This window comes from Bufo bufo, chromosome 1, assembly GCF_905171765.1.
Source record: "Bufo bufo chromosome 1, aBufBuf1.1, whole genome shotgun sequence".
Lineage (NCBI taxonomy): Eukaryota > Metazoa > Chordata > Amphibia > Anura > Bufonidae > Bufo > Bufo bufo.
In genome coordinates this window covers 51,526,460-51,597,803 of record NC_053389.1, presented here as the reverse complement: position 1 = coordinate 51,597,803, position 71,344 = coordinate 51,526,460, and the positions used below count along the sequence as shown (strand labels likewise).

General features: G+C 42.9%; 1 protein-coding gene across 1 annotated transcript; it reads left to right on the top strand.

Annotated features, from left to right (window-relative positions):
• The first annotated feature begins 56,635 nt into the window (after positions 1-56,635).
• On the top strand, positions 56,636-66,669 carry CELA3B (chymotrypsin like elastase 3B). The gene is made up of 8 exons (XM_040415532.1): positions 56,636-56,675; positions 56,760-56,845; positions 56,917-57,014; positions 57,313-57,447; positions 60,564-60,700; positions 60,787-60,929; positions 61,479-61,631; positions 66,617-66,669. Exons 1-8 carry the CDS (start codon positions 56,636-56,638, stop codon positions 66,632-66,634), a joined length of 810 nt encoding a protein of 269 aa, XP_040271466.1. The 3' UTR covers positions 66,635-66,669.
• Positions 66,670-71,344: the final 4,675 nt, after the last annotated feature.

The window sequence follows — 71,344 nt, the reverse complement described above, 5'->3', positions numbered from 1 at the left end:
AAAACACAATAGAAGAATTAGAATGGATAGATATATGGAGACTTCAAAACCCACGGGTTAAGAAGTTTTCTTGTTTCTCTAAAACACATAATGTTCTATTGAGAATAGATATGGCGTTTATAAATAAGAAGGCATTGTATCACATTTCAAAAATTTTAATACACACAACGGAGTATATCTGATCACAACCCAATGATGGTAATGTTTCGGGACAATAGATTCGGGAGGTGCACTAGGGTTAGAATAAATTAAGGATGGATTAATATAATGGGAGATAATGAAAAGGTGCAAAAAGAAATCTTAGAATAATTTAGAAAAAAATGAAGGTCTGGCAGATAATGCTTATAGTGACGTGGGAGGCCGGAAAAGCTTATAAGAGGAATCCTCTTGAAGTACACCTCAAAATATAAAAAAGACGCATATTAATGATATCGAACAGGATCTGAGAAACCTGGAAAGAGAATATGCGGAGAACCCCTCTGAGGATAACCATCAGAGATTGAATGGAATGCAAATCAAATATAAAGAGGAATTGTTTTTGTTTGCAGAGCAGTGAAGACAAAATAAAGTAAAGAAATATTATACGCAGGGCCATATAACAGGAAAAAAATTGGCAAATATAGTATCCGTTCAGGGTATAAACTATATCCAGAAATTGGTCAATGAAAAGGGACAGGAGGTTGAAGAACAAATAGTTCAAAAAACAATTTTTAAAAGGGTATTTTGAAGGGCTATATAAAAGTAGGCTAAACCAGGGAAAAGAAGAAATAGAGCGTTTTCTTGAAGGGATAGAGATGACAACCTTTAATAGAGGAACATAAATTAAGATTGGGAAAGGAAATCGACCCAACCGAAATAGAAAAGACGCTAAACGTAACTTCCAAAAATAGATCGCCAGGATCGGACCTTTTGAATTATATGGAACTTACAAGAAAGTGTTAATTTCTAGGATGTACCAGAATCCTTACGGGAATCATTAACATTAATTCTAAAATCGGGGAAGGACCCAAAATTAATGGAATCTTATAGGCCAATTTCATTGATGAACACAGATAATAAAAAAAATTGCGAAATTGTTAGCAAACAGATTAAAAGGAGTCATTAATACTTTAGTGCACGTAGATCAAACTGGATTTATGGCAGATAAAACAACTGATAATATAACAAGATGTTTTTTAAACCTGCAACTCAAGGCAGATAACATTGGGGAGAGACTTGTAGTAACGTTAGATGCTTCAAAGGCATTTGATTCGATAAAATGGACGTTCTTGATCGCTGTATTGAGGAGGATGGGATTTGGGGACAACTTTATATCATGGATAGAACTATTTTATATACGGATGTCAATGCAAGGATCCTCGTGAATGGTGACCTTACTGATTCCTTTGGTTTAGGGAGAGGAGTGAGGCAGGGTTGTCCCCTGTCCACCCTCCTCCTCTTTTCTTCAGCGATGGAACCTTTAGCCTCGCTGATCAGGAAAGACCAAAACATAATAGGGTTTAAATATGGAGATCATCAAGAAAAGATTTCAATGTACGCGGACGATTTGATGCTGTTTGTCGGTTCCCATGAATCGCTTGTCCGCATCTGTGAAACCTTTTGAGAGATTTGGAAAAATAGCCGGATTACAGATTAATTGGAGTAAATCTGCTTGTATCCCTCTGGACCCACTAGGTGGCTTTATTCCAGGTTCACTGGAGGTTATAAAAAAGGGGGAAAGTACTAAATATCTAGGAATATATCTTTCTGATAACCCACAGGATTACACAAGACTAAACGTAATGCCACTAATAAACAAATTTAGAACTAAAGTACAAATATGGAGCAAACTGCGCCTGTCTATGGGAGGGAGAATATCCTTAATAAAAATGAATTTACTTCCTGTGCTCAATTATATATTATGGAATTCCCCTCTAGACATCCCCAAATTTTTTTAAAAAATTTATAGAGAGCATCCTAAGCTATTTAATATGGAGATGGTTAAGACCAAGAATAAAACTGCAGAATTTGCAATATCCAGAAAAGGTAGGAGGTCTGTCAGTTCCTGATTTATAAAACTATTTCCTAGCAGGACAAGTAAAAAAACTGTTAGATTTGGGGAAAACACTTCTTTATAATGCTTTAATTAGCTCTATTGATAAAGAAATGTAAACTGTAATATATGCCATGTAATAGAGGCGGGTTTCCATTTACAAGAAGTGTTCTCCAGGTCCTCGGTAATGTACTTAATGTACAGAGTTTGGATGGAAGTAAAATCTCAATGGTGCGAAACAGAGTTCCGTGAGAACACCTTGTTGTGGAAGAACGCCAAGTTAAAGGATGAAAAAAATATCTGGCAGAGATGCGGGATAGTTAGATTGGGACAGATATGGAAGTCCGGGAAACTAGTTGAATTTGCAGAATTGAAAGAAAGATATGGCATCTTGGATGAAGAGTTTTTCCACTACTTTCAGTTAAGACATGCCTTAAAAACAAGTATGAGAGGAAAAAAAGTTGGAAAGGAGCTCCCTACCCCATTAGTTACGGAACTGAAACTTGAAAAGAAGAAAATATCTATAGTCTATAAGATATTATTACAGCAGAAGATAAGTAAAGGGGGTGGTTTAAAACGGAAAATAAAATGGGAAGGACTGTTGGGGATGATATACACTGAAAAGTGGGAAAGGATTTTGTTGCAATCATACAAGGTTACCACTAACCCGGCTCATAGATTGACTGACAGTTTTTTCTAGTTTATAGACTTTATTACACACCAAAAAAACTAAATAAATACTATAGGAAAAATGACTTGAAAGGGAACCTCTCACCGGGATTTTGTGTATAGAGCTGAGGACATGGGTTTCTAGATGGCCGCTAGCACATCCGCAATATCCAGTCCCCATAGCTCTGTGTGCTTTTATTGTGTAAATAAAAACGATCATTTGATATATATGGAAATTAACCTGAGATGAGTCCTGCATGTGAGATGAGTCAGGGACAGGACTCATCTCAGGTTAATTTGCAGATGTATCAAATCGGGTTTTTTTACACAATAAAAGCACACAGAGCTATGGGGACTGGATATTATGGATGTGCTACCGGCCATCTAGCAACCCATGTCCTCAGCTCTATACACAAAATCCTGGTGACAGGTTCCCTTTAAATTTCAGAAGTGTAAAGAGGTAGGAGTAGACAATATACATATATGGCAATGTAAGTCCATTCAAGAGTTTTGGACCAAGGTTATTCAGAAAATTGAGAAATAACAACAGGTGGAGATTCCAAGACTTTTTAAAGTATGTATTTAAAAGTATGTATTTTGGGGGATATTGCAAATTTGGGGATAATTCAACATCAGGAGGTTGTTGCAAAATTAGTATTTCAGGAAAGATGATGTGTAGTCAAACATTGGATGGAAAAAAGACCGCCTACTACTCAAATGTGGGAATATTATGTCAAATATTCTTTGGAATGTGAAAGATTTTGTGTTGTGGCAGAAAAACAATTGGCCAAATTTGATAAGAAGTGGGAGAGATAGGGGAGTTAGGGGTTTAGGAGAGGGAAAGGGAGGAAGGGGAAGATAGAAGGGAAACAACTCTGCTTCTTTTATTAATTATGTAAACAAGGTTGTTAAAATATTGTATGTTTTTATATTAAGTATATGTGTATAAAGGAAGCTTCAATAAAAATTTATGAAAATAAATAAATCTGATGGATGTAGTTGGCAGTTTACCATGTACTCCTTTATGGGATAATAGGCAGCTCTCCCTGAGATTTGTAAATTGCCTGTACTAGAGTTATGGTGTTCGAAGGCACTTACCAAGATGGCATACTTAAGTCTTTTTCCCAATTGCAAGAGGAATTTTCACTCTCTTGTGAATCCTTCTATTGCTATTTACAGATGAGACATGCAGTAGGGCTCTAAATAAGGTAGGGTCTATTCTCCCGAACAGCTACTTTATATATGACATCTTATCTAAAGCTACCACTGCTTGGGGGCTTATATCTTTATTTACACCAAACTACTATGGAAATATATAGCGGACAATCTGGAGGCTCTTAGGTTGTCGTGGGAAAAAGATATCGGACAAATCCTCACCCTTAGGGCTGTTTCACACAAGCGCGTCCATTGCGGGAATCGCTCTCCGTGTGTGAGTGTGATCCTCTGCTCTGGACTTGCAGGAGCGCACGGTATTATCATGATTTATAATGCTATGTGTCTCTGCTTGACCTTATTTCTACAGAATCATAGTGACAGCTTTATGTCACTATGATTCTGTGGAAAAAAGGCCATGCAGAGATGCATAGCATTATAAATCATGATCATGCCGTGCGCTCCTGCAAGTCCAGAGCGGAAGATCACACTCGCACACGGAGCGTGATTCCCGCAATGGACTCGCTCGTGTGAAACGGCCCTTAATATTTGGAATCATCTACTTGCACAGATCCTGTGCCTTTCCTTGAGTCCTGCATATAGAGTATCCCAGTTGTGCCTCCTCCATACCGTATGTCGTATACCTGCTTATTTGCACAAGTTAGGAGTGTGGAAGAGTGTTCAGTTTTTAATTCAGAGGGTATATCCGATATCAGTTCTTACTTGCGTATTGGGGTATTTAAACACATAGGGCCAGATTTATCATTAGCTCAAGTCAAAATAATGGAGTGAAAAAGTAGCAAATTTTTGCACAATCGCTAAAACTGCGCAAAAATTTGCGACTTTTTTATTGGCTATGCTCGCCAGTTTTCTGAAAGTGGGCGTGTTTTCTTATGTAAATGAATCTCTAGACAGGTTTACTACTGCGATAATTTAAAAATTCACAAAAAATTGCACAATTTCACTCCAGTGAGGACCATGCTTAACTTATGTGACTTTTTCATAAAGACATGCTACTTTTGTAAAGCGACTTACTGAATGATAAACTGCTACCGCCAAACCACATTTATCACAGTATTAAAGGACCATTAATAAATCTGACTTAGCCAAAAGTGACTTTGGACATATGTAAAAGTGGAGTAAGATGTAAGTGTAATAATAAATCTGGCCCATTGACTTCTGGGAAATTTATCAGGTTGGCAATTGCCATGATACTGTATCAAAAGAGGAAGCTGATCTTACTGTTTGGAACATTCTGCCCCATCCATTTCAGAACTTAAATGCAAGTGTCCTATCTAATACGTTTTGAGAGAGAGGTGTACCTCAAAAGGGGACCAATGAAGAAGTTTGATGGGAAGTGGTATATGTGGATTACACATCCTGGACTAGATTGTGCACATTGCGGCAGATCATGAGAGGTGGGCAGGATGGCACTGCTGTATGCCTAGCGTACTCTGAAGAATATTTGCTCTCACTGCACGGGAGGACTAGCAATTTGACCAAGAACAACATCTGCATGGAGTTTGTATGTTCTCCCTGTGTTTGCGTTTCCTCCAACAGTCCAAAGACATTCTGATAGGGAACTTAGATTGTGAGCCCCATTTTGGACAGCGAGTATTAAGGTCTGTAAAGCGCTGTGGAATATAGTAGTGCTATATAAGAGTGTAAATTAAAGTGGTCCCTCGAGCTACAATATCAATCAGTTCCAGAAAGACCATTATATGTTGAAACCATTGTAACTTGAGTCATCTGTTCCAAAGCCCTAAAATGTCATACAAGATCAGAGACCATGAAGATTTATGAAAAATAAGGGGGATCTGTGGATGGCACTGTTATGGGGGGGGGGGGGGGCACTGCTATATAGGTGTCACCCACAGATCCCCCACCCCATAACAGTGCCATCCACATATCCCCCACCCCATAATAGTGGCATCCACAGATGCCCTAATATACTAGAGCTAAACCTGTGGGAGGGAGGAGGGGCCGGTGTCATCACTGTACTCCGGCACCGACCCTCACTCACTTCCTTATTGCCTAAACCTTTTATAATAATAACTTTAATTGAAGTTCCGATCCCGAACCCCATCTGTACTACTTACTAAATGTCCTGTAGCAGGCAGGGCGGACGGCCGGCCGTAACTCACTGATGTCACAAGCCTGCGCCGCCTACTTTATTCATAAAGTTGGCGCAGGCACGTGACATCAGTGAGTTACGGCCGCCCGCCCGCCCTGCTCTGCCTGCTACAGGACATTTAGTAATTAGTAAAGATGGGGCTGGGGATCGGAACTTTAATTAAAGTTATTATAAAAGGTTTAGGCAATAAAGCAGTGAGTGAGCAGCGGGGCCGGAGTACAGTGACCGCACCGCCCCGCCGCATTTGCATGCCACCGGCCCCTCCTCCCTCCCCCTCCCACAGGTTTAGCTCTGGTATATTAGGGCATCTGTGGATGCCACTATTATGGGGTGGGGGATATGTGGATGGCACTGTTATGGGGTGGGGGATCTGTGGGTGACACCTATATAGCAGTACCATCCATCCCCCCCATAACAGTGCCATCCACAGATCCCCCTTCATAACAGTGCCATCCACAGAACACTCCCCCATAACAGTGCCATCCACAGATCCCCCCCCCATAACAGTGCCACCCACAGATCCCCCCCCCCCCCCATAACAGTGCCATGCACAGACCACCATTAGTTCAAAACCCACCAAAAGCACACCTTTTGGTTCAAATTTTTTTTTTCTTATTTTCCTCCTCAAAAACCTAGGTGCGTCTTATGGTAGGCATCTCAAGTGTCACATTTTTATGCACGAAAGTACATCGGAATAATGAGGTAGATGAGATGTAAAGCAGATCAATATGTGGAGGAGGAAACAAACAGTTATAGCAGTAAATTGTTGTAGTACCATATTTTTCGCTTTATAAGACGAGGTTTTAGAGGACGAAAAAAAAAAATGTCATTAATCAGACCTCATATCAGATCCCCATAAATATCAGGACATCACATCAGACCCCATATTAGCCCTCAATGTCAGACCCCCATCAGAGCTTATATCGGCCTACAATTTCAGCCCTCAATGTCAGACCCCCAGAGTTACATGATAGAGTCACCAGACCTCAGATCAGATTAAAATAATAAAACATCTCTTACCTCTTCTGTGCCCGGCTCCTATCTATCTCTGGCAGCAGTCATGTTCCCCCGTCTTCTCTGGCCCGCGCTGCTCTCTTACCTGACTGCTTGCAGCGTCGGGTCATAGTACACTCACTACGTCCTGACGCAGTACGTGGTCACGACAGTGCAGTGCTGGCCTCAGAAAGGAAGACTAGGGAGGGGCATGTTCTTTGTGGGGAAAAAAAAGTTATACTTTCAATAAAAAGATGCATTTTAAGAAAAAGAAGAATTTGATGCAGAAGGTAAAAAAAATATCAAATCAAACAATATATCTCTTGAAGTAATATATTATGCATATTGTCCTTGCAGAAAAATGTATATTGGTTTGACAGCCAGAGAAGTAAGAATATGGGTCAGAAAGCACATACGCAATATTGATATGTTCCATCAAAGTAGTCTGAATTTAGTAAAATATAGACTAGATATAGACTGTGATATTCATTTGGGATCAAGAGGAGACAAAATTAAGCAAAACGGTTAGTGCAAATGGAAACCAGATGAATGAAAATGAGATTTAGTGCTTTTCTCTAATGTGGTATCTTTTATGGGTCTTGTGCTTATTAATGTTTTTATTCTATTATAGGTTTGAATACATGCAAATCATGAGGTGACGTCAGAGGATCTAAAAATAAGAAAAGAATAAAGGATGAATTTACTATTGATTACACCTCTCACTTAATGGCATTGTGAACATTTTATTAGTCCTTAGTTCATGTTGGTTGTTTTGTATGAGTTTACTGTGGTTTATAGTTTTATATTTATATTGCACTTTACTAATGGAATAATTTTTACATGAATCTTAATCATTGTTGTGTTGAGATGATGAAGGATGATGGATTTTGACATGAATTCTACCACTCATTAACGTTATGCGTTTATTATATTCACTGATTATGGAAGAACCTATTGTATTGCACTTCTTTCTGATAATTATGTATGTGTTAACGGATTTGAATAGTTTTTTATTTTATTTTTATACATTGATTTATTATGTATTAGGCTACTTTCACACTTGCGGCAGGACGGATCTGACAGGCTGTTCACCATGTCGGATCCGTCCTGCGGCTATTTCGCCGTGCCACCGGACCGCCGCTCCGTCCCCATTGACTATAATGGGGACGGGGGCGGAGCTCCGGCGCAGCACGGCGGTGCACGCGAAAGGCCGCCGGACTAAAATTACTGCATGTCAGGCTTTTTAGTCCGGCGGCTTTCGCCGTGCTGCGCCGGAGCTCCGCCCCCGTCCCCATTATAGTCAATGGGGACGGAGCGGCGGCACGGCGAAATAGCCGCAGGACGGATCCGACATGGCGAACAGCCTGTCGGATCCGTCCTGCCGCAAGTGTGAAAGTACCCTTACATTGCACTACTTGCAGTTTGATATGTACACTGTCATTGTTACAATTTTTAGTAGTATTATATGTACAGCTGGTATAAGTTTTATATATTTTACATCCCTCTCTTCCTGAAGGGGGAAAGTGTCAGGGAGGGAGGGTGGAGAATAGAAGTGTTAGGGTCCCGGCTGTCTGCTAACATTCACTGCTGCCTCATTTGACTTGTGGTGCTGTATACACACCAAAAAGAGCCACGCAAAATTAGTAAAATTAACAAACTGGGAGTTTTGTGGTGCTGTATGCTCGTAGGAGAAAGGACCTGTGATAATGTCATCACTATGTGACCAGAAGCCAGCATCCAGGAGGAGTTTTGCAGCAAGAGAAGAGTTTGGCGTAGTTTTAGGTGGAGATTACCTCAGGAGAAGTTGTACAATATATTGCATACTGTGGGGTACTATACTATATACTGCATACTGTGCAGTGGTATACTATAATACTGCATACTGTGGGGTACTATACTATATACTGTGGGGTGTTATACTGCATACTGTGCGGTGGTATACTATATACTGCATACTGTGTGGTGTTATACTATATATTGCATACTGTGTGGTACTATATACTGCATAGTGTGGGGTGTTGTATTCTTTTACATTTCGTCCTACGGCAGCACAGAATGGGTTAACCTTGTCATCTTTTCCCAGGACCGCCCACCTAGAACATAATAATTAATCAATTAATCATTTCACTCACCCTATAAGATCCGCTCTCCCATAATGCCTCCTTGTGATTTTTTTTTTATCCTCATCTGAGGATGAAGCCCACCTATGTTTCGCGGCCGTCATACCTTGTTGTGTCAAGGTTTTATAGGCCTCAGAATGGGAATAGCCATGTATTTTCCCTGGCTCCATTTCTGACCCGCTATCGCCATCTCTACCGGTTGGGGGCTGAAACTGTCAGGAGGCGTGTGTTACATGCGAGCCGCAAGATACTTACTCCGGAAGCCGCGATGTTCCGAACTTCCGGCATGCTGAACGCACTGTGGAACGCAGGCGCAGAGCGTCTGACGTCACTAAGCAGCCGCCTCATACCCGATCTGGCGCCAAATTCAAAGTTAAATAGCGGTGTTTGCTGAGCTCCGGTGCCTGGCAGCCGAGCTCTAGCATTGTTAAGGTATAGGCCTGTCCTGTTGTCAGGCAAACCTCCTGTTTAATATGTTTACCTGCATTTTTTTTTATTTTTCTCATGCCCTTTCTTTATGCAGATGTCCAGTGTATCCAGCAGAGGAGAAAAGAGTTCCCGCAAGAGCAGGCACAGGATGTGCCAGTCGCGTGAACAGCGACTCCCAGATGATTTCCTTCAGGATCTCTGCATAAGGTGCCATCGGGATACTCAGGAACCTTCCCCGCCAAGGAAAAAACTGAGGTCTAGCTCTCCCCTCTGCACCTCCTGCCTTCAACCCCTACCGGATAATCACTCCACTAATATTTGTGAGCAATATTCTCACCCTGATGTTTCATCGGATGATGAGACGAGTAGGATGGTATCCCTCTTTAAATCCTTTCTCAGAAAATCCAAGTCCAAAAAGAGGGGTACTAAAAGGAGACCTCGTTCCCCATCCACCTCTGAGAGATCGTCACGTTCAGAAGGAGAAATCTCCTCAGTTTCTGATTCTCCTATTATTGAAGACAATTTTTTTATTTGATAAAGGGGACACGAATTATCTGATTAAAGAAGTCAAGAATATTATGGAGGCCAATAAAGAAAAATCCAGCAAACATAATGAAGAAGATCTTTTTTTATTTTCCTAAAAAGAAGGCATCAGTGTTTCTCGGACACCCAGTTCTGGATGCCGTAATGAATAAGGAATGGGAACATCCGGTTGGAAGAATAAATTTGGGTTCCAGGTTCAGGAGCGTTTATAAAATGGATCCTGCGGAATCATCATCCTGGGGAACCCCTGCTAAAGTCGATCCGGCTGTAACTAGATTGGCTAAAAGATCGTTCTTTCCCTCTGACGATTCATCTCTTCTGAAAGATCCTATGGAGAAGAAGGCTGATGGTCTCCTCAAAAGACAACATACTTACCTCGCCTCTCTCAATAAGGCTGCTATGGCGACCGTTCCTGTAGCTTGAGTGCTTAGAGTGTGGCTCAGCCATCTGGGCAGGGACATTGAGGACGGGGTATCAAGAGAAGAACTTCTCAAGCAGTTGCCTACCCTCAAATTGGCAGCAGAATTTCTCTGTGATTTCCCGGTTGATACCATAAGACTGTGTGCCAAGAACATGGCATTGGCTAACTCGATCCGTAGATCTCTCTGGCTGAAGATTTGGTCTGGTGACTCTTCTTCAAAAATAATCTGTGTGCCCTTCCTTTTGAGTCTGGGAAGTTGTTTGGATCGCACTTATATACTGCTGGAGGCTAACACAGAGGATAAAGCACTGAACTTTCCGCAACCCAGGCGCAGGGACAAATCCAGATTTTTTTCGTCCCTATAGAGGACAAGACTCAAGAAGATCAAACTTCAGAGGACATTCTGGCTGAGGAAGATCTGATCGTAGAGCCTGGGCCCCCTCAGAGAAATCTAAGAAAAAAGAGGAGGATAATAGACCTCCAAAATCAGAGTTCTGACGCCAGAAGGCAGAAAGTAGGAGGTCGTTAAACTTTCTCCTACGAAAATTGGTGCCACATCACTTCAGATATCTGGGTCCTAGAGATTATACGAAGAGGTTATCGACTAGAACTCGATTACTTGCCAAGAGACAGATTCGTTCTCAGCAAAGGGGAAGATCCACAAATTTTTCTACTATTAAACGAGTTTCTAGAAAAAAAAAGCTCTGGAGAGGGTTCCGAATTATCAAAAAAATTCGGGCGTATATTCCAGGATTTTCTGCATTCCAAAAAGAGATGGCAAAAGTCGGTTAATTATAGACCTCCGCTACCTAAACCATTATATGAAGAAAATTCACTTCAAAATGGAGACAATAAGATCCATCTCGGCCGTTCTCAGGAAGAATGTGTTTATGGCGTCTTTGGACCTAAAAGACGCATACCTTCATGTTCCAATAAGTCAAGAATCAAGGAAATTCTTATAGGGCTTCTGTCACCCCACTAAAGTCTCTTTTTTTTTTTGGCTAGTTAAATTCCTTATACTGCAATATATGAATATATAATGCTCTTACTCGCTTTCCTTCAGCAGTTTCTTAAAAAAACGGACTTTTATAATATGTAAATGAGCTCTCTACTAGCAAGTAGGACGGCTACTTGCTGGTAGCATCCGCATCCTCCTTTCATAAAGACGCCCCCTCCTCATGTTGATTGACAGGGCCAGCGAACGCGCTCGTTCTCTGGCTGGCCCTGTCTGCGTTCAAAATCTGGCATCTGCGCCGTACCTGTCTTCAGTCGGCGCAGGCACACTGAGAGGAGGACGCTCGCTCGGCCGCTCCTTCCTCAGTGCGCCTGCGCCGGGTGTAGATGTGACGTCATCGGTGCAGGCGCATTGAGGATGGAGCGGCCGAGCGAGCGTCCTCCTCTCAGTGCGCTTGCGCCGACTGTAGACTGGTATGGCGCAGGCGCCAGATTTTGAACGCAGACAGGGCCAGCCAGAGGACGAGCGCATTCGCTGGCCCTGTCAATCAACATGAGGAGGGGGCGTCTTCATGAAAGGAGGATGCGGCTGCTACCAGCAAGTAGCCGCCCTACTTGCTGGTAGATAGCTCATTTACATATTATAAAAGTCTGTTTTTTTTTTTAAGAAACTGCTGAAGGAAAGTGAGTAAGATCATTATATAGTCATATATCGCAGTATAAGGAATTTAACTAGCCCAAAAAAAAAATATGACTTTAGTGGGGTGACAGAAGCCTTTTAAGACTTGCCATCAAGAGAAATGGGGAGATACTTCACTATCGCTTCAAAGCTCTTCCGTTTGGGGTATGTTCAGCCCCAAGAGTCTTTACAAAGATAGCGGTCGTGATTGCAGTAACGCTTCGCCTCCAATGGATCCAGATCTTCCCCTAGCTGGACGACTGGCTAATTATAGCCGATTCGGAAGCCCTACTACGACTACATTTAAGGAAGACTATAGAACTGCTACAATCAGTGGGATTCCTGGTAAACTGGGAGAAGTCGGATGTCATCCCCGCTACCTCCAAGACCTTCTTGGGCCTCACAATAGACACGATGGCCATGAAACTCTATCTCCCTCCTGGAAAAATAAAGGCACTGAAGAAAGAAATAAAAATATTAATGTCTCTTCATTTCCCGTCGATCTGCAGAGTGATGAAGACACTCGGACATCTCACATCGGTCTCGGATGCTGTTCCCTGGGCAAATATTCACAGCAGGAATCTTCAACAAGATATGCTTCAAGCCTGGCGTCACAGCAAATTCAAGTTAGACGCAAGAATAAGGATGAGACCCTCTACTATCCAGAGCCTCAGATGGTGGTTACGCACAAGACATCTAACTATAGGGAAAAGTTTCCAGTTTCTTACCCCAGTGATCATCACCACGGATGTTTCCGGTCGAGGATGGGGGGCTCACCTCCAGGACAAATGGGTGCAGGGCCTCTGGTCTCCCAGGGAGAGGAAGCAGTCCTCGAACTACAAAAAGATGAAAGCAGTCCTGTTAGCCCTCTACCGGTTCAAAACCTATGTATTAGGGAAGCCTGTGTTGATCCGGTCAGACAACATATCGACCGTGTTTTACTTGAACAAACAAGGTGGAACAAGAAGCTCTCAACTTGGGCAGAATTACATCTGTTGGAATTAAAAGTGACGCATATCAGAGCTTGCTTCAATACTCGAGCGGACCATCTGAGCAGAAAGACAATCAATCAAGCCGATTGGGAGCTCAACCCGATCATCTTTCATCAGATCATAGCCAGATGGGGGTCACAGACCTGGGATCTGATGGCGTCAGCAAAGAACAAGAAGCTGGACAGGTTCTGTTCTCTAAACCGTTTCGACAATCCCACCGTAGTGGACGCATTCTCTATGAATTGGAAACACCTGTCGGTCTGCATCTTCCCTCCAGTTCCTCTTATCCTGAGGAAAATAGTAGAGGAGAAGCCTCAAGCCATAATAATAACTCCCTTTTGGCCAAGAAGGTCATGGTTCCCTCTCCTACTCCAGCTGTCCAAAGGGAGCTTCTGGAAACTTCCTCTACGTCCGGATCTTCTGATTCAGAGCAGGCTGTATCACCAGAATCTAGACCGTCTACACCTTACTGCTTGGAGGCTGAAAGAATTAGATTAGAAGGAAAAGCTCTCTCACAATTGGTTGTCAATACTCTGCTTTCTTCAAGAAAAGATTCTACTAACAGAAAATATGCTAAAGTTTGGAGAAGATTTATGTCCTGGATGTCGGAGACTGGCCATGAAAATATTAATATTTCCTCCATCCTTCAGTTTCTTCAAGATGGGTTCCAGAAGGGGCTGAAGCCCAATACCCTAAGATCGCATATGACCGCTATTAATTCCATGACTGAGAATAAATACCTCCATCATCCGTTAATTCGGTTCTGAAAAGATTGACTCTCTCTCCATTTGAACCATTGGAAGACGCTGACCTCAAGTGGCTTTCTTATATGGCACTTTTTCTCACAGCTATCCCTTCCGCAAAGAGGCTTGGGGAACTTCAAGCTTTATCATCCAATTTTCCATACTTACGTTTCCTGCCGGATGGAATATTGCTAAGCACCATGCCATTCTTCCTGCCCAAGGTCCCGTCTTCGGTAAACAAAAATAGAGAAGCGTTTCTTCCAGTATTTTGTCCTGAGCCACTTAATGAACAACAGAATCTCTGTCATACCTTGGATGTGAAAAGAGCGCTACAGATTTATCTCCAAAGAACAAGGAAATTTAGAAGCAGTGAGAACCTATTTGTCCATTTTTCTGGTCCAAGAAAAGGACTCTCGCCTTCCAAAGATACCCTCGCAAGATGGATAAAATCCACAATTCTGGAAGCTTATTCACTAGAGGCCGTACCTCCTCCATTTCCTGTTAGAGCACACTCCACCAGAGCCACAGCTACTTCCTGGGCAGAGATGGCACAAGTTCCGATAAAAGAAATTTGCAATGCAGCATCTTGGTCTTCATCTCTCACCTTCGTGAAACACTACCGTCTGGACATCAATGCTAGAAGCTCAGCCTTTGGCACTGGAGTATTGTAGGCAGCTCTTTCTGAAAATCCCCCCCTTTTGAGATCTATAAAATCCCATTCTGTGCTGCCGTAGGACGAAATGGGAAATGGAAAATTCTTACCGGGATTTTACTTTCCTTGAGTCCGAAGGCAGCACAAGTACACCCTCCCTAATAAATTCTCTTTTTTTGGCATCTACTATTTGTCGGAGTCTATTTCTTATACACAAGGAGGCATTATGGGAGAGCAGATCTTATAGGGTGAGTGAATTGATTATCTTATTAATTATTGATTAATATGTTCTAGGTGGGCGGTTCTGGGAAAAGATGATGACAAGGTTAACCCATTCTGTGCTGCCTTCGGACTCAAGGAAAGTAAAATCCCGGTAAGAATTTTCCCTATATACTACATACTGGGGGGTGTTGTATTCTATATACTACATACTGATTACTGTGGGGTGTTATACTATATACTGCATACTGTGGGGTGTTATACTATATACTGCATACTGTGGGGTGTTGTATTTTATATACCGCATACCTGTGGGGTGTTGTATTCTATATACCGCATACCTGTGGGGTGTTATACACTATATACTACATATTGTGTGGTGTTATACTGCGTACTGTGGGGTGTTGTATTCTATATACTGCATACTGTGGGGTGTTGTATTCTATATACTGCATACTGTGGGGTGTTGTATTCTATATACTGCATACTGGGGTGTTCTATTCTATATACTGCATACTGTGCGGTGTTCTATTCTATATACTACATACTGATTACTGTGGGTTGTTATACTATATACCGCATACCTGTGGGTTGTTATACTGCATACTGTGGGTTGTTATACTATATACCGCATACCTGTGGGGTGTTGTATTCTATATACTGCATACTGTGGGGTGTTGTATTCTATATACTGCATACTGTGGGGTGTTGTATTCTATATACTGCATAATGATTACTGTGGGTTGTTATACTGCATACTGTGGGGTGTTGTACTATATACCGCATACTGTCGGGTGTTGTATTCTATATACTGCATATTGTGGGGTATTATACTATATACCGCATACTGTGGGATGTTATACTATATACTGCGGGGTGTTATACTATATACCGCATACCGTGGGGTGTTATACACTATATACTACATATTGTGTGGTGTTATACTGCATACTGTGGGGTGTTGTATTCTATATACTGCATACTGTGGGGTGTTGTATTCTATATGCTGCATACTGTGGGGTGTTGTATTCTATATACTGCATACTGTGGGGTGTTGTATTCTATATACTGCATACTGGGGTATTCTATTCTATATACTGCCTACTGTGGGGTGTTGTATTCTATATACTGCATACTGTGGGGTGTTGTATTCTATATACTGCATACTGGGGTATTCTATTCTATATACTGCCTACTGTGGGGTGTTGTATTCTATATACTACATACTGCATACTGTGTGGTGTTATACTATACACTGCATTCTGTGGGCTGTTGTATTCTATATACTGCATACTGTGGGGTGTTCTATATACTGTGGGGTGTTGTATTCTATATACTACATACTGATTACTGTGGGTTGTTATACTATATACCGCATACCTGTGGCGTGTTATACTATATACTGCATACTGTGGGGTGTTGTATTCTATATACCGCATACTGTGGGGTGTTGTATTCTATATACCGCATACTGTGGGGTGTTGTATTCTATATACTGCATACTGTGGGGTGTTGTATTCTATATACTGCATACTGTGGGGTGTTGTATTCTATATACTGCATACTGTGGGGTGTTGTATTCTATATACTGCATACTGTGGGGTGTTGTGTTCTATATACTGCATACTGTGGGGTGTTGTATTCTATATACTGCATACTGTGGGGTGTTCTATTCTATATACTGCATACTGTGCGGTGTTGTATTCTATATACTGCATACTGTGGGGTGTTGTATTCTATATACTGCATACTGTGGGGTGTTATACTATATACTGCATACTGTGCGGTGTTCTATTCTATATACTACATACTGATTACTGTGGGTTGTTATACTATATACTGCATACTGTGGGGTGTTCTATTCTATATACTGCATACTGTGGGGTGTTCTATTCTATATACTGCATACTGTGGGGTGTTATACTATATACTGCATACTGTGTGGTGTTATACTATATACTGCATACTGTGGGGTGTTGTATTCTATATACTGCATACTGTGGGGTGTTCTATATACTGTGGGGTGTTGTATTCTATATACTACATACTGATTACTGTGGGGTGTTATACTATATACTGCATACTGTGGGGTGTTATACTATATACTGCATATTGTGGGGTGTTATACTATATACCGCATACCTGTGGGGTGTTATACTATATACCGCATACTGTGGGGTGTTATACTATATACCGCATACTGTGGGGTGTTATACTATATACCGCATACTGTGGGGTGTTATACTCTATACTCCATACTGTGGGGTGTTATACTATATACTGCATACTGTGGGGTGTTGTATTCTATATACTACATACTGATTACTGTGGGTTGTTATACTATATACTGCATACTGTGGGGTGTTATACTATATACTGCATACTGTGGGGTGTTCTATTCTATATACTGCATACTGTGGGGTGTTGTATTCTATATACTGCATACTGTGGGGTGTTGTATTCTATATACTACATACTGATTACTGTGGGTTGTTATACTATATAATGCATACTGTGGGGTGTTATACTATACACTGCATACTGTGGGGTGTTGTATTCTATATACTGCATACTGTGGGGTGTTCTATTCTATATACTGTGGGGTGTTGTATTCTATATACTACATACTGATTACTGTGGGTTGTTATACTATATACTGCATACTGTGGGGTGTTCTATTCTATATACTGCATACTGTGGGGTGTTCTATTCTATATACTGCATACTGTGGGGTGTTCTATTCTATATACTGCATACTGTGGGGTGTTGTATTCTATATACTGCATACTGTGGGGTGTTGTATTCTATATACTGCATACTGTGGGGTGTTGTATTCTATATACTACATACTGATTACTGTGGGTTGTTATACTATACACTGCATACTGTGGGGTGTTGTATTCTATATACTGCATACTGTGGGGTGTTCTATTCTATATACTGTGGGGTGTTGTATTCTATATACTACATACTGATTACTGTGGGTTGTTATACTATATACTGCATACTGTGGGGTGTTCTATTCTATATACTGCATACTGTGGGGTGTTCTATTCTATATACTGCATACTGTGGGGTGTTGTATTCTATATACTACATACTGATTACTGTGGGGTGTTCTACTATATAATGCATACTGTGTGGTGTTATACTATGCACTGCATACTGTGGGGTGTTGTATTCTATATACTGCATACTGTGGGGTGTTCTATATACTGTGGGGTGTTGTATTCTATATACTACATACTGATTACTGTGGGTTGTTATACTATATACTGCATACTGTGGGGTGTTATACTATATACTGCATACTGTGGGGTGTTATACTATATACCGCATACTGTGGGGTGTTATACTATATACCGCATACCTGTGGGGTGTTATACTATATACCGCATACTGTGGGGTGTTATACTCTATACTCCATACTGTGGGGTGTTATACTATATACTGCACACTGTGGGGTGTTGTATTCTATATACTACATACTGATTACTGTGGGTTGTTATACTATATACCGCATACTGTGGGGTGTTGTATTCTATATACTGCATACTGTGGGGTGTTGTATTTTATATACTGCATACTGTGGGTGTTGTATTCTATATACTACATACTGATTACTGTGGGGTGTTATACTATATACTGCATACTGTGTGGAGTATTCTATATACTGCATGCTGTGGGGTGTTGTATTCTATTAACTGTATACTGTGGGGTGTTGTATTCTATATACTGCATAATGTGGGGTGTGGTATTCTATATACTGCATACTGTGGGGTGTTGTATTCTATATACTGCATACTGTGGGGTGTTGTATTCTATATACTGCATACTGTGGGGTGTTGTATTCTATATACTGCATACTGTGGGGTGTTGTATTCTATATACTGCATACTGGGGTATTCTATTCTATATACTGCCTACTGTGGGGTGTTGTATTCTATATACTGCATACTGTGGGGTGTTGTATTCTATATACTACATACTGATTACTGTGGGGTGTTATACTATATACTGCATACTGTGTGGTGTTATACTATACACTGCATACTGTGGGGTGTTGTATTCTATATACTGCATACTGTGGGGTGTTCTACAGGGAGTGCAGAATTATTAGGCAAATGAGTATTTTGACCACATCATCCTCTTTATGCATGTTGTCTTACTCCAAGCTGTATAGGCTCGAAAGCCTACTACCAATTAAGCATATTAGGTGATGTGCATCTCTGTAATGAGAAGGGGTGTGGTCTAATGACATCAACACCCTATATCAGGTGTGCATAATTATTATCCTTTCCTTTGGCAAAATGGGTCAAAAGAAGGACTTGACAGGCTCAGAAAAGTCAAAAATAGTGAGATATCTTGCAGAGGGATGCAGCACTCTTAAAATTGCAAAGCTTCTGAAGCGTGATCATCGAACAATCAAGCGTTTCATTCAAAATAGTCAACAGGGTCGCAAGAAGCGTGTGGAAAAACCAAGGCGCAAAATAACTGCCCATGAACTGAGAAAAGTCAAGCGTGCAGCTGCCAAGATGCCACTTGCCACCAGTTTGGCCATATTTCAGAGCTGCAACATCACTGGAGTGCCCAAAAGCACAAGGTGTGCAATACTCAGAGACATGGCCAAGGTAAGAAAGGCTGAAAGACTACCACCACTGAACAAGACACACAAGCTGAAACGTCAAGACTGGGCCAAGAAATATCTCAAGACTGATTTTTCTAAGGTTTTATGGACTGATGAAATGAGAGTGAGTCTTGATGGGCCAGATAGATGGGCCCGTGGCTGGATTGGTAAAGGGCAGAGAGCTCCAGTCCGACTCAGACGCCAGCAAGGTGGAGGTGGAGTACTGGTTTGGGCTGGTATCATCAAAGATGAGCTTGTGGGGCCTTTTCGGGTTGAGGATGGAGTCAAGCTCAACTCCCAGTCCTACTGCCAGTTTCTGGAAGACGCCTTCTTCAAGCAGTGGTACAGGAAGAAGTCTGCATCCTTCAAGAAAAACATGATTTTCATGCAGGACAATGCTCCATCACACGCGTCCAAGTACTCCACAGCGTGGCTGGCAAGAAAGGGTATAAAAGAAGAAAATCTAATGACATGGCCTCCTTGTTCACCTGATCTGAACCCCATTGAGAACCTGTGGTCCATCATCAAATGTGAGATTTACAAGGAGGGAAAACAGTACACCTCTCTGAACAGTGTCTGGGAGGCTGTGGTTGCTGCTGCACGCAATGTTGATGGTGAACAGATCAAAACACTGACAGAATCCATGGATGGCAGGCTTTTGAGTGTCCTTGCAAAGAAAGGTGGCTATATTGGTCACTGATTTGTTTTTGTTTTGTTTTTGAATGTCAGAAATGTATATTTGTGAATGTTGAGATGTTATATTGGTTTCACTGGTAAAAATAAATAATTGAAATGGGTATATATTTGTTTTTTGATAAGTTGCCTAATAATTATGCACAGTAATAGTCACCTGCACACACAGATATCCCCCTAAAATAGCTAAAACTAAAAACAAACTAAAAACTACTTCCAAAAATATTCAGCTTTGATATTAATGAGTTTTTTGGGTTCATTGAGAACATGGTTGTTGTTCAATAATAAAATTAATCCTCAAAAATACAACTTGCCTAATAATTCTGCACTCCCTGTATATACTGTGGGGTGTTGTATTCTATATACTACATACTGATTACTGTGGGTTGTTATACTATATACCGCATACCTGTGGGGTGTTATACTATATACCGCATACTGTGGGGTGTTATACTATATACCGCATACTGTGGGGTGTTATACTATATACTGCATATTGTGGGATGTTGTATTCTATATACTACATACTGATTACTGTGGGTTGTTATACTATATACTGCATACTGTGTGGTGTTATACTATACACTGCATACTGTGGGGTGTTGTATTCTATATACTGTGGGGTGTTGTATTCTATATACTACATACTGATTACTGTGGGGTGTTATACTATATACTGCATACTGTGTGGTGTTATACTATACACTGCATACTGTGGGGTGTTGTATTCTATATACTACATACTGATTACTGTGGGGTGTTATACTATATACTGCATACTGTGTGGTGTTATACTATATACTGCATACTGTGGGGTGTTGTATTCTATATACTGCATACTGTGGGGTGTTCTATTCTATATACTGTGGGGTGTTGTATTCTATATACTACATACTGATTACTGTGGGTTGTTATACTATATACTGCATACTGTGGGGTGTTATACTATATACTGCATACTGTGGGGTGTTATACTATATACTGCATACTGTGGGGTGTTGTATTCTATATACTGCATACTGTGGGGTGTTGTATTCTATATACTGCATACTGTGGGGTGTTATACTATATACTGCATACTGTGGGGTGTTATACTATATACTGCATACTGTGGGGTGGTGTATTCTATATACTGCATACTGTGGGGTGTTGTATTCTATATACTACATTCTGATTACTGTGGGTTGTAATACTATATACTGCATACTGTGGGGTGTTATACTATATACCGCATACCTGTGGGGTGTTATACTATATACTGCATACTGTGGGGTGTTATACTGCATACTGTGGGGTGTTATACTGCATACTGTGGGGTGTTGTATACTGTATACTATGAGGGGCTAGAGGTGTTATTCTTTATACTGTATGAGGGTGGGGGTGTTATATATGTGGTATAGTTTTCATTAATATTTTTCATAAAATGGGTCAGAATACGAAAAGGAGAGATGGTTGGGGAAAATGTAGGGAGGGGGCCCAAGATTGTTAAACAGCCCGGGCCTTTGGTACACTTAATCCACCCCTGGCTACTGTCCACCTGTATGACCAAAAGAACCAAACCAATAACCCCACAAAGAATGAGGAAAACCCTCATATAAAATGTATGTAGTTTTATTAATACATGAAATAAACATACAATAACATAAGGCACATGGTCATGGGAGGATGGGACGCCCCGTGTATCGGAGCAGCAGTCCCCACCCTCACATGCACCGTACTGACAGGAAAACAAACCAGAAAATCCGAGGTGCTAAACCACAACTGGTGGGTCTGATGTAAAATTACCCAAAGTAACATATAGCCAAATGCATATCCTAAGTGTGCATCATATTCGCTGCCACCCGTGCCATGTCAACCAGCCCATAAAAAGAATGGTGGCCAGCCTGCAGTCGTAAAGAGAAGGCTAGGTCACGAATATAAGGTGTAAACAGAGCACAGCAGCGGTAGCACATTAAAAAAATGACAACCACATAAGGACACATAAATGAAAATAGGAGTGCACTCCTATTTTCATTTACAGTGTCCTTATGTGGTTGTCATTTTTTAAATGTTTAGTACCTCGGATCTTCTGGTTTGTTCCCCTGCATGTGAGGGTGGGGGACTGCTGCTCCGATACACGGGGCGTCCCATCCTCCCATGACCATGTGACTTATGTTATTGTATGTTTATTTAATGTATTAATAAAACTACATATATTTTATATGAGGGTTTTCCTCATTCTTTGTGGGGTTATTGTTTTTTTTTTTTTTTTTGTCATAGTAATTTACGCTAGACCCCAGTGTATCGTATGCACTTCATTGGAGTTCTCTTATTGGTTGGTCTAACTACTGTCCACCTATAGCAAAACTTAATGGTATAGTGGCGATGGGGAGAATATTTTCGCAGCCTGAAGTTTGATATGGAGGCTCATCTTCAACCTTCCATTCCCTCTCTCATTGCTGTCTGTTTAAATATTTCCCGTTCTTTCAGTGACACATGTGAAATTCTCGTGATAATCTGCTGTGTCTTGTCTTATTGGACAAGGAAGCGGAAAGGGAAGATGTAATATATGTATCGTTTCCCTTTACTACTGGAATTAAGGAATTTTGGACTCTCAATAGGTTTTCTAACCAAATTTGTCTGTCAGGAACAGATGCGAAGCTTATTGCTCCACCGCCAGCCTCCCTAATAGGATATGGTTTTCAGATACACGTTGTCTAAGGATAAAGTGTTTTCTACAGATGTCATTACTTTGAACCATTTTACTCTTAGAAACCTAAAGGTGAATTTTCTTCTATCCAAAGTGAACGTAGAAGGTTAGGCATTTTGTAGAAACTAGTATAGATTTTGCTCTCGCTATAAAATTTCTGCTTCTACAAAAGATTACAATTTTCTCTTTTGGTTTAATAGGACTAGCATAACCTTTATTAAATGCGTGAAAGTGTAAGGGAGCTGTTTTACACCACTCATTTTATAATTACTGCATTTCCCCCACCAAATGTTACCTAGGTTTTGGAGAAAAGGTTTTGGAGGAAAATAAGTAAAAAAAAAAATATTTTTAAATAAGTGTGCTAAAATATAATGAAATGACAGAATAACACACTTGACATGTGGATTTGTGAATGACAAACTATGATAGGGAATCTGTGGATGACACACTGTTATGGGGGATCTGTGGATGACACACTGTTATGGGGGATCTGTGGATGACGCACTGTTATGGAGGATCTGTGGATGACGCACTGTTATGGGGGATCTGTTGTGGATGACGCACTGTTATGGGGATCTGCGGATGACATACTATTATGGGGGATCTGCGGATGACATACTATTATGGGAGATCTGCGGATGACATACTATTATGGGAGATCTGTGGATGACACTGTTATAGGGGATCTGTGGAGGACACTCTGTTAGAAGAAGAAGAAGAAAATCCCTTTATTGTCCCTCAGTGGGGAAATTTTGGCATAACAGCAGCAATCATATTCACAACAGGAGCAAAATAAGAGTAATTAGAAATTAAAGAGTAAAATACAAGAAAAACATAACAGAATTTACTTAAATTCACTACTGGGTTTCTGGGAACAATGGCGGTTATAAATCCTAACCGCTGCTGGGAGGAAGGACCTCCGATAACGTTCCTTCGTGCAGCAGTCTGTCACTGAAGGAGCTTTCCAGCTTCACAACAGCTTCGTGCATGGGGTGGTAGACATTGTCTAACAGTGATGTTAATTTTGCTAGAGTTCTTCTGTCGCCCACCTCCTGCACTGGATCTAGGGGACAACCTAGGACAGAGCTGGCCTTCTTAATGAGCTTGTCTTATTGTTATGGGCGATCTGTGGATGACACTCTGTTATGGGGGGGGGGAGTTTGAATGATGCACTGTTATGGGGGACCTGTGGATGACACTGTTCTGTTCATAAAAGTAGCACGAATACCTGTGCTGCTGAATGTCTTGTGAATTTTCCTAGCATTGCTGACAACAATGTGAGCCTCCGTCTGCAGGTTCAGAGCGTCCCTGCCTGAGCGTCAAGCGTACAGGCAGCCGCGCACTCAGGACCCAGGAACAGACCTACCCCCGAACAGCCCCGCACCCAGGAACCGAAGGTATGGTGCAAATGGAGGCTGTGGTAGGGGCATCTGAAGCGGCTGCGTTTCCCTCAACGAGCCTTGAAGCCATGTATTTGCATCATAAGACGCACTCTATTTTGACTCCATTTTTAGGGTCATAAAATTTGTCAGGGAGCCTCCATGGGTTATGGGGTGTATGTTATCCCAGCGGTAGGGCTCTTACTTTTCTAATAGTGATCCCCTATCCTGAAGAGCGTATTACTTGTTCATCAGTGGTTTGTTTCATGTATTTCCTGTAATTTGGTGTCATAGGTGAATATATAGCGTACATGTGGTCATTTGGTCATTCTGGTTGGATTACTTTTTGGGTAGTTATAAAGGCTGCTTATATTAGTAATTTCTGTCCTTTTTCCTTAGTAAATATGTGTATGAGCTGAGTGCTGTCTTCATTCACAGAGGGGTCAGCGCTTATTCCAGACATTACATTGCCCACTGAAGGACCTTCAGGCCTCCTGAGTGGTACAAGTTTAAGGATGAGGAGATAGAGAAGATGGAAGGAAAGAATCTGCAACTTGAAATTGAGGAAGAACTATTACAGATTTCCTTTAATAATCAGATTATTTTGTTTGTATCTGTTCCTTTTGTTAGCAGAGCCATCTAAAGCTGCAACACGTGAACCCTAGTGTGCAAAGGGATTCTGCTACTCTCAAAACACCTACCTGTTGGTGTATAGGTTGAAGGTAGGAAAGAGGCAACAGGTGGAGTATAAGGTTCCAGGTGAGTTGTGTGGCCTGGTAATGTTGGCTCTATCATGATCTGTTCACCTAAGTCCCAGTGATAACGAGTCAGTGAGTTCAGCCATAGACAGAAGCCTTTAGAGATTGCATAATTGCTAGTTATGTCTGAACCTTGCCTGATGTTGTTCGTATCTCTCACCGCGTCTTTCTCTTATTGTGATTGTCATCGAGAACTTGGTGGAGGTGGATAACTGCAAGTCTGAGGAATGGTGTGTGGAAATGTTGGAGATTCATAAGGACAGCGTGGATAAAGGGAAAGCCAAACATGAAGAGGTGAAGGTGCTGTACCAGAGGTTACCTGCAGGAGCTGGTCTGTCATGTATTTTATTGCTATTTTATTGGTAATTTTTGGCTTTTTTCCCCCAGACAGTAAATACGTGTATGAACTGAGTGCTGTCCTCATCCACAGAGGGGTGAGCGCTTACGCCGGATGCTACATTGCCCGCATGAAGGACCCTCAGACCTCCGAGTTGTACAAATTTAATAATGAGGAGATAAAGATGGAAAGAAAGAAGCTGCAACTTGGAATTAAGTAAAAACTATTACAGATTCCCTTTTAATAATCCGTTTCTGTTCCTTTTGTTAGCAGAGCCACCTAAAGCTGCAACGGGTAAACTCAAGCGTGAAAGGACATCCACTACTCTCGAAAACGCCTACATGTTGTTGTATAGGCTGAAGGTAGAAAATATTCTCTGTAGATGACGCATGCACGTTAATCCCTCTTTTAAATAGCTCAAAAAATGGCTGGATGGACCACACCAGCCAAAACCATCGACTATTTCAAATACCTGTGGCAAGCTGCAAAAGAATCTCTGAGGGCCTGGCCGAGGTCTTCTATCAGAGATACTACGGTGGGCTGCGTCTAAAGGGCGAGCAGCTGGAAATGGCTGTATGAATGGTTGTAGATCCTGGTCAATTTAGGAGTTAGTTGAATGTCAGGCATATGATTACTTGAACTGTTTATCTCAAAGTATATCAACATGTCACTTCTTAATATTTGCAAGTGACTCTTGTCCTGCATTATCACTGATCGCAGACATTAACCCCGGTTGTCTGCTATGTAAAACAGCAAAAATCCGGTAGCTATGTGCTCATGATCGGGCACCATATTTAAAGTGATGACTTCCACTATACATCTACGGCGGATGTTGCAAAGGGGTTAATACGTAAATTTTATGATGAAGTTTGAGCTTATGGCTGAGCTTATTATTAATTAGTTTATGTATTATTGATTAGTACTTGTTAACTTTGCTATTTTTATGTATTATGATGGTTGAAGTTTAAAGTTGAGTTGATTAGAGTGAAGGTTAACTAATAAAATTATGACCATTCAAAAGGTAGTATGTGGCCTTTGTTTTTTTTGGGTTTAGGTTATGTAAGATAAACATAAAATGATGATGATCCTATGCTCCAGGGATGATGGATGGACTGTTACTATATTCATAGCCTCTCGGTGCGCCGTCTTATTTCGTTCTCCAGTGGTGATGTATTCCGGATTGGCAAGATGTCAGTACGACAATGGCTACAGTTGGCTACTGATCAGCTAGGCCATCACCAGGAGGATGTTTTTGTCAGTGAGACCTAAAGATCAACAGTAGCACCCCAAAGAAAATTAAAATCTCTGAATCCAGTGGAATTACTGTACACTGACACGAGGTGTTTGTTCATGTACTATGCTGTATGTGAAACAATTGTGGCTTCAAAAAGTCTCAGATGTGGATTAACCGTTTCTCAGAGCCGAAGATAGAAGATATGATCATTCACCAGTATCAATCTTACTCAAGAACAATATTCCCAGAGGAACAGATTTCCTATGGCGTTTTCCATCAAATATGTTTAAGAAAGAAGAGTTTAAAAAAATCCTGAGAGGGTGGTGGTTGGAGTACAAACAAGATAATGAGGAAATTAGTAACCCACAGCTATTATGGGACGCGGGCAAAGCAGTACTTAGGGGGAAAAAAATGGCCTATATGTTTAAGAACATAAAATTGATGAAACAAAAGATAACGTAGTTAAGTGAAACTCTGAAACAGGCCTACACGACCTTCCAGAAAAACCCAGTCCATAACTTAAGAAAAAATTGTCAAATAGCTAAAAAGGAGTACCAACTGTGGCTCCAAAAATGGGACAACCTAGCACAATCACAATGGGAGTCGCATTTATATAGACAAGGGAACAAGGCGGGTAAACTCTTGGCTAGACTAGCCAAAGGGCAAAGACCACTCCCAAACATTTTAACCCTCAGGGATAACGGGGGGAAATTAAACACACACCCGAAAGAAATTAATAAGATTTTGAGAGACTATTATGCTGAATTATATCAGTCCCACGCCCACCAAAGTATAGATGGGAAAGGTTGCCTAAAAGATATGACATTATCAATTTTATCTGACGAAGATAGGGAAATGTTAAATGCCCCTATTTCAATCGAGGATGTTTCTTCTTGTATATAAAACCTAACCTTGGGTAAAGCACCAGGTCCGGACGGTTTCAGTGGGGAGTTTTTCCGTATCCTATCCCAAGATATTGCTCCAACGCTTACTCAGATCTACTCGGGATATATGCAAGGGACGCAGATTCCAACCCAAACCAATATGGCCTACATCAAGGTGTTGCCAAAACCTGGATCATACTAATGCGGCCTCATACCGTCCTATTTCCTTGATCAACATTGATCTCAAAATAATATCCAAAATCTTGGTGGACAGATTGGCTCGTGTTATGCCGCGACTGATGTCTTCTGCACAAGTGGGGTTCATTCAAGGGAGAGCTGCAGTAACAAATCTACGAAAAGTGTTGGCGGTATTGGATGAGGTAAAAATGCAGCCTGCCTCTCATCCGTCCTCGGCCATAGTCACTATCGATGCCGACAAAGCATTTGATAAGGTGAACTGGGGATGGATGGGGGACGTTTTGGACTCCATGGGATTCACAGGTCCTTTCAGGCAATACCTTGATGTAGTCTACTCAAACCCACAAGCAAGGGTTCATACACCTGGATTCATATCCAGCCCCATACTTATTACAAAGGGCACCAGACAAGGTTACCTGCTTTCCCCGCTTATATTCAATCTAGCATTGGAATCGCTTTCTCGCAAATTAGAAAAGGATAGTAACCTGGAGGGCATCAAAATAGATAACATGAGGATCAAACATGCACTCTTCGCTGATGACCTGTTAGTTTTCCTAGAACACCCACATAGGGATATTAAACACTTGTTCCAGCTCCTAACGGAATTTGTTTCCATGTCGGGGTTTAAAGTAAATGCAAACAAATCCGAACTTCTCTATCTGGGGACTAAAACTCCACTACAATGTAACCAACCTCTGGGGGTGCCCATTCAGATTGCTCCCAAACATATAAAATATCTAGGTATCAACATTGGAAAAAACCCTGAGTCCCTATATATATTAAACTATCCCCCACTGTTTATAAAAATCCTGGATGATATAAAAAGATGGATGAATTACCTGTTATCCCTGGGGGGTATATGCCAACTCCTAAAAATGATGTGCATTTCTAGGCTCTTATACCCCATACAGACCATCCCAATTCTCATCAAGCACTCTAACATACACTCACTGGAAATAGCATTTAGGTCTGTCTTATGGGCCAGGAAAAAGGCCAGAATCTCACTGCAACTACCCAAAAATCTGGGGTGGTTGATGTTCCCTGATCTGCAATCTTATAATCTGGCCAGTCTTTTGAGGCACAGTATTGACTGGATATTCAGTTCTAACTTTTATTCAAATAGAATTATAGAAGAGCATCTGGTATATTTGTGGAAACTATCGGCACTGCTTCATACCAAATATGGAGCGATGCCTCCCATGGTTAAACACAGCCTGTTGGTGAGAGACACTGTAGCAGCTTGGAAGGCGACACGCAGGGTATTCCCTTTACCTTTCACACTCTCTAAATATATGAATCTATGGGGTCATCCGGAATTCCCATCGGGAGTGGAGTCTAGGCATTTTAGTCAATGGAAGGTCAAAGGTATCAAAGACGTGAGAGACATTTGGAGTACGCAAAATAATAGGTATTACTCATTTGCTGAAATTAGGGAAAAAATACCAGTTCGAACCAGCACAGCACCTGTTAGCTCACCTACAGATCATAGGGTTCCTAAAAAAAATAGAGTGGTTAATCTAACTAAGGAGATTGCCCCAAATGATTTTGATCTACTATACCAGGGAATTAGGGACAAGAAACAAAGACATATAGCAGAGGGACTTTTCTCCCAATGGAAGAAAGAATTCCCTTCGAAGGATATCAAGAACATCATTTTGCGGGGATGGGACACAATTAGGAAGATAACTCCCAACGAGATATGGAGGGAAACGCATTTTAGAATGATTCATAAGGCCATATATGGGTTTCAATTTTCCGCTATTACACAAGCACAATCCCAAAATAAAAATAAAATTAGTGCATGTCCCAAATGTCACCAGGGGTGTACGGATCTATATCATGGCATTTGGTCTTGTCCAGAATCCGAAAAATTCTGGAAAGGAATCAAACACCAAATTAAGCTCCATCTGAAAGTAAGAATTCCATATAATCCAGAGTTTATCCTATTCCACGTGGCTCTAGAAGGGAATAACATAACCCCGCTAATACATCTCTTGATACTAGCAGCCAAAAGATGTTTATTTAGAGAATGGCTTCAATCTAGAACACCCTCAGTAACGGATGTGTTCTTACACACAAAAACTTGCTTTAATATGGAAAGAGTGGGGGCGGAACAATGTGAAGGAAAATTCGTTAACACATTTTTTCATAGATGGGAGACTTTTATTAATATAGCATTCACTGACATAGAGCTGAAGGATTTAATGTCACCCTTTGTTCGTACAGAGTGGTATTTACAAAGGAAAATTGCAAAGGATTTAGGAAGACTCTTGATGGACTAGTAAATGATAAAACACTTGGTCAGACATTGAGAGTATATAGGGAAGGGAAAGTTCATGGGAATTCTTATAAAATGGTCAATGTTATTACTCTTTTACGATTGTGAAACCATATGTACCCATTGTAACATAAGTGTATTATATTTGAAAATGTATAAACCCAAATAAAGAGTATATATATATTTTTTTTTTAAAGTCTCAGATTTTAGCACACGCTCTTTTTTGCGGCAAAATCTGACCTCTTCACTTCACCACTTCTGGAGGTGAACGGTTAGAGGATCAAGCGCCCGGCTCATTTATCTTTATTCACACAAGTTTTCTGGTGTAAGTAAAGACAGAAATCTATGGCAGCAAGGAGGATGTCGTAGATTTCAGTCTGTCGCACTGCACGGCCAGAAGATTTTTTTTTTCGCTGTTTACTGTGCGGTGAAAATAACAGGTTTATTTTATTCTGTGGTAGGTTGGTACAAATATGGCAAAATTAATTTATGTAAAGGGTTTTTTGAACTGTTTACGCCCATCCTGTCATTTTTACATTCCTGATGTGTCACTTTATGTGGTAATAACTTTGGAATGCTTTTATGTATCCGAGCGACTCAGAGTGTTTTCTCATGACCCATCATACTTCATGATAGTGGTAAATTTCGGTCGATAGGTTTTACATTTATTTATCTACTTTAAAAAAAATCTAATTTACAGAAAATTTGAACAAAATTTGAATTTCTCTTCTTTGTAGACAGTAAATGTGGATTTAGATGAGCAGATAATCGATTAAGCGATCACCGACAAGGGGGACTGTCGACCGAACGGTCTAGCAGACAACTAGCGTTTAAATAAAAGGTTTATCGTGTAAATTTTTTTTTTTTTCCGATCATATAATCAATGATACGCCTGCCTACACGGGGCTCTCTATCGTCAATGTACACGATATACATTTACACATTTACATAATGCAATTCGTTAACGACAAATGATGAGTGTACTTGTTTGCATCAACGATATCACAGACGTTGAACAAGTGTTTTTGGTCAGATCGCTAAATCGTTAGAGACATTTACAGGCTTCTTAAATCGCTTGCGTTGGAATCATAATGATTATCTGCTCGTCTAAATCCACCTTTAGTGAAAGTTAAAGTTCCCCATATGTCTGCTAGTTTAGTGCTCTCATTAAGAGAAACAAAATAAGAGTATTGCAGGTTTGATACCTTTTAATGGCTAACAAAAATAGAAGTAATGATGTTACATAGCGAGCTTTCGAGACATCACCAGTCCCTTCATCAGGCATACTACAAAAAAATTCAAAACTCCCTTTTTTAGGGACCAATTCAGTTTTTAAGTGAAATTGACGTTCTTACATAATAGAAAGCACCCATAAAGGACCTCATTTTAGAAACTACACTTTTTTATGCAGATTTTCCATTTTAATCTATTTTTCCTGTAATTCAGCAAGGGTTAACAGCAAAGCAATGCTCAATATCGATTACCCTTATTCTGTAGTTTAGAGAAACACCCCATATGTTGTGGGTATGGGCACACCACCGAGCTCAGAAGGTAAGGAGCGCCATATGGTTTTTGGAAACCAGATTTTGCTGGAATGATTTTTGGGTGCATTGTCACATTTGAAGAGACTATCAGGTACCCCTACAATGTTAAACCCCTTAAAAAGTGACCCCCATTTTAGAAATTATATCCCCAAAGATTTTTTCAAGAGGTGTAGCGAGTACTCTGACCCAACAGGCCATAAAAATGAAAAATTGCTGGACGTTCTACTGCAGCACAGTCACGAATGGTTTAAAGCCCCCTAGGTACAACTAGACAGACTAGATAAAAAGCAGTAATAATCAATTAACCGATCACCATGGACCCTATAAAGCTGAGCAGGAGGAAGGAGCCAGTGTATTTTATTTCTCTCTAGATCATGATGGAGACAAGGTCTTACTACATTGTGCCTTTTAGGCCTCTTTCACACGAACAATGCAGATTGTCAGGATCTGTTCAGGGAAAAGCTTATGGTTTAGCACATAACTTTAATCAGGTTTTTATGCGATTACGTTCAGTGTGTGCTGTTATTCCGTCTGTATTGTATCCAGATTGCATGCGTTTTTCACGCATGTGAAGAAAAACTGAAGAACAACAATCTACATTTCCTAGGAACCATCCGTGAAAAGTGTTGCTGTTTTTCACGCCTGCTCCATCCATTTCTATGGAGCCAGAGCTGAAAAACGCACAATATAGAACATGATGCATTTTCTGAATGCAAAGATGATATGTGAAAAACAAGTAATTTACACAGACCCATTGAAACAAAGGGGTCAGGATTCAGTCCGGATAGTATGCGTTTGCTACAGGCATCGCATCCGGACGGAAAACTCACTTGTGTGAAAGAGCCCTTACAGACACTTCTCCAGCACTTTCAAAGCCTTTCCGGGTTCCCTGTCTGTATACTGCCTCCTTTCTCTGAGAGTCAAAGATGGATTTACACAGGCCAAGCTAAAGCCGATTGTTGGGAAGGAAACATTCCTTGACAGTCGGCTGCTTGTTCAGTAGAGGTAAAGAGCTGCATTTACATGCAGCTATCACCTCCACAGTATGAGGGCAAGGGATCGCTATTGATTGCAAGGAGGAGGTTTACTTTTTGATTGGTCTCCTGTCCTGGTTGGCTGCTCCTCCCTTAGGGTTGTGTATGCAGCACCTCTCGTGTGTCCACTGCCTGCCTGAGTGGGGCTAGATGGGCGGTGGATCCGCAGAGAGTGTCTTCACGTCACTGGAGTACCCTCTTCTTATTGAGGTAAAGCAAATCATGTCAGTGCATTTATTAATATGCTGCTGGTATTTGTGACAGTAAAATGGCTTCCATGTTCATCAGCTAACGATAAAGTTGTCTTCAGAGAGGAGAGACACAATCATGAAGTAGACGAGTCACCTCTTTTCTCACCCCAAAGTGTCTATTTTATATGCCATGACAGTGTTGGATCTCCTGTCTTCCTTATAGATATAAAACTGGGCACCATATCTCTTGTTCAATTCCTCCAAGACAATATACAGTCCTTGGAACAGATGCCGCAAAATCCTAGAATAAGAAACTTTCGGATTTATCCTTCAACTCACCAAGGGCTGAAGTGGTGGCTAAAGCTCAAGCATCCGCTACATGGCAAATTCCTGATTCCCCAGCGTAAGAAAATGCCTCACTACAGATGACTTCACCTGCAACTCGGGTGTGCAGGTAGACAGATCATGGGTCCACAAATGTGGCATTAGAAGTTGTCATCCAACCTGAAATATCCAGGGCTGTCAGACTCGCCTGAGCTTACTTCCAACCTTACACTCACTCACCACCAAATACTTGTTCTGTCAAGCTAATTTACCAAACCGTTTATATCAATTAACCGAATGCAGTTTTATCCAAGGGGTTGGAGCCCCATCTCTACAGTCTTCTCTCGGATAATGAAGACGTGGAGAAAAAAAAAGCAGAAGTCTGGAGCAGCATACATGGGTCATAGCCATTCTCCCTTGCAGGGCCTGGTTACTGTGGTCACTCTCGAAGTTACTGGAGTCTGCTAGACATTTGGGACCTTCTCTTCCAGAAGCAGGGTCTTCATCCACGCAGGTTGCACCTCATGCTGGCTGGCAAGGACAACTTGTTATACCTAGGATTTGCATTGAGGTTGTTAACACTATAATAGCTAAACAATGCACTGGTCAGATGACCAAACGATTCCCACTAGGGACCCACTCCATAGTATGTTATGTATATTTGTATAAAACTTAGCATTTATTAAACTATAAACCACAAGATATCCAAATTAGAAAGAAAAGAAAACTATTCAAATTATCAGTTGGCGCCTGAGGGACCTGTATGCTATGTCTCAATGTATTATGGCCGGGAGAGATACCAGTATTATTCACTGGATAGGGTGTGTCTCTGTGTGTGATATCAGAAAAAATTATCTCTGATATCACACACAGGACGGTGCCAACGGTGAGGCGGCAAGATCTATAGGACACTTCCCCACATCTAGACACAGCGGGACCACTGCCGGACTGTGGGCGTACCGGTACGTCCTAACTTTAAACAGACATTGCGGCGCAGCGGGGGTTAATAGGAACAGGATGCCCGCTGAAATCATGTCCCCCCCCCCCCCGTATCGGCAATCGCTGCAAACCGCAGGTCAATTCAGACCTACGGTTTGCGGCTTTTACCTGCGGTGCCATCGGGTCCCCATGCGGCTGTAGGGGGGACCCGATGGCATAGAAGGCAGCGCGATGTCTAAGGAAGGCATCGCGCTGCCTTCCGGTGAAGAGCCTGTGAGATCCAGCCCCCTGGATCTCACAGGCCGGAAGCTGTATGAGTAATAGACACAGTATTACTCATACAGCCAATGCATTCCAATACAGAAGTATTGGAATGCATTGTAAAGGATTAGACCCCCAAAAGTTCAAGTTCCAAAGTGGGACAAAAAATAAAGTGAAAAGAAAGTTGAAAAAATAAAGTTTTCCCCAAAGAAAATTAAAAGTTTCAAGTAAAAATAAACAAAAACGTCATTTTCCCCAAATAAAGTAAAAAAAAATTGGGGGAAAGAAAAAAGTATACATATTAGGTATCGCCGCATCCGTATCGACCGGCTCTTTAAACATATCACATGACCTAACCCCTCAGATGAACACCGTAAAAAATAAAAACTGTGCTAAATAAACAATTTTTGTCACCTTACATCACAAAAAGTACAACAGCAAGCGATCAAAAAAGCGTTTGCCCACCAAAATAGTGCCAATCTAACTGTCACCTCATCTCGCAAAAAATGAGCCCCTACCTGAGACAATCGCCCAAAAAATAAAAAAACTATGGCTCAGAATATGGAGACCCTAAAACATAATTTTTTTTGTTTTAAAAAAGCTGTTATTGTGTACAAACTTACATAAATAAATAAAAAGTATACATATTTGGTATCGCCGCGTCAGTATCGACCGGCTCTATAAAAATATCACATGACCTAACCCCTCAGATGAACACCGTAAAAAATTTAAGACGTGCTAAATAAACAATTTGTTGTCACCTTACATCACAAAAAGTGTAATAGCAAGCGATCAAAAAGTCACACACACCCCAAAATAGTGCCAATAAAACCGTCATCTCATCCCGCAGAAATCATACCCTACCCAAGGTAATCGCCCAAAACTGAAAAAATTATGGCTCTCAGACTATGGAAACACTAAAACATGATTTTTTTTTGCTTCAAAAATGAAATCATTGTGTAAAACTTACATAAATAAATAAAAAGTATACATATTCGGTATCGCCGCTTCCGTGACAACCTGGTCTATAAAAATATCACATGATCTAACCTGTCAGATGAATGTTGTAAATAACAAAAAATAAAAACTGTGCCAAAACAGCTATTTCTTGTTATCTTGCCTCACAAAAAGTGTAATATAGAGCAACCAAAAATCATATGTACCCTAAACTAGTACCAACAATACTGCCACCCTATCCCGTAGTTTCTAAAATGGGGCCATTTTTTTTGGAGTTTCTACACTAGGGGTGCATCCTAGGGGTGCATCAGGGGGGCTTCAAATGGGACATGGTGTCAAAAAAAACAGTCCAGCAAAATCTGCCTTCCAAAAACCGTATGGCATTCCTTTCCTTCTGCGCCCTGCCGCGTGCCCCTACAGCTGTTTACGACCACAATGGGGTGTTTCTGTAAACTACAGAATCAGGGCCATAAATATTGAGTTTTGTTTGGCTGTTAACCCTTGCTTAGTTACTTGGAAAAATGGATTCAAATGGAAAATTTGCCAAAAAATTGAAATTCTGAAATTTCATCTCCATTTGCCAATAACTCTTGTGGAACACCTAAAGGGTTAACAACGTTTGTAAAATCAGTTTTGAATATTTTGAGGGGTGTAGTTTCTTAGATGGGGTCACTTTTATGGAGTTTCTACTCTAGGGGTGCATCAGGGGGCTTCAAATGGGACATGGTGTCAAAAAAAACAGTCCAGCAAAACCTGCCTTCCAAAAACCATATGGCATTCCTTTCCTTCTGCGCCCTGCCGTGTGCCCGTACAGCGGTATACGACCACATATGGGGTGTTTCTGTAAACTACAGAATCAGGGACATAAATATTGAGTTTGGTTTGGCTGTTAACCCTTGCTTTGTAACTGGAAAAAAATTATTAAAATGGAAAATCTGCCAAAAAAGTGAAATTTTCAAATTGTATCTCTATTTTCCATTAATTCTTGTGGAACACCTAAAGGGTTAACAAAGTTTGTAAAATCAGTTTTTTTTTTAAATCAAGTCGTTTTTATTGAAAAAATAAATACAGAGTGTTACAACAAACAATTCGTTGTTTTTTCTTTCTTACTTTATCCACCATGTGGAGTCAGAGTACAACAGTAACCGTACCAATAACGACACATAGTTTATCCAATATCAGTACATAATGTGTATACATGTTAAAACAAATATTTGAAACCAAGGATTATACATATCTAAATCCCCCCCAAATCCCTTCCCCCCCCCCCCACCTTGCCTAACGCCCCCCTCCCTTATAACTAGTCTTGATTTTGACGAGCCTATATAACCACATGAGTGTGAGATAACCAATCACTCCACAATTTATCAAACTTTTGCGGACATCCTCTCTTCACATACACCCCTTTTTCAAGTATCATCATGTCATTCACCTTCCGTTCAAACTCACTCAGTGTAGGCGGACTTCCCTGGATCCACCTCATAGCAATCAGTTTCCTGGCCACATATAGCAACCTCCCCACAGCTACCTTAATCGATTCATTCCCTCCAATCTCAGACACATATCCCAGTACACACACCTTTGGGTCCTTTTGGATTCTCAATGTCATTCTGCTATTAATCATATTTCTTACCTCCTCCCAATAATTACCAATTACTGGGCAAGACCACAGCATATGTAACAAATCCGCCCCCTCTTCCATACATTTTGGACACCTGTCATCAATTCTTACTCCAACCTTTTTTAGAAACACCGGTGTTTTGTACACTCTATGTATAATAAATAGCTGGGATAGTTTGCCCTGTTCGCTCAAGGACACCTTGGGGACCCCTTCCAATATATCTTCCCACTTGTCTTTAGACATAACCCCCACGTCAGCCTCCCATTTTTTCATTCTTGAGAGCGGAAACCCCTCCAGGAATTTTTCCAATAACAGAGCATACAACTGTGATATCAGCTCTCTTTTTCCTCCTCCTGACGGGAGAACAAGCTTATGAACCACCTCCATTTGAGCTATCACACATCCTTTCCGCAGTGTGACCTCAAGGGCATGCCTCATTTGGAGATATTTATAAAACCACCCCCTAGGAATATTAAATTCCTGCTGCAGGTTTTGAAATGACTTACATATCTTGTCCTTGATTAATTGGCCAATTCTCGTCACTCCATAAGTTCCCCAATTCCTAAGTCCTGGTATGGCAAAAAATTCGGGCAACAGATGATTCTTTCCAATAGGGGAAAGTTCACTAATTCCACCTACACCTCTTAGCTGCTTCACCTTTGCCCAAACCTTTTTCATAAGTTCAATAAGAGGGAGTTTTTCTCTCCCAGCATGCATTCCTGAGCCTTCCAGAATGCCCATGAGGTCCCGACTGCCCAACCAGTGTTGCAATATCTGCCCTGTCATATCTGGAGCTTGTAAATCAATCCATCCCTTAAAGTGTTGACATTGGGGAGCCAGAAAGTAAATCCATGCATTAGGGACAGCCAGGCCCCCTTCCGACTTAGGATATTGCAATGTCTCCAGTTTAATCCTAGCCTGCCCATATTTCCAAGTGAGATCCCTAAATATAGAATGAATTTTCTTGAATCTATCCTGGGGGATCCATACGGGAGCATTATTCAGTACATACAGCAACTGGGGCATCATAACCATTTTTAAAAGGTTAACTCTACCTACCACCGAAAGAAAGAGTCTACACCATGACCTTACTTTAAGCCTGAAAGTAGCCAGCAATGGGGATAGATTAAGGTCTTCAAAATCCGATAGTCTCGGTGTTATATATAGTCCCAGATATTTAAATTTATCCACCCATGGCACCAGGCTATCTACTTGTCTGCCTGACAAGGCCTGCCCATCTATTGGCATCAAAGAGGATTTTTGCCAATTTATCTGAAGTCCAGAGAAGCCACCAAATCTGTCAATCAATGCCATGGCCGCATCCAGGGACGCACCAGTATCGCCCATAAAAAGCAGAGTATCATCAGCGTACATAGCCACTTTATTGTGCAGCCCACCGTATCTAAACCCCACTATATTTGTTGATAAGCGAATATGCGCCGCAAGCGGTTCTATTGCGAGAGCAAACAATAAGGGCGACAATGGGCATCCCTGTCTGGTGCCCCTGGCCAGAGCGAAACAATCTGACAACCCTCCATTAGCTCTGATTCTCGCCTTAGGACTAGAGTATAGGACCTTTACCCACTGAATGAACCGTGCTCCAAAACCCATAGTTTTCAAGACCCCCCACAAGTAGCTCCACTCCACACTATCGAACGCCTTGGCGGCGTCAAGAGCAAGCAAGGCCCTGTCTCCACAGTTATCCGCCGGAATATTTAAGCTAGCATACAGCCTACGGAGATTAATAGCCGTCGATTTCCCAGGCATAAAACCCGTCTGGTCCGGGTGCACTATAGTCAGAATTACTTTGGACAGCCTGTTCGCCAACACCTTCGCCAGGAGCTTAACATCAGCTGTGAGAAGCGAAATTGGTCTGTAGGAATCCGGTATTTTAGGATCCTTCCCAGGTTTAGGTATAACCACAATTATAGCTTCCTGCATTGAATGTGGTAACGAACCTGCCTCCAATGAGTGCTCAAGCACCTTAAGTAATTCAGGAAGTAGTATCCCTTGCAGCTTTTTATACACCTCCACTGGGAGGCCATCAGATCCAGGCGCCTTACCATTCGCCATACCCCCAAGCGCAGCTTCCAGTTCCTCCAGTGAAATCGGCTCTTCCAGCCTTACTCTATCCTCCTCTGACAGCCTCGATAGCTGTGCCTCCCCTAGAAATTCATTAAGAGCCTCCTCAGAACTAGAGCCAGTGGAAGCATACAAAGATACATAAAAGCTTTTTAGAATATCTAATATTCCTTTCGTATCCTGGCTACTATTCCCTCTGCCATCTCTCAGTTCCTGGATACAAGAGGAGCCTCTCTGAGCCTGTGATACCACCGACAACAGATGACCCACCTTCTCACCTTCTTCAAAGGATCTCTGACGGTAAAAACTTCTCTTTCTCTCCGCAGCCTGCACTAAATGACACCTCAGCTGCTCCTGAGCAACCGCCAGCGCCTCGCTATTAATCAGGGTGGGGGATCTACCAAACTCTCTCTCCGCCTCAGCCACCAGTACATGCGCCTTAACATCTGCCTCCCTAGACTTAGATTTATGCTTATTAATTTCTTTCATCAAGACTCCCCTCAGAAATGCTTTCATGGCGTCCCAAACACCCGGTACCGAGGCCGTCCCTGTATTAATAGCAAAAAACTCCTTAATTTCAAGAGAGATCCCAGACAGATCACCTAGCACATTTAGCCAATGTGAGTTACACTTCCACAGCCTCGGTCCCTGTCTGAGCACCCCCAGGCACAAGTCAATCTGCACCAAAGAATGGTCAGACAGCGACCGAGGATGATAGACAACCTCCCTAACCAGTGGCAGCATTATATCATTAACAAGGGCCAAATCAATATGCGATAACGAATGATGCGCCGCTGATCTGCATGAGAATTCACGCTTATCAGGGTTACGCAATCTCCATACATCATGCACACCTATTTCACCCATAATATTTCTAAGAGCCACACTCCCCGGTAAACCCCCTGCTCCTTCCACCCGGCATCTATCTAAGGAGTCATTCAGCGTGCAATTAAAGTCCCCAACCAATAGCCACGGCAGCCCAGGGAAGTCCGCCACAAAATCCATAATCTCTCTTATCAATGGGGATGCAAATGGTGGGGGCACATACACAGACACCAGCACCACCTGTATTCCGTCTACCTTACACACAACACACACATATCTACCATCCGCATCCACACATTCCTGCATATGTTCATACCTAATGCTACTATGCACAATCATACTAACCCCTCTAGAGTGAGAAGAATGAGTTAAATGTAACGCATATGTCACCCAATTTTTACTCATCCAGTGTAGATTTTCACCAATCAGATGCGTTTCCTGAAGACAACATATAGCCGGCTGAAACCGCCCCAAGTATTGAAAAACACACTGTCTCTTTCGTGCATCTGCCATTCCTCTCACATTCCAGCTTAAAACTCTAATCACCTGTGACATGGTAGAACTTCAGACCATACTTGGACCTCACATCCCACTCCAACTTCCTCAGCTCATATTTCAAGACCATATCTCTTCCCCCCAACTCCCTACCCAACCATCTCCTCATTGTCCCTTGATTGCCGCAGGATAGTGTCCCGGTCTTTAAAGTGCAGGATCTTCGCCAGTATAGGACGAGGTGGTCTGCCTGGCGGAAGCGGCCGCATGGGGACTCTGTGCGCCCGCTCCACCGCATACAGGGAAGATAGGCCTTTCTCATTAAAAAGCTGATGCAACCATTTCTCCACAAATTCTGTAGCGTTATCTCCCTCCGTCTTTTCTGGCATTCCCACAATCCGCAGGTTGTTCCTTCTGGACCTGTTCTCCAGATCGTCAGTTTTAGCATATAAAGCAGCTATGTCCTTAGCAGTTGTTTTTGCCGCCATTTGCAGAGGCCGAACATCATCTTCTATAGTAGACACCCTCTTCTCCAATTCAGAGGTGCGTTCAGATATCTTGTGTAGGTCGTGCCTAATTATAGACACATCTGACCTCAGGCTACCAACTTGTACAGAGAGCACCTTCAGGGTACTGTTACAGCTAGCCACAGCAGCCATAATATCTTTTAACGTGGGCTCTTCATTAGCCGCATCTTTGGGGCCTACCGTGCTTTTGGCTGGACGTGCAGGGGTTAATGGCGGCCACTCCGCCGCATCCAGGGTCTCCCCCTCCAGGGATCCGTCCTCTTGTTCAGAGGAATTATGCACGTCTGTCTCCTTCTCCTCTGCCCAGTCTCCCACACCGCTATCAGCGCGGGCAAACTTGCTTAACTTTGCGGCCGCACTCTGGCTCAGTTTGGACTGGGAGGCCGGCCCTTCTTCCTCCTCGGCGCCATGCTGGCTCACCTCCGGCCTATCGTATCGCGGCCCCTTGCTGGATTTTCGCGGCATGTCGGAGCACTCAAGATCACCCCCGCACTCTCCGGTCTTCACTCACCCACCAGGTAAGAAAAAATAATCGAAATAGACGTTGCTACCACACTTATGATCAGGATGCCGGCAGGAGCTGTGAGCGGTGCGTCCTACTCCATGCGCTCTCAGGCCACGCCCCCCGTAAAATCAGTTTTGAATACCTTGAGAGGTGTAGTTTTTAGAATGGGGTTGTTTCTATTATGTAAGCCTGGCAAAGTGACTTCAGACCTGAACTGGTCCCTAAAAATTGGGTTTTTAGATTTAGATTTGCTTCTAAATTTCTAAGCCTTGTAACATCCCCAAAAAATAAAATATCATTCCCAAAATGATCCAAACATAAAGTAGACATATGAGGAATGAAAATAAATAACTATTTTTGGAGGTATTACCATGTATTATAGAAGTAGAGAAATTGAAACTTAGAAATTTGCAATTTTTTTAAATATTTTGGTAAATTTGGTATTTTTTTATAAATAAAAATTAATTTTACTAGTGTCATGAAGTACAATATGTGATGAAAAAACAATCTCAGAACGGCCTGGATAAGTCAAAGCGTTTTAAAGTTATCAGCACTTAAAGTGACACTGGTCAGATTTGCAAAAAATGGCCAAGTCCTTAAGGGGTTAAGGGAGGAGCAGACTGTGGAGGCCACTATTAAAGGGGCAGCGGGGTACTGTGAGGTCACTGTTAAGGGAACGGGTGTCATCGCCAGTTCTGTGAGAAGATCTGGCAGACGTTCTTCTTTACCTCTTGTATGATGTTCTTTGTTTTGGTTTCACTTTCTCATCTCCTTTCCTTCTGCCAGATGTCACTTATTTCGACTAATCGTCTTCCTTTATAATCCCTCCCATACTGCCTCACTTACTGGATGAGGTGTTCACTGCTGGAGGCTGCTTCTGCTGTTTGTTCAGATAAGTCATTTACTTTATTGTGTTTCCTTGCTGGCTTGATTCTAGGTGACCCTGACTCCGTCCGTATTAAGTGCAGGGAGCCCGTGGTCGTGTCCCCTCCCTATTTTAGGGTTTTCAGGTGTCACACAGTGTTAGGTACGCGGGCATGCAATCGTCTACCATACAGACCCTTGCATGTGCATAGCAGTCAGGGAGAGCTCTTAGGGTTTTATAGGGCTCACCTATAAGTTCCTTTGTCAGTCGCTCGTTTATTTATATGTTCCAGCTATCTGCTAACTTCATCCGTGACATTATAAACCACCATAACCGTCTTAAGCATGGATCCGGTTTCAGCCTTGATTGACCGCATGCAAGGTCTTTCGCTATAGGTAGCAGATCTCCGTAAAACTGTGTCTCAGTTTCAGGTGACCGGTTCTGCTGGCGTTCATGGAGTTTGTTCGGAGCCTAATATCTCGCTCCCGGATACGTTCTCCGGGGGTAGTGAGAATTTTGTTCGCTTGAGAGAGGCTTGCAAACTCAATTTTTGCCTACTTCCCCATTCCTCTGGTGATGAGGAGCAGAGGATCGGGATCATCATCTCGCTGCTCAGGGATAACGCTCAGTCTTGGGCCTTTTCGCTGCCGGTGGGGGCATGGCACCTCCAATCGGTGGATTAATTTTTTGTAGCCCTGGGGCAGATATATGATGACCCGGATCGTATTGCTCTGGCTGAATCTAAACTGCGTCTTTTATGCCAGGGTAAACAGTCCGCAGAGATATATTGTTCTGAATTTCGGAGATGGGCAGCTGATACTGGTTGGAATGATGCTGCACTCCGAAGTCAATTTTGCCATGGTCTTTCGGAAAGATTGAAAGATGCATTCGCTTTTCATGAGAGACCAGCGTCCTTAGAGTCAGCCATGTCTCTAACTGTTCGTATTGACAGGCGTCTTGTAGAGAGAGAGGAGACTACTCTTTCCTGTCATATTCAGCCCAAGGACAGTGGGGCTGTCTCATTCAGTGCGCAGGGGTCTCAGTCTGTCTCAATCAGGCCATGCAGCTGGGTTTGCTTGCCTCTGATAGTAGAAGATTCAGCTCTCAGAGGAGGGTTTGTTTCTGTTGTGGGGGTATAAATCATTTGGCTAATGTTTGCCCCTCTAAGAGATTCATGGCGTTTTCTGAGGGTAATAAAAACAAAACAAAAAAAAAACCTCTAAAAACTTTCCATTTGCTACTATTGGCAAGGTTGATGCGGAAATTGAAGGTTTGCCGTTTGCTTGTAGTTCCCGTTTTCTCCTACCTGCCAGGGTGGCGCTAGACAGCAAGAACATTTTTTGTGAGATTTTTGTAGATAGTGGAGCAGCTGTCAATCTCATTGATAATCAATTTGCAACAACGCATGGTTTCCAGGTATGCACTTTGGAAAAGGATATACCTGTTTTTGCTATCGATTCCGCTCCACTTTCTCAAAGATCGTTAAAGGGCATAGTTCACAATATCAGTTTGACTGTGGGTGACGCTCATGTTGAGGATATGTCATGTTTCGTCTTAAGCGGATTACCTACTCCTCTAGTGTTGGGGCTACCCTGGCTCACTAAACATAACCCCACCACTGATTGGCATGCAAGGCAAATAAATGGTTGGAGTGAGTTTTGCAGAGAGAATTGCCTCACGGCGTCTCTTTCAGAGGTTTCTACCAAGACTGTGCCATCTTTTCTCTCTGAATTTTCGGATGTGTTTTCCGAGAGTGGTGTCCAGGAGTTGCCTCCTCACCGGGAGTACGACTGCCCTATTAATCTCATCCCAGGCGCCAAGCTGCCAAAATCACGACTATACAATCTCTCCCAACCTGAAAGAGTCGCTATGCGTACTTATATCTCTGAGAGCCTGAGAAAGGGACACATCCGACCCTCGAAGTCACCTGTTGCCGCTGTTTTGTTTTTTTTTGTTAAGAAAAAAGATGATTCTTTAGGACCTTGTCTGGATTTCAGGGCGCTGAACCGTATCACAATTCATGACCCATATCCGCTTTCTCTGATCCCGGACCTGTTTAACCAGATTGTTGGGGTGTTTTGAGAGGACAGTCGAGGAGCATGCGTGCGGACGCACGCTGATGACGTGTGCACCCCCCGTCGGTGATAGTGCCTGAGCCGTGCTGGGTACCGCCTGCCCGCTTCTTGGCTCTCTTACCTGCTGGCCGTCCACTAACCGCCCCATACTGAGGTCCCGCTGCCGGAAGGTCGACATCCCACTGGTGTGGGTGATAAGCACCTGAGGGACCTTTTTGGTAATCCACAGGACGGAGGTGTGAAAGCGGGGGGGTCGGTTGGAGGTGCGTGAGCATTCCTTTCCCTCCCCCCCCTGGAAATCTGGGTGGGGTGGTGTGAACTGGTTTCCCTGCCATATTCGTACTGGAACTGTGATACCCCAACCGGATCCGCTGATTTCATATCCGTACTGGAACTATGATACCAAATCGGATTGATAGCAAGGGGGTGGTAGAGCGGGTTGGAGGGATAGTGGGGGTGATAACAGGTTCTAAAAGAATGCAGGTGGAATCTGTGTGCCCCCCCCCCCCCCCCCACCAAAGTCAGGTCGATACTCAGGTGCTAGACCACGACAGAGGTGGAGAATTGGGCTACAAAAGTCAGCTAGTGCTATAAGGCCTCATGCACACGACAGTGTTCCGTTTTTCCGTGACTGTTTTTTCGTCCGTGGGTCTTCCTTGATTTTTGGAGGATCCACGGACATCAAAAAAAAAGTCGTTTTGGTGTCCGCCTGGCCGTGCAGAGCCAAACGGATCCGTCCTGAATTACAATGCAAGTCAATGGGGACGGATCCGTTTGACGTTGACACAATATGGTGCAATTTCAAACGGATCCGTCCCCTATTGACTTTCAATGTAAAGTCAGGAGTTAATATACCATCGGATTGGAGTTTTCTCCAATCCGATGGTATATTTTAACTTGAAGCGTCCCCATCACCATGGGAACGCCTCTATGTTAGAATATACCATCGGATTTAAGTAACATCGTGAAACTCAGATCCGACAGTATATTCTAACACAGAGGCGTTTCCATGGTGATGGGGACGCTTCAAGTTAGAATATACTGAGAACTGTGTACATGACTGCCCCCTGCTGCCTGGCAGCACCCGATCTCTTACAGGGGGCTGTGATCCGCACAATTAACCCCTCAGGTGCTGCACCTGAAGGGGTTAATTGTGCACATCATAGCCCCCTATAAGAGATCAGGGGCTGCCAGGCAGCAGGGGGCAGACCCCCCTCCCTCCCCAGTTTTCATTTTATTGGTGGCCAGTGCGGCCCCCCCTCCCTCCCTCTATTGTATTATTTTCATTGGTGGCACAGTGTGCGCCCCCCCCCCCCCTCTATTGTATTATTTTCATTGGTGGCACAAAGTGCGCCCCCCCTCCCTCTATTGTATTATTTTCATTGGTGGCACAGCCCCCCCCTCCCTCCCTCTATTGTATTATTTTCATTGGTGGCCAGTGTGCACCCCCCCCGGCCCCCCCTCTATTGTATTAATATCATTGGTGGCCAGTCAATGGGACCGCAAAAAAAACGGAAAACGCCACAACGGCCACGGATGCACACAACGGTCGTGTGCATGAGGCCTAAAGGAGAGATTGCTGGTTTGCCCCAGGGTCTAACTGTCCATGGTTAGTACGGTATGGAACCTGAAACTGGTGCGGCATGCTAGTACCACCAGGGTAACCTAACCATACGAGAAAGTACGGGGACTGGCAACTGTGAGCAAACAGATACTAATTTATATAACATAAATAACCAAGTGACTGTTTCTAACCTTCATGAATTAACAAACTGGAACTGCTGCTTCTACTAACTACTGAGCTCCTGTTTAGTTAACCGCACTACATTACTATCAACTAAAGATAGACTGTTAATGCAAAATTGCCTGTGGCTATACGAAAATTTGCTGACTTGAGTATAGGCGGTAGAGTTATTGCTATACTAACTGTCGAGGTTATTAATTGTACAATTTCTAATTAACTAACTGTTACTACACTACTAATGGTAAAGAAGGACTGTTAACTGATAACTGACCGCGAATATATGCAAATTACTGTTACATGTGAACTACCCCCCTCTGTTGTTCTATATTGATAGACTGTTTTGATTAGTCTGGGGAGGAGGAAAAGGTGGTTGGGGGTGAAGTAGGGCAATGGCGAGACAGGGCACAGGGAAAAAGGCAAAGGGGCAACTGGAGCTCAACACCACGGTTTCGCCAGTGCCTAAAAGAAATGAGAAATCTAAACAGTTACTCCTGACTAGTATGCGCGGACATAGCCCTGCAAAGAAAAAAAAAGAGGATGGGTTATTAGATCAGGAGGGGGAACTGCTATTGGAGGGAAACTCAGAATCGGTGTTGGTAGGGGAAGGCTTCCCGTCTGGGGAGAGAGGGGTTGGTCAGCCTGATGAGGCCGAAAGAAAAAGAGCCGCTTTGGAACAGGCTCCTAGCCTGCAAGATATATTTCAGGAAATAAGAAAATGTAATACGGCAATACTGGACCTCTCTCTCCAGACTGGAAATATAAGGGAATCGGTTGGACTCCTCAGGGCGGATTTACAAAATTATAAAGATAGATTGATAGAAGTAGAGAAAAGAACATCAGAAGTGGAGGATATAGCGCAGACAGTGGTTAAAGAGAAAAACATGATAATGGTAGAAAATAAGGAAATAAAATATAAGCTAATATAGTTGGAAAATAGGGCCAGGAGGTTAACTTTGAGATGCCTGGGGTTCCCAGAGGGAGTAGAGGGGCAAGACCCTCGTTTTTTTTATACAAGGTTGGCTGAGGGAACATCTGGGTCAGGATATCTCTGAATACAAAAGCTTTGTGGAGAGTGCTTACAGAGTGCCGGCAATGATACCTCCTCCAGGTACAAGACCGAGGGTAATGATTCTGAATCTGCTCTCGGTCAGGGACAGGGAGGAGATATTGCGCAGTGCAAGAAGGAAAGGGAGGCTGGACTATGCGGGTACAATAGTTATGATATTTCCCTACTATGCAAAATAAACGGTAAATGAAAGAAGCCGGTTTATGGATGTGAAAAAAATATTGCGGTCAAAGAATGGTAAATATTCAATGATGTTTCCGGCTAAGCTGAGAATTGAGTGGGAAAGTAAATCGTGGTTCTTTGAGACAGCAGAGGCGGCGGGAGAATGGGTTAAGGAAAAGATAAAGGGCTGAACGGTGGGCTGGGATGTACGGGGTGCCGTAAGGGGGAATGCTAGTTTAGAGAACCAGGACTTAGGTTGCCTGGATCATTTGTGAGGGATGGGTGAGCTTGCCGGTTGCTTATTTTTTTTTTTCTCTTCTCTCTTCCCCGTTGTCCCCCTCCTCTATCCCCGCAGTGCCATCCTCCGCCCTTTCCTGTCTTAATATTCCCAACCCTTTTATAATAATGGGGGCCTTTTATATTCTGACAATGGATAGGACTAGGAATAAAAAAAACATGAGAATTATCTCGTGGAATATTAGGGGGCTGAGCAGGGGCTCCAAGAGCGTCGCGGTTTTTGATGTAATACATAGATCTCTACCCACAATAGTTTGCCTGCAGGAAACACACCTGATGAAGGAGACAAGGGATGGGATAAGTAGACCATGGATGCAATATGCATTTCATTCAGTATACTCAGCATACGCGGGAGGAGTTACCATATTAATACATCGGGACATAGACATAAAAATAGTGGAAGCTATTATTGATAAGGAGGGCCGTTACGTCCTGTTGGACTGCATACTGGAGGGTAGAGCGTGGTTATTAGCAAGTGTGTATATACCGCCACCCTTTAAAATCGACGTCCTATTAAAAATTTACGATATGGCACTTAAGGTACGGGATAAATCACTGTTGGTGGTTGGAGACTTTAATAACGTTATGGATGCAAGAATAGATGGATGTAAATTGGGGAATAATCAGGGTCCCTGTATGGGATCTAAACTTAAAAACATCACTAAAGAGTTGGGTTGGATTGACATTTGGAGGGTTATGCACCCTAGTTCACGTAAATACTCGTGTTTCTCAAAGACTCACAGGTGTCTATCACGGATAGATTTAGTTTTCACAAATGAGAAAGGCTCACTGGAAATTATAGGGGTGAAATATGGGCAACGGGGGGTTTCGGATCGCAACCCAATCAATATAAATATTAAAACACAAAAAAAAAAAGAGGGATGAACATAAGTATAGGATGGATAAATATGATGGATACACACGATAAGATTCTGCGAGAGATAAGGGAGTTTTTTGAGATGAACGATGGATCAACGACAGTCAATATAATATGAGAGGCTGCCAAGGCCTTTATTAGAGGGATTATTACAAAGTATACAGGGTTATATAATAAAAGAATAAGGGAGAAAATAACAAAGTTAGAAGGCGAGGCAGAAAAAAATGAAAATAATTATATTGCAAATCCTACAAACCAAAATTATACTTCCTGGATAGAAAAGGCCTCGGAATTAAAGGACGAATTGCTTTTATTGGCAGAACAACAAAAAGAAAACTATGTAAGGGATAACTATATCCATGCACATATCCCTGGAAAAAAGATTAGCGGCCTTGGTAGCGACCCAAACAAAAAAACAAGTATATCCATTGTATAACGGATGAAACGGGACACAAAAATACTGAGCAAACAGCCAAAATAGAGCTACTTCAAAAATACTTCGCTGAGATATATAGAAATAAGATAAATAAAAATTCAGAGCAAATACAACAGTTTTTGGATGAAATAACTATTTCGAGGTTAACAACAGATCAATGTAGGTCCCTTGAAGCTCCCTTAGCCCCCTTAGAAGTGCATGAGATGTTAAATGGGATAACAAAGAACAAGGCTCCAGGCACAGATGGCATCCCGTTTAAGGTGTATGCTCAATACAAAGAAATATTAATCCCGAAACTGTTCGCAGTCTGGGAGTCAGCGAAGCAGGTGGGGAAACTGCCGGACTCTATGCGGGAAGCCTTGATCACACTTATCCTAAAGCCAGGGAAGGATCCGGCCCTGAAGGACTCGTATCGTCCTATTTCACTGATTACTACAGATAATAAAATATTAGCTAAGATTTTGGCAAATAGACTTAGGAGTGTGATTTCGGTGCTTGTTCATGAGGATCAGACGGGATTCATGTTGGGCAAAACCACCACAGAGAATATCATGAGATATTTTGTGAATACCCAGTTTGAACCCACAAATAGTGGAAAACGGTTGATTGTGACTATAGACGCCTCAAAGGCTTTTGACACAATAGAATGGCCCTTCCTGTTTAACACAATGAAGAAAATCGGATTTGGGGATTGCTTTGTCACATGGGTAAAACTATTGTATACGGAAATCTCTGCAAGGGTGATAGTAAATGGAGAACATTCAGGTAGCATACCGATCACTAAATAGGCTATTTCGGGTATTCGAGCAATTTGGTAAACATGCGGGACTCAGTATAAACTGGTCAAAATCAGCATGTGTCCCGATTGACCCTCTGAACGATTTTAGACCGAGACAGTTGGAAATTAAGATGATGAATGAACCCGTTAAATATTTGGGAATTCAGATTACTCCGGACACCAATGATTATGTCAGATTAAACGTGATTCCGAAAATTCTGCAAATTAAGAAGAAAGTAGAGGTATGGAAAAGACTGTACGGGCGGATTGTCCGTACCAGATTTGGAACTCTTCTTTAGGGCAAGGATTATAAAAAATATGATAACATGGAGCAATACGCAAAACTATAAAAATCTAATGGCAGGGATAAATAGAAGACTGGAGAAATGTAACATCTTTCAGGTAATAGAAACGGGTATTCTGGCCCAACAGGGAGGTAAATATAGACCCTTTATTCTGTTGATGGCCAAGAGTTGGGAGACGGTAAAAGAACTATGGTCCGAAACAGGGCTATATGTAGACACCATACAATGGGAAAATATTGGCCTCACAGAATTAGAGTCAATTGACCAGAAGATCTTGTGGAAATATGGAATATACAAACTGGGACAGGTATGGGAGGCAGGGGATATAATACCCTATGAAGAGCTAAAAAGGAAACATCAACTGAAAAACATAGGGTCGAGGTTTTACTACTTACAACTAAAACACGCACTGTATAAGACGATAGGGAAAGGCACACAAATAGCCACTCTGCCACAGCCTTTGGAGAATATTACTGAGTTAATACCTGGTAAGAAATTGATTTCAAGAATATACCAATGGCTGTCGCACCAAAAGAATAACAGAGGGGCAGTTGATAACTTGACCCATAAATGGCAGGGTACTCTGGAACCCGTGCGGGAAGATTTTTGGAACTCAGCTATACAGGCAAAGATTGGGGTTTCAAGGAACTTCTCCGACAGAATAACCCAATTTAATATATTGTATCGTCTCTACTACTCTCCGAAAAAATTAATGAAGTTCTATAGTACCAAAGTTTTTACTTGCCAAAAGTGCGGGGAGATAGGGGTGGACGATATACATATATTATGGACATGCACAGTTAAAGAATGGGAGAACGGCACAAAGATGTCGTTAGCTAGTGAGGAGTTTTGTTTGACCAGTCTGAAGAAAAAACATAGATTTGCCAGGTTGTGGCGGAGGTGGCTAAATAAAAACTGAGGGGAGCCGCGGGGGGGGGGAGGGGCAATAGAGGGAGGATGTTAATCTTTTTTCTTTTTTTTTTTCTCCTTTCTTTTTCCTTTTTCTTTTGTGGCAACCGACAAACTATGGGTGGGGAGGGGAAATACTTATATGTAATTAACGTATGTAATTATGCATTAACAAGATGTCCTATGTAAAATTTTGTATGAATTGAAAAATTGCAATAAAGAACAATAAAAAAATAAAATAAAGATTGTTGGGGCTAAAGTTTTTTCTAAGTTGGATTTAAGAGGGTCATACAACCTAGTCAGGGTCAGGGAAGGGGACAAATGGAAGACGGCCTTCAATACCCCTGAGGGTCATTTCGAGAATTTGGTTATGCCCTTTGGTTTGATGAATGCCCCAGCCGTCTTCCAACATTTTGTGAACAGCATTTTTTATCATTTGATGGGGAAATTTGTACTGGTGTATCTAAATGACATTTAGATTTTTTCTCCTGATTTCAAGACTCATCGGGACCACCTACGTCAGGTCTTGCTGATTCTGCGGGATAATAAATTATACGCTAAACTGGAAAAATGTGTGTTTGCTGTTCCGGAGATTCAATTTCTTGGTTTTCTTCTCTCCGCTTCTGGTTTTCGCATGGACCCTGAGAAGGTCCGCGCTGTGCTTGATTGGGAGCTTCCTGAGAATCAGAAGGCGCTGATGCGGTTTTTGGGTTTTGCCAATTATTACAGAAAGTTTATTTTGAATTATTCCTCTGTTGTTAAGCCACTCACTGATATGACTAAAAAGGGGGTGGATTTTTCCTCGTGGTCGGTAGATGCGCTTAAAGCCTTTTCTAGTATTAAATAGAGTTTTGCTTCCGCTCCCATTTTAGTACAACCTGATGTCTCTCTACCTTTTATTGTTGAGGTGGATGCTTCTGAGGTGGGTGTGGGTGCGGTCTTATCTCAGGGTCCCTCTCCTGCCAAATGGCGACCGTGTGCCTTTTTCTCAAGGAAACTCTCCTCCGCAGAGAGAAATTACGATGTGGGAGATAGGGAGTTGTTGGCCATCAAATTAGCTTTTGAGGAATTACGCCATTGGTTAGAGGGAGCTAGACACCCTATTACCGTGTTTACCGACCATAAGAATCTGGCCTACTTGGAATCGGCCAAGCGTCTGAACCCAAGACAGGCCAGATGGTCTTTGTTCTTTTCTAGGTTTAATTTTGTTGTTACGTTCCGCCCTGGGGTTAAAAATGTGAAGGCGGATGCCCTGTCATGTTGTTTTCCGGGAGGGGGAAACTTTGAAGACCCGGGTCCCATTTTGGCTGAAGGGGTGGTGGTCTCTGCTCTTTATCCTGATTTGGAGGCAGAGGTTCAGGCAGCCCAGGCAGAGGCTCCTGATCTTTGTCCTCCTGGGAGGTTGTTTGTGCCTCTCGCTTTACGACACAAGGTTTTTAAGGAGCACCACGATACTGTCCTTGCTGGGCACCCGGGGAGTAGAGCCACAGTGGATCTCATTGCTCGGAGATTCTGGTGGCCGGCTCTTCGTAAGACAGTTGAGGGTTTTGTGGCAGCCTGCGAGACCTGCGCTCGTGCCAAGGTCCCTCATTCACGGCCATCGGGTTCTCTCCTCCCGTTACCCATTCCTTCCCGTCCTTAGACGCATCTGTCCATGGACTTCATTATGGACCTGCCTCGTTCCTCGGGGAAGACTGTGATTCTGGTGGTAGTGGACCGTTTTAGCAAAATGGCACATTTCATTCCCTTTCCTGGGTTACCCAATGCTAAGACGCTGGCACAAGCGTTTGTTGATCATATTGTTAAATTGCATGGCATTCCTTCAGACATCGTTTCTGATAGGGGCACGCAATTTGTTTCCAGATTCTGGAAGGCCTTCTGTTCTCGCTAGGGGGTTCGGTTGTCGTTCTCTTCTGCTTTTCACCCGCAGTCGAATGGTCAGACCGAACGCGTCAATCAGAATCTGGAGACATATCTGCGCTGTTTTGTGGCGTAGAATCAGGAGGATTGGTATTATTTTTTGTCTCTTGCTGAGTTTGCTTTAAATAACCGTCGCCAGGAGTCCTCTAATAAGTCACCATTTTTTGGTGCATATGGGTTTCATCCGCAGTTTGGGACATTCTCTGGAGAGGGGTCTTCTGGTTTACCTGATGAGGAGAGATTTTCCTCGTCTTTGTCATTTATTTGGCAAAAGATTCAGGGTAATCTGAAGAGGATGAGTGAGAGATATAAGCGTGTGGCAGATAAGAGACGTGTGCCTGGTCCGGACCTGAATGTTGGTGATCTGGTGTGGTTGTCTACAAAGAATATCAAACTGAAGGTTCCCTCCTGGAAGTTTGGTCCTAAGTTTATTGGGCCTTACAAGATCTTGTCTGATGAGGAGAGATTTTCCTCGTCTTTGTCATTTATTTGGCAAAAGACTCAGGGTAATCTGAAGAGGATGAGTGAGAGATATAAGCGTGTGGCAGATAAGAGACGTGTGCCTGGTCCGGACCTGAATGTTGGTGATCTGGTGTGGTTGTCTACAAAGAATATCAAACTGAAGGTTCCCTCCTGGAAGTTTGGTCCTAAGTTTATTGGGCCTTACAAGATCTTGTCCGTCATCAATCCCGTTGCCTTCCGTCTTGATCTTCCTCAGACTTGGAAGATCCATAATGTTTTTCACAAGTCCCTATTAAAACCTTATGTCCAACCCACTGTACCCTCCTCTTTGCCTCCTCCTCCGATTATTGTTGATGGTAATCTTGAATTTCAGGTCTCTAGGATTGTGGATTCTCGCATTATCCGCGGTTCTCTTCAGTACCTCGTTCATTGGGAGGATTATGGTCCTGAGGAGAGGATGTGGGTCCCAGTGGCGAACATTAAGGCCACTCGTCTCATCAGGGCTTTCCATAGGTCTCATCCCGAGAAGGTGGGCTCTGAGTGTCCGGAGTCCACCCGTAGAGGGAGGGGTACTGTCACCGCCAGTTCTGTGAGAAGATCTGGCAGACGTTCTTCTCTACCTCTTGTATGATGTTCTTTGTTTTGGTTTCACTTTCTCATTTCCTTTCCTTTGCCAGGTGTCACTTATTTCGACTAATCGTCTTCCTTTATAATCCCTCCCATACTACCTCACTTTGCGGTTTATACTACTTCCTGGATGAGGTGTTTACTGCTGGAGGCTGCTTCTGCTGTTTGTTCAGATAAGTCATTTACTTTATTGTGTTTCCTTGCTGGCTTGATTCTAGGTGACCCTGACTCCCTCCGTATTTAAGTGCAGGGAGCCGGTGGTCGTGTCCCCTCACTATTATAGGGTTTTCAGGTGTCACACAGTGTTAGGTACGCGGGCATGCAATCGTCTACCATACAGACCCTTGCATGTGCATAGCAGTCAGGGAGAGCTCTTAGGGTTTTATAGGGCTCACCTATAAGCTCCTTAGTTTGGGATCAAGCCAGTCACTCGTTTATTTAGATGTTCCAGCTATCTGCTAACTTCATCCGTGACAACGGGGTACTGTGGCAGTCACTGTTAAAGGGGCAGTCGCTGTGGAGGTCTCTGTTAAGAGGGCAGGGAAGGGTGGAGGTCACAGCTAAGGGGACTATAACCTATAGTCAGTGTTAAGGGGCGTGTGCTGTATAGGTCACTGTTAAGGCAGCGGGGTACTGTGAGGTCACTTAAGGGGATGGGATGCTGTGGAGGTCTCATTTTAAGGAGGCAGGGCACTGTGGGGGGGTCAGTGTTAAGGGGTGTGGGGCTGTGGAGGTCACTGTTTTAGGGGATACTGTCGACACACACAAACGTTAAACAAAGCCGGGTCCCTCTGCTAGTGAATAATATAACATCGCTCCCTGAAATAAAGAACATAATGGACAGCGCTCTCTGAAATAAAGAACATGATGGACAGCGCTCCTTGAAATAAAGAAGATAATGGACAGCGCTCCCTGAAATAAAGAACATGACGGACAGCGCTCCTTGAAATAAAGAATAAAATGGACAGCGCTCCCTAAAATAAAGAAGATAACGGACAGCGCTCCCTGAAATGAATAATATAATGGACAGCGCTCCCTGAAATAAAGAAGATAACGGACAGCGCTCCATGAAATGAATAATATAATGGACAGCGCTCCCTGAAATAAAGAAGATAACGGACAGCGCTCCCTGAAATAAATAATATAATGGACAGCGCTCCCTGAAATAAAGAAGATAACTGACAGCGCTCCCTGAAATGAATAATATAATGGACAGCGCTCCCTGAAATAAAGAAGATAACGGACAGCGCTCCCTGAAATGAATAATATAATGGACAGCGCTCCCTGAAATAAAGAAGATAACTGACAGCGCTCCCTGAAATGAATAATATAATGGACAGCGCTCCCCTGTGCTCCCTCATGTAGCTTTGCAGGAAGTGAGGGGGATGCAGGATGGTCATGCGCTCTGCCTTTAAACCGTAATGCGGACAATAATAGGACATGTTCTATTTTTTAGCAGAACAGACATACAGACACAGAATGCACATGGAGTAATTTCCTTTTTTTTTTTGCGGTCCCTTTGAAGTGAATGGTTCTGCATAAGAAGCGCAAAAAAAAAATGAAACGGATATGGAAAAAAAATACGTTTGTGTGCATGAGCCCTTAAAGTGGGGTACAAACTGGGATCTGGGACATAGTACCCAGAAGTGCATCGATATAAGGGGAGATGCCGAACAGAGCTAGTGGGTGCATCGGCCCATTAGTGCATGCCACGTACTGCTGGTGGCCCACTGACATCCCAGCCCACCGGGAATCTGCCTGGTACAGAGAATTTCCAGTCTGGGCCTCATAAGAGAAAACTGTGAGGGAGCAGAGTCAAAATTCTACGGATAATCCTTGAATTTACAGAAAATTGTCAACAACTGAGCATCCGCGGCGCGTTTTGGGAGTTCAAATCTCTCCGCACCCAGGTGGCTGATATCCATGACTGCAGTACCAAAACCCAACATTTTCAGCCTGACACCCCATAAACTGACTGAGAAGATTTTTTTTCCAATGCAATTTTCACAGCAGTACAGCGTTACCTAGTGAAAGGTCTCCAGCAGCACAGAGTACTTCAGGAGAGGATTTTGCTGATGTTGTGTGTGAGGGGCAACACATTGAGAGCTACGTAGTGGAAGGACACTCATTTCGGCTCCCTGTGGATGTGGTTTGATTTATACTCCAGGGCTTTCCCAGCACATGAGCCAAGCATGCAAGTGAAATTCAACGCTAACAGAGCCTAAGAGGAAACGGCAGCTCTAGATGTGACTGGAGTATTAGGAATATTCCCACATCATTCTGGATTGTAAACTCTTGTGGTCACTGGGATAATGTTCCCTTGTAAGAGTTACAGCTGCAATATTTCTCAAGCACTTGGCGCAGGAGGGAGAAGCCGCTCGCGGTCACATGACCTTGGCCGCCGTCACCTGTTGCAGGTATTGCGATTCCCATCTGTCGCTGAATATTAGATGGCACAGAACCCGCGGGCGTCCATGGATCTGTGGACTCCAATCTTTGATGTGGGAGTTGCAGTACGTAACTGGGGGAAATATCTAGAACCTCCCTCCTTGTAATGATGCGCAGAAAAAGCTGGGTAACATCCAATACTTCGCCATCACTGCTCCCACATGGGTCATCCACCCAACTTTCCAAGGTTCCGAAGAGCAGGCGATCGTTGGTTTTCAGGTTAAAAGACTCCTTACAGATTGTATACAATGATAATGAGGGGCATCATCCAACTTTCCCAAGTGTCCTGAATGTCACATCTGCCTGTACAGGCAAGGAAAGCTGGGTGACTGCAGTAATGGCAGTGGTCACCCAGCTTTCCTGGAAGTGGACAGAAGGCTTGACCCCTTTTTCCGAGTTTACTGGAAACTCCTCTGTGGTGTCAGGACTTGTTGGCACTGTACCCGCAGCCTTGGGCACAGGTCCTGACAGCACCTGGTATCAGCGGCCCCTAATGCACCCAGATAACGTGCAGTATAAGAGGTGCCGGTGCCGGTAAGTCCTGCCTGACACAATGCTGAAGCTTCTGATCACCTTCCTGCTGGCCGCCACGGGTAAGTCCATACAGCACAGCCATGTAGTGGCCTCCCCCAGATTTTCTCCTTTTATACATTAATGCTGTGTCTCCTCCTCTCCAGCCTATGGCTGCGGGGTGCCCACCTATGCCCCTAACAGCCGCGTGGTGAACGGAGAAGATGCCAGACCCCACAGCTGGCCCTGGCAGGTAAGTGCCCTTCTTCTCCCCAGGACACCGCCCGGTCTTCTCCGTACTAACACGTCATTCCTCGTCCCCAGATCTCCCTGCAGTATAAGAGCGGGAGCACCTTCTCCCATACGTGTGGGGGAAGCCTCATCGCACCAAACTGGGTCATGACAGCGGCACATTGTATCTCGTAAGTACCAGGAAGACCCCTGTAAGTTTAGGATTAAAGATCTGGAGTAGTCCCATGTAAATAGAACCTCGTCAGTGTAGAATGAAATTTTGAGCAACTAGTGGCTCACTAGGTACAAGAGCTCTGCTGGCTGTCAGTGAGTAGGAACATTATTAATGTCCAGTTGCTAAAAGCTTGTTCTTTGCCTGCAGCACAAATCTCTCCTGTCCTGGAGGTTTGTTACAGTGTGTCAGGTTGGAGTTTATTCTGATACATGTCACTAAATACGAAAGATGACGCAGTTTTTTTCGCTTTTCAGATCAAGCCGTACCTATCAGGTGGTGGTAGGAGAGCATGACCGCAGCGTGCTGGAAGGAGAGGAGCAGGTCATTTCTGTCAATAAGGAGGACATTTTTGTCCATGAAGGGTGGAAAAGCACCTCTGTATCAAATGGGTGAGTGCTCGTGTCAAATGTGATGGGCTTAGATACAGCAGCTCAGCAGACAGTATCACACATGATAGGATTAGATACAGCAGCTCAGCAGACAGTATCACACATGATGGGATTAGATACAGCAGCTCAGCAGACAGTATCACACATGATGGGATTAGATACAGCAGCTCAGCAGACAGTATCACACATGATGGGCTTAGATACAGCAGCTCAGCAGACAGTATCACACATGACAGGCTTAGATACAGCAGCTCAGCAGACAGTATCACACATGATGGGCTAAGATACAGCAGCTCAGCAGACAGTATCACACATGATGGGCTTAGATACAGCAGCTCAGCAGTCAGTATCACACATGATGGGCTTAGATATAGCAGCTTAGCAGACAGTATCACACATGATGGGATTAGATACAGCAGCTCAGCACAGTATCACACATGATGGGATTAGATACAGCAGCTCAGCAGACAGTATCACACATGATGGGCTTAGATACAGCAGCTCAGCAGACAGTATCACACATGACAGGCTTAGATACAGCAGCTCAGCAGACCGTATCACACATGATGGGCTTAGATACAGCAGCTCAGCAGACAGTATCACACATGACAGGCTTAGATACAGCAGCTCAGCAGACAGTATCACACATGATGGGCTAAGATACAGCAGCTCAGCAGACAGTATCACACATGATGGGCTTAGATACAGCAGCTCAGCAGATAGTATCACACATGATGGGCTTAGATACAGCAGCTCAGCAGACAGTATCACACATGATGGGATTAGATACAGCAGCATGATGGGATTAGGGTACTTTCATACTTGCGGCAGAGGATTCCGGCAGGCAGTTCCGTCGCAAACGGATCCGTCTCACAAATGCGTTGCAATACCGGATCCGTCTCTCAGGTGTCATCTGGAAAAAAAGGATCCGGTAATAATTTTTCTTGCATTTTTAAAGGTCTGCGCATGCGCAGACCGGAAAGCCGAGTCCGTTTTGCTGGAACACTTAATGCCGGATCCAGCACTAATACACTTCAATGTAAATTAATGCCGGATCTGGCAAGTGATCAGTATTTCTGACCGGAGAGAAAACTGTAGCATGCTGCGGTATTTTCTCCGCCCCATAAACGTAAGGGAGACTGAACTGATGCATCCTGAACGGATTGCTCTCCATTCAGAATGCATTAGGATAAAACTGATCAACTCCTAGGACGGAACTCAATACCGGAAAACTTTAACGCGAGTGTGAAAGTAGCCTAAGGCCTCATGCACACCACCGTTGTTATATTCCGTGTCCGTTTTGCCGTTTTTCGTGTTTTTCTGCGGACCCATTGATTTTCAATGGGTCCGTTGAAAACTCGGCTAATACACCGTTTGCCACCCGCGTCCGTGATCCGTGGTTCCAGTCCGTCAAAAAAATATAACCTGTCCTATTATTTTCACGGAAAACGATTCGCGGACCCATTCAAGTCAATGAGACCGCTAAAAAACGCGGAGGCACACAAGATTGTCATCCACGTCCGTTTTTTTCCCTATCATTTGCATGGCAAACCTGTCTTAGACTTTTTTTTTACCTTCCTTTATGTCTGGTGGTCCTCCAAAAATAAAGGAAGACACACGGAAACGGATCACGGAACAACGGAACCCCATTTTGCGGAACGGAACACAACAACGGTCGTGTGCATGAGGCCTTAGAGACAGCAGCTCAGCAGATAGTGTCACACATTATAAAATTTGATACATCGCTCAGCAGACAATGTCACACATGATAGGCTTAGATACAGCAGCTCAGCAGACTGTATCACACATTAAAAAAATTAGATACATCGCTCAGCAGACAGTATCACATATGATAGAATTAGATACAGTAGCTCAGCAGACAGTATCAAGTATGATAGGATTAGATACAGTAGCTCAGCAGACAGAATCACACATGATAGGCTTAGATACAGCATCTCAGCAGACCGTATCACACATGATAGGCTTAGATACAGCAGCTCAGCAGACAGTATCACACATGATAGGCTTAGATACAGCAGCTCAGCAGACTGTATCACACATTAAAAAAATTAGATACATCGCTCAGCAGACAGTATCACATATGATAGAATTAGATACGGTAGCTCAGCAGACAGTATCAAGTATGATAGGATTAGATACAGTAGCTCAGCAGACAGAATCACACATGATAGGCTTAGATACAGCATCTCAGCAGACAGTATCACACATGATAGGCTTAGATACAGCAGCTCAGCAGACAGTATCACACATGATAGGATTAGATACAGCAGCTCAGGAGACAGTATCACACATGATAGGCTTAGATACAGCAGGTCAGCAGACAGTATCAATCACGTCAATTGTCGCTTTCTCACAGTATCACAGGATTTGATACAGCAGCTCAGAAGCCAATACGATGTGTCAGTCTTAGATACAGCAGTCAACATCACACATGATAGGATTACATATAGCTGACAACATCATACACCCAATAGGCTTAAATACAGTATGCGCCGCAATCTGCGACTTCTGCCCGCTCACGTCAGGTCTAAATAAGTTGGGGGGAAGGTGAAGGGCCGGCAGGCCAATATACTAAGGACTAATTGCCAGCATTTACCGTGAGCTGTAAAATGATAATTACCATAAAATAATCCGGTCCAGTACTACCAGCCTCAAAAAATTCACGGACACGTCTAATTTTTTTCACGGACACAGGAAAAATTTCACCTATTTTTACAGACTGCCCAGAAATTTCTGGCAAACCTGCAAACGATAGCACACATGATAGGCTTAGATAAAGCAGACAGTATCACACATGATAGGCTTAGATAAAGCAGGCAGTATCACACATGATAGGCTTAGATACAGCAGCTCAGCAGACAGTATCACACATGATAGGCTTAGATACAGCAGGTCAGCAGACAGTATCACACATGATAGGATTAGATAAAGCAGACAGTATCACACAGAATAGGCCTAGATACAGCAGAAAGTATTACACATGATAAGCTTAGATACAGCAGACAGTATCACACAGGATAAGATTAGATACAGCACAGTATCACACAGGATAAGATTAGATACTTGACGTGCCGGTTATCGTCGTCTTTCTTCAGGAATGACATAGCTCTCATTAAATTATCCCACGTGGCTTTATTGGATAACGAGGTGCAGTTGGCGTGCTTGCCCCCTGCCGGAGATGTGCTGCCCAATAACTACCCATGTTACATCAGTGGCTGGGGCCGTCTGAACAGTACGTATGGTGGACACTGTGGGTAATGACCTGGGGGGTGTTTGGTGATATTGTCAGGGTGCTAATCATGGTGGATGTGTTTGCAGCTGGTGGCGCCCTCCCAAATGTCCTCCAGCAGGCTCTGCTCCCAGTGGTGGATCATCAGACCTGCAGCCAGAGAGACTGGTGGGGCAGCACCGTGAAGACCACCATGGTGTGCGCTGGTGGGGAAGAAAAGGCCGGCTGCAATGTGAGTACAGAGATCAACGTTCATACAATGGTGGGACCAGAATATTAGGATAAAGTGTCTTCTACTCTAAGCACATCCAAAGCTGCACTCACAATTCTCCTGGCTCCTTCATGGATTGAATCAGTGTGGTACTAACAGGCACCATGTTAAGAGTTGCTAAACTTATGATACATTGCACCCGGATGAGCAGTTTTGATGTAAAGTCGTCTCCCACCATGCACTGCAGTAGAGCACATTCTTATGGCAATGTTCAACAACCAGAGCATGATGGGAGTTGTAGTTTTGCAACAGCTGGACAGTCACAGGTTATATAGATCACTGCTGTAAAAACAATGAGACAGCAGAGGGATGTTTGCTGCCTGGGTGCTAAACAGGAGGTTAGGAGGATTCTTACTGCAGCTCCGGATGTGACTGGAGTATAAAACCAAATTAAAGAAGTATAGCTAATATCTTGCTCTCCATGGAATGTTAGAATTACAGGTTTCACAGTTTCCTTGTCCAGATGTGATGTGCAGCGTCCTGATCTCTGCAGCATGCTTTATATTTCAGGGTGACTCTGGGGGACCCCTAAATTGCCAGGCTGCTGATGGCAGGTGGGAAGTCCATGGCATTGCCAGCTTTGTGTCTTCCCTTGGGTGCAATGCTAGGAAGAAACCGACCGTCTTCACCCGCGTCTCTGCATTCAATGACTGGATCGATTACGTAAGTAGCGGCAGAATCTGTACTGGGTAGATGGGGTTGTATACATATAATGCTATATGTATAGATGGGGGTGTATACATATAATGCTATATGTATAGATGGGGGTGTATACATATAATGCTATATGTATAGATGGGGGTGTATACATATAATGCTATATGTATAGATGGGGGTGTATAGATATATTGCTATATGTATCTATATATAAAGAAGGACGTATATACAGTACAGACCAAAAGTTTGGACACACCTTCTTATTCAAAGAGTTTGCTTTATTTTCATGACTATGAAGGCATCAAAACTATGAATTAACACATGTGGAATTATATACATAACAAACAAGTGTGAAACAACTGAAAATATGTCATATTCTAGGTTCTTCAAAGTAGCTACCTTTTGCTTTGATTACTGCTTTGCACACTCTTGGCATTCTCTTGATGAGCTTCAAGAGGTAGTCCCCTGAAATGGTTTTCACTTCACAGGTGTGCCCTGTCAGGTTTAATAAGTGGCATTTCTTGCCTTATAAATGGGGTTGGGACCATCAGTTGCGTTGAGGAGAAGTCAGGTGGATACACAGCTGATAGTCCTACTGAATAGACTGTTAGAATTTGTATTATGGCAAATAAAAAGCAGCTAAGTAAAGAAAAACGAGTGGCCATCATTACTTTAAGAAATGAAGGTCAATCAGTCAGCCGAAAAATTGGGAAAACTTTGAAAGTAAGGGCTATTTGACCATGAAGGAGAGTGATGGGGTGCTGCGCCAGATGACCTGGCCTCCACAGTCACCGGACCTGAACCCAATCGAGATGGTTTGGGGTGAGCTGGACCGCAGAGTGAAGGCAAAAGGGCCAACAAGTGCTAAGCATCTCTGGGAACTCCTTCAAGACTGTTGGAAGACCATTTCAGGGGACTACCTCTTGAAGCTCATCAAGAGAATGCCAAGAGTGTGCAAAGCAGTAATCAAAGCAAAAGGTGGCTACTTTATAGAACCTAGAATATGACATATTTTCAGTTGTTTCACACTTGTTTGTTATGTATATAATTCCACATGTGTTAATTCATAGTTTTGATGCCTTCATAGTCATGAAAATAAAGAAAACTCTTTGAATGAGAAGGTGTGTCCAAACTTTTGGTCTGTACTGTATGTATGTGTGTACGTATGTTCCGCGATCACTCAAAAACGCAACCATCGATTTCAACGAAACTTGGTAGACACATCCCTTGTTACCTGGAAAGAAATCTTGTGGGGGTCTCAGCTCTCTAGGATGTACCGTTCCTGAGATTTTCCCCAAAAATGACCTGCATTAGCTAATAGAAGCCAGAAAGTCTTTCTCCTCATATCCCAACTGTCATACACACGGTCACATGTCCCTTATCAGCCAGTAGAAGCTCGCAGGCCCTTAGACTGCACATACTCACGGTTTTACTCCAGGTTTCCATAACAACTGAGCCATTTTTCTTCACTGCTGTAGGTCAGCTTTAGGCTAGGGCTACACAACGACATGTGTCGCGCGACACACAGGGCACAACTACACTGCTACATGGATCCATCTTGGATGGATTTTTTCCAACTGTCGTGTTGCATGTCACATGTCGCAGTGCGACACCCTAGCCTATCATTATAAAAATTGTTGAGACAAAATGTTGCGCAAAACTTGTCGTCGTGTAGCTCTAGCATTAAAGGTGCAGGGCACTGTGGAGGTCACTGTTAAAGGGGCGGACACTGTGGAGGTCACTGTTAAGGGGGCAGGGGTCACTATTAAAGGGGCAACTGCTGTGGAGGTCAATGTTAAGGCAGCAGGGTACTGTGGAGGTCACTGTTAAGGGGGGCGGGCCCCTGAGGAGGTCACTGTCAAGGGAGTAGGGTGCTGTGAAACTCAAAGTTAAGGGGATGGGCTACTGTGGAGGTCCCATTTTCAAGTGGCGGGGCACTGTGTGTGTGTGTGTGTGGGGGGGGGGGGGGTCAGTGTTAAGGGGTGGGGGGACTGTGGAGTTCACTGTTAAAGGGCCGGGGGGCTGTAGAGGTCACTTATGGGGGATACTGTCGATATCTTGTAACGACACACACAAACGTTAAATGAAGTAGATGAAATATACCCGTGCAAACCCAGGTCCTTCTGCTAGTCTAATATATAAAGCTGAGTGTATGTATGTGTGTGTACAGGGAGTGCAGAATTTTTAGGCAAGTTGTATTTTTGAGGATTAATTTTATTATTGAACAACAACCATGTTCTCAATGAACCCAAAAAACTCATTAATATCAAAGCTGAATATTTTTGGAAGTAGTTTTTAGTTTGTTTTTAGTTTTAGCTATTTTAGGGGGATATCTGTGTGTGCAGGTGACTATTACTGTGCATAATTATTAGGCAACTTAACAAAAAACAAATATATACCCATTTAAATTATTTATTTTTACCAGTGAAACCAATATAACATCTCAACATTCCCAAATATACATTTCTGGCATTCAAAAACAAAACAAAAACAAATCAGTGACCAATATAGCCACCTTTCTTTGCAAGGACACTCAAAAGCCTGCCATCCATGGATTCTGTCAGTGTTTTGATCTGTTCACCATCAACATTGCGTGCAGCAGCAACCACAGCCTCCCAGACACTGTTCAGAGAGGTGTACTGTTTTCCCTCCTTGTAAATCTCACATTTGATGATGGACCACAGGTTCTCAATGGGGTTCAGATCAGGTGAACAAGGAGGCCATGTCATTAGATTTTCTTCTTTTATACCCTTTCTTGCCAGCCACGCTGTGGAGTACTTGGACGCGTGTGATGGAGCATTGTCCTGCATGAAAATCATGTTTTTCTTGAAGGATGCAGACTTCTTCCTGTACCACTGCTTGAAGAAGGTGTCTTCCAGAAACTGGCAGTAGGACTGGGAGTTGAGCTTGACTCCATCCTCAACCCGAAAAGGCCCCACAAGCTCATCTTTGATGATACCAGCCCAAACCAGTACTCCACCTCCACCTTGCTGGCGTCTGAGTCGGACTGGAGCTCTCTGCCCTTTACCAATCCAGCCACGGGCCCATCCATCTGGCCCATCAAGACTCACTCTCATTTCATCAGTCCATAAAACCTTAGAAAAATCAGTCTTGAGATATTTCTTGGCCCAGTCTTGACGTTTCAGCTTGTGTGTCTTGTTCAGTGGTGGTCGTCTTTCAGCCTTTCTTACCTTGGCCATGTCTCTGAGTATTGCACACCTTGTGCTTTTGGGCACTCCAGTGATGTTGCAGCTCTGAAATATGGCCAAACTGGTGGCAAGTGGCATCTTGGCAGCTGCACGCTTGACTTTTCTCAGTTCATGGGCAGTTATTTTGCGCCTTGGTTTTTCCACACGCTTCTTGCGACCCTGTTGACTATTTTGAATAAAACGCTTCATTGTTCGATGATCACGCTTCAGAAGCTTTGCAATTTTAAGAGTGCTGCATCCCTCTGCAAGATATCTCACTATTTTTGACTTTTCTGAGCCTGTCAAGTCCTTCTTTTGACCCATTTTGCCAAAGGAAAGGAAGTTGCCTAATAATTATGCACACCTAATATAGGGTGTTGATGTCATTAGACCACACCCCTTCTCATTACAGAGATGCACATCACCTAATATGCTTAATTGGTAGTAGGCTTTCGAGCCTATACAGCTTGGAGTAAGACAACATGCATAAAGAGGATGATGTGGTCAAAATACTCATTTGCCTAATAATTCTGCACTCCCTGTATATCTGCTAAAGGAATCCACACCGTCGCATTTACAATCACGAAATTTTGCACAGCCGCCTCCTGTGATTTGGGGGAGCGTCATAGTCTATGTTTTGAGTGGAAATCTTCACACCGCGTTTTCTAATTATTTGCCAAAAAATGCGCTTAGTAACCTAACCGCCAAACTCCAGGAGCCATTGTCTGTTGTGGCAGTTAGCCTGGATATTCATCAGGTTGCATATAGCAACCAATCACAGCTCAGCTTCTATTTTGCTACAGGTCATTAATATGAGCTCTGATTGGTTGCTATAGGCAACGAAGGACATTCTTAGCAAGACAGCTGATGTGTGAGCTAATATGATTTTGATTGCGACGCTTAGCCAACGTTGTTGTAGAGGCTGATGTAACTCACATGACCTAATGTATACTAATTCTGTGGGGTTTTATATACTGTCAATTGCCCCGTAAGAAAAGGAATTCGATTGGACGATTGTTGTCAGATGCTAAGAGAAAAGACGTATAAGGGGGCGGGTTATTATGGAAATCACTGTTAACGAGACGGGGTACTGTGGAGGTCACTAATAAAGGGGCAACCACTGTGGAGGTCACTAATAAAGGGGCGTTCACTGTGGATGTTACTGTTAAGGGGGCAGCTGCTGTGGAGGTCACTGTTAAGGGGGCAGGGTACTGTGGCAGTCACTGTTAAAGGGGCGTTCACTGTGGATGTTACTGTTAAGGGGACAGGTATCGGTGGAGGTCACAGTTAGGGGACCGTCTGCTATGGAGTTCAGTATTAAGGGGTGGGGTGCTATAGAGGTCACTGTTAAAGGAGCGGGCCCCTTTGGAGGTCACTGTCAAGGGGGTGGGGTGCTGTGGAACTCACTGTTAAAGGGGCGAGCTACTGTGAAGGTCAAAGTTAAGGTGGTGGGCTGTTGTGGAGGTCCCAGTTTAAGGAGGAAGTGAACTTTGGGTGGGGTCAGTGTTAAGGGGGGGGGGGCTGTGGAGTTCACTGATAAGATGGATACTGTCAATATCTTTTAATAACACACAAAAACATAAAATGAAATAGATGAAATATAACCGTGCGAAGCTGGATGTGTATAGATATATTGCTATATAGATATAGATGGGGGTGTATTGATATAATGATATATGTATATATATATATATTAGATATAATGCGCTCTCTCATATATATTTATATATTTACAGCGCTACAACTCCCTGTAAGTCGTAAGAGCATTATATTCACAGCTAAACTAATCCATTCTCATTACAGATTATCAGTAACAACTGATGGCCACAAGGTGGCGTCACAAGAACTGACAGAAAAGTATGGCTCCCCTCTCAGATACAATAGGTTTAACTGCAGACCCCTCCGGGATGTGATCCGTCCTAACACTATAAATAAATGTTGTGATTGGCAACGATTTGTCTCCTTTTTTTCTTTCAGCGATCACTTTTAATATATATATTTTTAACTTTGCAAAATCAGCTTTAATCACAGCAAGAGCTGCAGTCAAAATTTTGATGGCTTCCTATTAGCGCTCAGATGGCAAGACCTCACAACTCATTACCAGAGCATAAGGCCAGATACAAGCGAGTTCAATGCGAGAAACAAGCAGCGTGTGTCAGTGTGAGTTCCCTTTCTGACCTCCGCTCCTCTGGCAGGATCACACAGCATTAGGGCTCGTTCACACGACCGTGTGAAGCCCGTGCCCGTGCTGTGGACCGCAAATTGAGGTCCGCAATGCACGGGCACCGTCCATGGGGCAGGCACATGGGGATCGCAGACCCATTCACTTGAATGGGTCCGCGATCCCTCCGTTCGGCAAAAAGATAGAGCAAGTTCTATCTTTTTGCGGTGCGGAAGCACGGAACGGAACCCCAGAAAATACTCGCTAGTGCTTCCGTAGTGTTCCGTTCTTCCGTTCCGCATCTCGGGATTTGCGGACCTATTGAAATGAATGGGTCTGCATCTGTGATGCGGAATGGCCACAGCACGGTGCCCATGTATTGCGGATCCGCAATATGGAGACGGACAGCACACGTTCGTGTGAAAAAGCCCTTCCGCATCTCCGGAATTGTGAACCCATTCAAGTGAATGCGTCCGCATCCGTGATGCGGGGTGCACACGGCCGGTGGCCGTGGATTGCCAACCTGCCGTTTGTGGGCCGCTATACGGCCACGGCCGCTCAACGGCACAAATGCTGTCAGTAAAATAAAATTTCAGGAGCGTCAATGCCTTCTCAAACAGCTGATCGGTCCCAGGTGCCGGCCCCCTACCGATCAGATACTGATGAACTATCCAGAGGATAGCCTCTTCAAGCCTATTTTTGTTTTTTCCTCTCCACGTTCCAATAGCCATATATTTTTAAAATTTTCCGTTCACATAGCCATATAAGGGCTTGTTTTTTGTGGGACTTGTAGATTTTAATTAGTTTAGTGCTCTCATTAAGGTCTCGTTCACACGAAAGTTTTTTGCGTTCCGTATACGTATGCGTTTTTTGAACAGAGACATGGGGGAATGAATGGGAATTTGAAAAATAACAAATCAAAGATCTTGAGAATGAGTCCTTAATTATCTTACAGATAAGGAACGTGAAAGTTTTATGGTCTCTAAATTAGTGTTATCTCAGAGACCTGGTGCCCCGACTATGTCTATAGAAGACTCTTTAGATTGTAGTGTGTCATAAATCCCGGGGACAAATTCAGTCCAGTATTCAAAGTGTTAAGCAGTGTTATAAATTTGTATTCCCAAATCCTTCTGGCTCTTTGGGATTTGAAGTTACCTTTTAATATGAGAACTTTCATGTGTTCTTCATTGTGTCCTGGGCTACAGAAATGCTTGGCCACGGGAAAGTGTAGCTTCTTCTCTTTAATTGTGTGGTCGGTGGGACCTCATCCTGGCATTGAGTTTCTGTCCTGTTTCTCCAACGTAGAGGCCTCCAACAGGACACTTAGTGCAGAGAATCAGATAAACAACATTAGATGTAGAACATGTGAATGTCCCAGGGATCTTATAGTCCTGCTGGGTGTTGGGGATCCGGATCTTATCTGTTGTCATTATATGGGAACAGGTTTTGCATCTTCTTATATTACAGGGATGGGTTTTTCTGTGGTACATGGCCTTGAACTTGATCTGATCAGAATATTCCCTAGACTTGGAGGTTGTCGGAAAGCTAGTAAGGGGGCATCTGGGAAGATTGTTTTTAGTCGATCATCCTTATGTAGGACATGATGTAATTTTTGGGCAGTTTTCCTCAATACCTCTAGTTGTGGGTTGTAGGTCACAACCAGAGGTACGCGCTGGTTCTGTGTCTTTTCATTGTATTGGAGAAGTTGACTTCTGGGGATCTTGGTGGCTCTTGTGATCTGATCTTCAATTGAAGCAGGATGATAGCCCTGATGTAAAAATGTCCTTTTTAGATGTTGTAAATGCTCGTCACTGTCTGATGGACTGGATGGACTGGAACAGATTCAGTTATATCTGATGGTCTGACTATAGATGATGGACATTTTATTAATGTGTTTGGGGTGGAATCTGTCCCATTTGAGGCATGTAGGCCGATCAATCAATCTCGAAAGCTCGCTATGTAACATCATTAAAAATTAAATACGATGTCGCACTCGAATAAATGGACCCCAAATCGGTGCACCTGTGTATTGAGACCACTCACTCAATGCAATAGGTAAATATTAAACAGTGTAACAGGGCACTCAAGAAATCCTGACCATGTGGTACAATTTAATATCTTTATTACTATTGTGAATAATGTTGCTCAAACCAGTCAATTGTAATAATCAATGGATGAATCAATAAAATATTTGATATCATTGAATAAAATATTTGATAATATTGAATAAAAATAATCGATTTACACAAGGGCTCAGAACAATATAGTGCAAATATCGACAATCATAAAATAAAATCTCAAATTCAATTGTTCAGTCCAAATTTGGTATAATAATCTGGGTATTGGTGCAGTCCAATCAAATATTATTATGTCCCACTTCTCATTACAGCAGCGTCCCGCTGAACATGAAGTAGATAGCGGCGTCCCGCTATAAAATTACTTGCAAGTAAGATTTACCTTATATCAACCGAAGGTTCTCCAGACTTTAAACTTTGGGTCCTCTCCTCTCCTCAGAAGTGTCTGTGACACAATGTATCAAGAGGTTTACCTAGACGACTCTGTGTTTCTGTTGAATTTAACTGCCAAGTCCACCAGATCTCAATCTGTTGGTGGAAAAACTGCAGTGATGTTTGTAGCAGAGATATTCAGTCAAAGGAGGCTTCCAAGTGTAGTCTGTAAGTCGGTCGGTTTGGGGTACTTTGTTCCTTCAATGTACAGATGGGGGGTGTAGCACCAGACGCGTTTCGGGGTCCAAGTTATTGCCCCTTCCTCAGTGGTAAGGGGCAATAACTTGGACCCCGAAACGCGTCTGGTGCTACACCCCCCATCTGTATACATTGAAGGAACAAAGTACCCCAAACCGACCGACTTACAGACTACACTTGGAAGCCTCCTTTGACGGAATATCTCTGCTACAAACATCACTGCAGTTTTTCCACCAACAGATTGAGATCTGGTGGACTTGGCAGTTAAATTCAACAGAAACACAGAGTCGTCTAGGTAAACCTCTTGATACATTGTGTCACAGACACTTCTGAGGAGAGGAGAGGACCCAAAGTTTAAAGTCTGGAGAACCTTCGGTTGATATAAGGTAAATCTTACTTGCAAGCAATTTTATAGCGGGACGCCGCTATCTACTTCATGTTCAGCGGGACGCTGCTGTAATGAGAAGTGGGACATAATAATATTTGATTGGACTGCACCAATACCCAGATTATTATACCAAATTTGGACTGAACAATTGAATTTGAGATTTTATTTTATGATTGTCGATATTTGCACTATATTGTTCTGAGCCCTTGTGTAAATCGATTATTTTTATTCAATGATATCAAATATTTTATTGATTCATCCATTGATTATTACAATTGACTGGTTTGAGCAACATTATTCACAATAGTAATAAAGATATTAAATTGTACCACATGGTCAGGATTTCTTGAGTGCCCTGTTACACTGTTTAATATGTAACATCATTACTTCTATTTTTGTTAGCCATTAAAAGGTATAAAACCTGCAATACTCTTATTTTGTTTCTCTTAGGCCTCATGCACACGACCGTTGTTTTATTCCATGTCCGTTGTTCAGTTTTTCGTGATTTTCTGCGGACCCATTGACTTTCAATAGGTCCGTTGAAAACTCAGCTAATGCACCGTTTGTCATCCGCGTCCGTGATCCGTGGTTCCAGTCCGTCCAAAAAATATAACCTGTCCTATTTTTTTTCACGGAAAACGCGGAGGCACACAAGATTGTCATCCGCGTCTGTTTTTTTCCTATCATTTGCATGGCAAACTTGACTTAGACTTTTTTTTACCTTCCTTCATGTCTGGTGATCCTCCAAAAATAAAGGAAGACACACGGAAACAGTAACGGATCACGGAACAATGGAACCCCATTTTGCGGAACGGAACACAACAACGGTCGTGTGCATGAGGCCTTAAAGGGGTTATCCGAGTTATTTTTTTGTTCTTTCTATGTTCCTAACTGGGCAAATGTAACAGCTTTCCAATTCACTCACTTTATCTCCGGTGGCTGGTTTCTCAGATTTCACTGAGGGTCACATGACCTGTGATGTCAGCTTCTCTCCCTGCTCTGATAAAGGTCGTTTACAAGCCTGTAAACGAAACGTCACTGTGCTGGCCACGCCCCCTTCACTCTGCTCTCTGCTAGGATTGTTAACCCCTTCAGCTGCACAGACTCAGGGCTGAAGTGTTTACTGTGTAGCTGTAGGCATTGAGGAGACAAATGCTGGGCACAGGAGCTGACAGAGAAGTTCTGCAAAGCATTACAGGTAGGGGGAAGATCCTGTGTGTATTAGCAGTGTCATTATATAAGTGGAACTTGTAGTTCTACACTTACAAGTTGCTGTT

What these genes read in the sequence shown, in the direction of transcription:
- CELA3B (XM_040415532.1), top strand. Translation starts at nt 56,636, where the DNA reads ATGCTGAAGCTTCTGATCACCTTCCTGCTGGCCGCCACGG. An exon ending in ACAGCGGCACATTGTATCTC is followed by an intron (nt 57,015 to 57,312) that starts GTAAGTACCAGG and finishes TTCGCTTTTCAG; the next exon opens with ATCAAGCCGTACCTATCAGG. An exon ending in AGCACCTCTGTATCAAATGG is followed by an intron (nt 57,448 to 60,563) that starts GTGAGTGCTCGT and finishes GTCTTTCTTCAG; the next exon opens with GAATGACATAGCTCTCATTA.